At 37.7% G+C, this 72,089-nt stretch overlaps 4 protein-coding genes and 1 non-coding gene across 5 annotated transcripts; 2 read left to right on the forward strand and 3 right to left on the reverse strand.

Annotated features, from left to right (window-relative positions):
* Positions 1-270: 270 nt before the first annotated feature.
* On the reverse strand, positions 271-6,370 carry LOC109006025 (probable LRR receptor-like serine/threonine-protein kinase At5g48740). The gene is made up of 16 exons (XM_018985168.2): positions 5,995-6,370; positions 4,953-5,472; positions 4,411-4,862; positions 4,198-4,315; positions 4,018-4,086; positions 3,855-3,923; positions 3,699-3,767; positions 3,521-3,592; positions 3,175-3,243; positions 2,862-3,097; positions 2,576-2,781; positions 2,299-2,425; positions 2,123-2,191; positions 1,441-1,630; positions 1,215-1,347; positions 271-849 (listed from the first exon to the last, which is right to left on the reverse strand). The coding sequence occupies exons 1-16, from the start codon at positions 6,131-6,133 to the stop codon at positions 631-633; spliced, it is 2,757 nt and encodes a 918-aa protein (XP_018840713.2). The 5' UTR covers positions 6,134-6,370; the 3' UTR covers positions 271-630.
* A 3,301-nt stretch (positions 6,371-9,671) lies between these two features.
* LOC109006026 (60S ribosomal protein L13a-4-like) lies at positions 9,672-21,705 on the reverse strand. Its single transcript, XM_035684855.1, has 4 exons — positions 21,431-21,705; positions 21,138-21,258; positions 16,158-16,244; positions 9,672-9,840 (listed from the first exon to the last, which is right to left on the reverse strand). Exons 1-4 carry the CDS (start codon positions 21,703-21,705, stop codon positions 9,697-9,699), a joined length of 627 nt encoding a protein of 208 aa, XP_035540748.1. The 3' UTR covers positions 9,672-9,696.
* Positions 21,706-30,162: 8,457 nt separating this feature from the next.
* Positions 30,163-30,269, forward strand: LOC118344441. The gene has a single exon (XR_004798225.1). It is a non-coding gene; the product is annotated as a small nucleolar RNA R71 (small nucleolar RNA).
* A 3,636-nt stretch (positions 30,270-33,905) lies between these two features.
* Positions 33,906-36,950, forward strand: LOC109006027 (cytochrome b5, seed isoform). The gene is made up of 3 exons (XM_018985170.2): positions 33,906-34,304; positions 36,301-36,367; positions 36,546-36,950. The coding sequence occupies exons 1-3, from the start codon at positions 34,218-34,220 to the stop codon at positions 36,794-36,796; spliced, it is 405 nt and encodes a 134-aa protein (XP_018840715.1). The 5' UTR covers positions 33,906-34,217; the 3' UTR covers positions 36,797-36,950.
* A 12,290-nt stretch (positions 36,951-49,240) lies between these two features.
* On the reverse strand, positions 49,241-55,398 carry LOC109006028 (BTB/POZ domain-containing protein At5g48800-like). Its single transcript, XM_018985171.2, has 4 exons — positions 54,939-55,398; positions 52,660-52,726; positions 50,327-51,499; positions 49,241-50,005 (listed from the first exon to the last, which is right to left on the reverse strand). Exons 1-4 carry the CDS (start codon positions 55,046-55,048, stop codon positions 49,472-49,474), a joined length of 1,884 nt encoding a protein of 627 aa, XP_018840716.1. The 5' UTR covers positions 55,049-55,398; the 3' UTR covers positions 49,241-49,471.
* Between the last annotated feature and the right edge of the window lie 16,691 nt (positions 55,399-72,089).

Here is a 72,089-nt window from a genome sequence, read left to right on the forward strand (position 1 = left end):
ACTTAAAGCATTTGAGACAAGTTGTGATCTCACATGTCATTGGCAAATCATCTGTCATTAACTTTTTTTTTATGTCATTCTTGTTCATCTTGGTGCAAATTGTGATAACAGGTCAATTCCTCCTTTTGTTTTGCATTTTTTTTTTTGGGGGGGGGGGGGAGGACATAAAAGTCTGCAGAATTGAATTGTCTATTCAAATACTATCATTTTTGTGTTTGTGCTGCAGTTATATTTTGACAACAAAACAATTATCATAGTTACTTATAAAAAAAAAAACAATTATCATAGTTGCCTTGCCAATGTTTCTTTTAATTAATATAACACACTAAAGCATTTACAAATATACCATAATGCAGTTGGATCTACTTTTGGTTACTTATGGCTGCTGGGTGTGGACTTTTCATTAGCGAAGAGGCTCTAAATATATGGGTCTGTCCTCTTCACTTGTACTTCTGATTTACAAGTTTAGCTCTTTACAAGCGTGTCTTAACTTTACCAGCATTTCTTGAGTAGTAACACTTCAACTCTACCGAGCCTGACTCTATTTTTACATACCTTAGAAAAAATGAAAAAGAAAAGAAAAAGATCTTGGTTTTAGGATAAATACTTCAGAGCTGTATTCACTAGAAATCAGTTGGCATGTTCATGAGATGCGAGATAAGAGAGCTGAATACTGTAGGCTTCTTTCAGTTCTGCCAAAACCTCAGCAATCGTTGGTCTTTGTGATGCATCTCTCTCTACTGACCTCACTGCAATTAAGGCTGCCTTTCTCATGCTCTCCACATCGAAAGTTCCCATTAGGCTCTCATCAACAATCTCAAATGCCCCTGCCTGTAAGTAGGGCTTGGCCTGCACTTGGCATTTCAAAAACAACACTATGAAGAATGTATAAAGATCAACATTCATACCAGGACTCGGACCATATTTTTAAAATTTATCAGAAATTGCTCCCATTTTCAACCATGAGTTTTCAAGTCCTTTGTAACCTACGGCCAAGAAGAATAACTATAAACACGACCAGACAAGAATAATTGGAGAATTGTAGTCACTTGTTCTTGCAAGGTCGTGCATTCATAATAATGTTTAATAAAACGATGATGAACTGCTAAATAATTACAGGAAAAATTTTGGTGGTTCTGTTAACTTGTAAGGTATAATCGCAACATACTATTACTCAGCAAAAATTTAAAAGAAGAAGAATAATTTCAGCTTACAAATAACACCAGATTGAATGAGTCTGGAGTTCCCGAGTGATTCAAAGGTTCTCTCCCACATATGATCTCCAAGAGAACAACCCCAAAGCTGTACACGTCACTCTTCTCGGTCAGCTGTTGGGTGGAATAATATCTGCATACAACATCCACTTTGAGTATCATAATTATCAAGAATAAAAAAAATATCTTGTCTTAGGTTTTTTCCCGTTTCTTTTGGAAAACTTACTCTGGATCTAAATATCCAGCAGTGCCCTTGACAACAGTTGTGACATGAGTTGCATCTGGCTGGGTTATTTGTTTAGAGAGACCTAAGTCACAGACCTTGGCATTCATTTCCTCATCCAAAAGAATATTGCTGCACTTCACATCACGATGTATGATTCGTGGTTCATTTCCATTGTGTAAATAGTCCAATCCTTGAAAAAAAAATTGAGTCCCAGAAATGGATTCATTTATCTCCTTAATAGTAGCTTGTCATGTTTACAATGGAAAAATGCTTGTACTAAGAAATAAATCTTCTAATTTCTAAGAAAAAGAATGAAGGTAATGTAGTGATCATCTTGTAGTCATCTAGTTAGTTGTCCATGGTAATGGTTATGGTATACTCAGTCATGTACTGTTTATTAAGGAGTTGGGTACTTCATAGAAGATGAAAAGATAAGAGTATTAAGTGATCCAAAGAAGCATTGATTTGTCCTAAAAAGATGGCTGCCCAGATATCTGCTCCACTATTTCTATGAGGTACAGTTCGACTAATGGTGGAAGCATTTTTGCAATGTGTTTGCCAATTTCCGAATCAATACATCCAAGAGTTTTTGGTGGCAATAAATATAAAATATCTCATTCAGATGAAGTGGTGATTGTTTTCCTATGCAGTCTTGAAGGTTGATGATAGAGAAGAGACATACCTTTTGCAGCATCAATAACAATTTTCAGTCTGCGAACCCAGCTTAACAAAGCTTTTTTACTGATTGAACCTGGAAGTTACACCAAGAATATAAACAGGAAATTCTCATAAAATTGCTCCCTAACACCAATAATATAAGCAAGAATTGCTCCCTAACATGTATCATGCATACAGTACCGTAAAGGTGATCAGCCAATGACCCTCCAGGTAGATACTCATAGACTAGTATTTGCTGCTTTGATTCATGACAGAATCCTTCCAAACATACAAGATTTTGATGGCGAATTTGTGACAAAAGATAGACCTACAAGCAGTCCCCAATATGGGGGAGAGAAAAGTTAGGCAAGGATACAAGAGAATCATAATTCCCAAGATGTATGCAACAAGCGTGAATCTATTTTCTCATGACTCCACGGTATGGAAAAATCACACTTGAATAGTTCAGGTGGAGAACCTCATTGACAAAAGAATCAGCCCCAAGTTGGCTTTTATCAAGCCTCACTTTCACAGCAACTAATTTACCATCTGGAAGCTTTCCAAGGTAAACAGATCCGAAACTACCACGGCCTATAACCTCCTTAAATTTGTTTGTAGCTGCTTTGATTTCTTTGTAAGAAAAGACTTTTGCTGCATTCCAGTTTCTTATCTCTGTTACAGACCCTAACAATAAAAACAATGCCAGTATAAGAATCAAGTAAAAGACTTCAATGTGCAGAAAAATATTGTAAACTTTTACATACTTGATGTATATGTGACTTCAGTTCTCTTTTTCTTTATGCAGATGAAAATTATACTGGAAAAGAAGAGAAGTGCAAGTATGGCTCCACCAGCTGCACCAGCTATAATTGCTATATGATCATGTCCGGTATGCTTCTTTGGGGGGAATATAGTAACTTGCGGTGTCTCAGTTGAAGGGTTGGATGAAACGCCACTGCATGTCATTGTGGAGAAGGAAAGGCACAAATTCCCTGACGTTCTGCACAAAACCAATACATCAGAATTGTTAAAAGAAAAACAAGCGTAAAGTGAAGCAATACTAATTATGTTACATACCTAATTTCCAAAGTTTCTCTGTTCAAAGACTCTGGTAGGGTACCTTGTAGTTTATTGTTCTCCAGATTCCTGTAGAATACAGGATAGGACATAATCTTATCCAGTGAAGAACATGATTTCATCTTTTGAATTGTTCTTTTTGTAAGTCAAATGTAGAAGACATATCTTTACATTGTTGATACGATAAGATTTGATTTGGAGGAAATGTCTAAAATTAAACTCTGCATGTTAGCGGCGCGGAGAATATGTCCTACACACTGACTTACAAATATAGTTCATGTTATACCTTAATTAGAAACGTGATATATTACAAACCACTGATTGAGTCTAATTAAGGCTCACTTACAAGAAGTGAAGGTTCACTAACTTTCCCAAGCTGTCAGGAACTATTCCCTGTAAACTATTATTTTGCAAGTCCCTGCAGAAGAAAGAACAAACAAAGATAGAGGGAACGTTGAGAGGATGCAATATCAGCATCACCATTTGGCTCCATAATACTGGTCCAGAAACAGAATGTAACTTACAGAATGCGAAGGCTAGCCAAGGTGTCCAAATCCGAACCAAAGGAAGTTAGCTCATTGAAACTCAGGTTCCTGAAAGTTCCAATTTAAGTGACTATTTTCATTTGTCCATAGAAAAGGGAAAAAAATGAAGTTATTAGTACTCCGAAGAGGTATTACAATTTCTCAAGCTCTTGCAAGCTACCCAAGTTCTGTATCTCACCAGTAAGAGAAGTGTTATGCAGATCCCTGGGGCATAGCAACAAAGACATCATAAGAAACTGAGTGTGAGAGAATGCAAAGTTAATGTTTAGGCAGTTTTCTGAGTTTTAAAAGACTTTACAGTGTTTTAAGATCCAACAAGTCACCAAATGTTGGATTGATTGACCTCAGGTTGATGTCTGAAAGGTCCCTAAAAAGAAAACCCATATCATGAGATCACTTGTGGAGAAATAGACTCAATATTTAAAACGATTATGTTTTTTCTTTTTTTCTTTTCTTTTCTTTTTGTGTATGTACATACAATGATGTAACAAGACTTCCTTCACAACCAATATGGTCCCATGTTGAAGGAGAGCACGGATCATCTTGCCATCCCAGATTTAAACCAGTGGACTGCTCAATGACCCGAAGTGCTGAAACTGCAAGAATGTTTTGAGACCACAAGTAAGATTTAGACAATCCTATCAAGTTGAATGAATTCAACAAGCATGAAGAACCAAAAGGTCAATAGCACCTGTGGTTGAGGAAGCTTCCGGTGGAATTTCAACTATCTCATACACCTCAATTGCATTGACATGAGGATAGTAAGTAATATTCTTCAGTGTAAGGTTCAAGCTCTTAATCCCCTTCTGTGTAATATATAGAGCACTAACATCTGATATCTTTACAGTATAGTTCGATTTCACAGCATCTCCGTTAATGAATACATCAAATGTAGAGGACACAGGAAGAATCCCGGCAAAATAGAGGAAAATGCAGTAGTCACCAAGGGTGTCGAGAGGAAGGTTATATGTCAACACATTCCTTCTTACCAAAACACGTGCAGTTTGAAGCACAGCAGCAGGGGGAGCCTCCCTTAAGCTAGACAGATCTAAACTTTGTTGAATAGTAAACCCCGTTGACAGGTGAAGTGGCATAAAGTTTTGATCAGCATCCCATATACGATCATATGGATCCAAAGGATACCTGCAGTTAAGAAAAAAAATTAAAAGCCAATCACTTAAATGTATCATCCAATCCATACATGTCAAAAGGAGGGCTGAATGGTTAATATACCGCAACGAGCCATTGGCATAACCACAATTGATTCTATAACTCTTTCTAAGTGACTTATTGGGAAAATCCCCAATGCCACTTGCATAAGCTCCTTGAGGCAGTGGTCGTACTTCAAGAGAAGAAATGACTGGAGATCCACCTTCTGGAATGGCATGCAAACAGAAGGAGAGCGTGTCCTTATTAACTGGCCATAGAAGCTCTTCTGTCCATGGATCATTAGTGGTGAGGTTTATGGTGCTAGTAATAGCTGTCCCAAGAGAAACAGAGAATGAAGGGGGTTTCCCACTTCCATCATAGTTTTTGTACAGGAATTGTGCCCTTACGAGTATCAACGAGGAAGCATTAATTACTGGGATTCTATAACACTTGCGCCCTTGAATATCTGGGAAAAACCGGATTGGATCACCAGACGAGGAGGTGCTGATGTTACCTGTGCTTACATATTCACCGTCCGGGACCCATGATATGTTGGATGAATCAGTATAAGTAGTAGTTCCACCGCAAGATATACTCAAGAAACCTGTCAAATGTATTTACTGATAATTAACCTTTCATGAGCTCCAAACAATACTAGCCTTTTTAATGTCGATTATGCTTGTTAGTTTTGACACATGCAACGGAAACAATGTTCATAAATTATTGTCAAAGTTGAGTTCAAAGCCTTAGCAGTTCAGTTTTGGCATTTTAACACAAATGATGTTGTCCAAAGAGAATTTCACTTGGTAACTGAGAGCTTTTCAAGAAAATTAAGGAAAGAGCAAAAATTTTCATTCTCTAAATCTGTATCAAACAGAATGCTCCACTTCCTAAGAATCATCGAGATGAAAGGCATAAATAAATGAGTTATGATTTTCCACTCTACTACGTAACATACAGAATTTACACTTCCTGCCAATTATGGGATGGACGAATGAGAGCAATGAATGCATGACGTTGTAATATAAAAATTCAGGACAAAATTTTTGTTACTCCAACAGCAAACAAGCTGGACAAGAGTGAAAATCTCTACTGCTGAACGTCACAATCATGGAACAAAACGTACCGTCTTGGTCACAGAAACCAATAACCCATAAGCCGCAGAACAGAAGGAAACGGACCCCGAAACACCTCATGTTCATGAACTCAGACTCCCTCCACAAATTTTTAGTACTTTTTATATCTCTCAGAACCACAGACGCCATGACCCGAAATTCTTAATCCATTATTATCGTCCAGCATCTGAAGAAAACGAAAGAGATCAAAAGATGGGGTAGCGGTAAATGATTGTTTCTTTGGAAGGATAAAGTGACCGATTTGATGAGAGGCCAGGTAATGAGTAAAAGTGGGTTTTTTCTTTCTTGAGTTTGAAGCTGCAAAGAAAGAGGGGTTCTAATAATGGATGACGGTACAGATCAGAAGGTGATTAACAAGCATGCTGATAGTGGGTAATGATTATGGTTTTCGGTTAGAAATAAAAAAACCAGAAAAAATATTTTTATAATTTTTATTTTTCTTCAAATTGCTATAAGTACTATTGTGGTTGCTGCAGTTGCTGTCGTAGCAGTTGAAGAGCAGTTAAAGAGGAGAAAAAATGGTTGCTAATTACGATCAAAGAACAAGAACATTATCAACATGACGTTCTTTCTAGTGGACTCGGTCCTTTACTTGTAAAGGAATTATAAAGTGCATTGTTTTAGTCCAACAATTTATCTTAACAAGTCATTTTTATGAACATCATTCTGAACTTCTTTTTCAGAATCGTTGGTCTGAACATCATTTATCTAAACTCACCAAATCAAAGAAAAGAGAAGCGTAGGCTTGAAGGTTCATTCTTCAGTTGATCTTTTCTACCTGGCTTATGTTTAGAATTTTTCTTAAGGAATAGTGGGAATTATGGCATGTTCTAATAATGATAATGTTTAAGAATTCAATATGAAATACGAGGATAAAAAAGTAAAATCACATATTTTTAAGTGGGTGTGCAGAGTGTGAGGCTTCTGTGTAGCACAACTCATTTCTTAAACATGCCATAGTACACCATTGTTGAAGAGTTCCTGGTCTCACCTTTTTTTTAATGCATTTATAAATTTCTTCCTAACTTTCAAAATGAAACTGTGAAGATGGCGAGTGGCGAGTAAAAAAAGGATAGAAGTATGGGTACTTGTAGAAATTATGCTAGTTTGAATACATAAACACTTTTAACTTATCTCATCTCATCGTTATAATTTTTTTAAATTTTCATACAAAATATAATAAAAAATTTAATTTTTTCAAATCTTAAAATAATAATAATATTAAAAAATAATATTTTATTCAATTCATCTAAAACTATATCATCTCATCTCATCTCATCTTACTATCTAAACGAGTTCTAATAATAATAATAATAATAATAATGATATAATAATAAAGTACCACAATGTTAAACCGAAGAGATCAAATTCAATTGGTGGATACTTTTCCACTAAATTGGTCAATGCTTGGAATTCAAGTTTCAGAAAGCTCTTTTTGGATACTTTTCCACTAAATTGGTGGGAGATGAAATATAGGATGCTTAATTGACCAGCACTAAATTAATGATAATATTTAGTTAGTGCTTTTTTTTTAGCTTTCCTTCCAATTTTATTCTCAGAAATCAATGACTTCAGTGCCAGAGATGAGATGCACATCCACAAAGGTTAGCCAATTCTCTGTCTTGCTCATGCCCACATAATGATGTTTACCTAGCTAAACAACCAAAGTATATGTTAAATTATTAATAAAATTAACAAATTTAGATCCCATTTTAGATAAAGTTTCATCTCATCAATTTTTTTAAATTTCTACATAAAATATAATAAATAATTCAAAATTTTCAAATTCTATAATAATAATATTAAAAAATAATATTCTAACAATATTTTATTCAACTTTCATCTAAAATCATCTCATCTTACCTCGTCTTCCAAACAGGGCCTTTTTTCTGTTTCTAGTGATTTCAAAAGAGCAAAACTTCCATGTCTGTGGTAGGACCAGCTTAAGGTACCATCGTGATTGTAAATGATAAGGATTTGTGTGATTTGCATGAAACCCCATATGTGAGAATGCAATATTCATTATTCACAGCCAAATAATCCTTCAAATGAGTGCAAATTTTGGTTCTTGAGAGAAGCTGCACATAGCCAACAATGGAAAACAGCAACAATGTTCGCTTCAGAGTCACCAACAAGCCAAGGGAGTTTGTGTTGTAGATTATAAGCCACATGCTAACAACTAAATGAGTACACACATGATACGTATACCTACCAACATCTTTGTTACTAACAATAGTTTTGCTATAATTTGATAATTAGATCAACTCATGAGCAAAGAGGAAAGTACATGTAAGACAAATCAATTTGGAGTTGCACTCTTTTATCTCTCTCTCTCTTTTTTAAATGACAATCAATAGAAGTATGTCTATCTCCTTCATAAATCCTTTACTGATTTCACACATACCTTTGTATTGATATGCCAACAGTACATTTTTGTAACTGTGAGATATATTGGCAGCTAGCACTAGTATTATATTATGCATCTACATATTTGCATAATATAACTTTAAATTAGGCTGCATTGGATTATGCATATCAAAAGATTTATATAGCTATGAATAGTATTTTTATAAATTTGAAGATACATTGTTTATTCTCCAAATCTTATTTTATTATTTTTTTCTCTCTCCTCCCACTCTCTCTCTCCACCAACGGATAGAAGTTTAGAAAAAAAAACTTTAGTGGGTGCTAAATGATAGAATTTACAATGGTGCTAATTGCAAAATATATAAAAAAAAAATTAAGAAAAAAAACAAGTAATAATAAAATAATAATAATTTTTTATTATTTGGCTCAAAAAAGCATAATCTAATGTGAGAGTTTTTCTTGATATGTATGTAAAATTAATCTTCAAAAGATGTAATTTATGCATATAGAGAAACCAATACTAGTGCTCTTAGAATGATAGAATGGTTTTGAAATGGGGTACACCTTAATCATCAATCACCACAAACCATTACTCAATCTAATATGCACAATTGTGGGCTTAAATAAAGTCCTCAAATCACAACCATCAAATGTGCCTAATGCATGCACTGCTGCCACTTGATGCACAATCATCACTCTCACCACTGCCATCAAACCCCCAACTCTATAAACTGATTCTGGAAATAATTGATCACCTTGAACAAGGATACCCAACATTTGTTGACTAGTGTTAAGAGGGATTTCCACATACCCAACATTTTATAAATTCAATGGCTAAAAACTTGCTGATTCCTTGGGAATGTTGGACCCATTTGAAGGGGAGAGAGCTTAGAAAAATGAATATTTCGACAGAAAATTAGAGAATGGTGACACAATCGGATAATTTGGGAGCAGCACGAACCGTGAGATTCAAATGGGAAAAAAAATAACACCTTGATCTCAAAAACCGTTGCAAGCTATTTAGGAAGATAGCAACCTAAATCTGCCACGACAAATTGTAGTCATTATTCAGGCCAGCCACATAAAAACTATGGAGCCCATCATTGCCCACATAGCCATTGGAGACAGAGACACCCTTATATGAGGGTGCATGAACTCAACTATTGAGCATATAAAAATTATGAATATTCTACAGACAACCCATTAGAAAAATGTAGTCAATCATAATCTATCAAAATTACCATTTCAAACAAACAACAAAACTGACAGGAGATTCATTTCAACATAATCCTCGGTCAAAACTGTATGCAACTCCCACTAAAATTTCAGTACTTAACGGGAGCAAGGATGTCTAGATGGGAGCCAAGCTTCTCCTCTGCAGCGTTCTCAGCCTTCACCTCAAGTTTGTTCAGCTGCTTCTTCATATCATATGCAACCTGAGCCCTCTCTTTCCCCTTCTTCTCCAGCTCCTGAGAGAAAATCGCAGTCAGAAAACTTTTTCTGCTCATGATGTTAGTTAGAAAATCAACAATTGAAAAAGGAAGGATTTGAAAAGGATTACTAATCTTACTTCCACTATCCTAAATTTTACCTTTTCAGAAATCATGGGGTATTTGAAAAATCATTGCTTAAAAATGGTCAACATTTATCTGAGCAACAATTTTATGAGCATTCGAAAATTAAAGGCCATCAGTTCACATCTAAGAACACTGCCGTAATAAATTACCCACACCTCAGTATCAGACAATAAAAATGTTGAGAAAATCAACACAGCGGAAGGAATAAAAGCGGTAATAAAAGAGTACACTCATGCACTCAGTGACACCAAGAATTTAACGTGGTTCGGCAACTGCCTACATCCACAGAAAAGAGCTTCACTAATAAATAGTGGAACACAAGAAAATATTACAGAGGAGGAGGATTACACTCCACTCAACTCAACTCTCTTCTTTTTTCTCAGAGCTCTCTCGGCTCTCTCTCTTTTCTTTTCTCTTTGGGTGTATCTGAGACTCTCGCCAGAAGCCTCAATTTATAGATGCATTGTTTTACGTATGAATGCATTTATTGTTGCATTCAATGGACAGTTGAGAGTTGGGCGTTAGGGGTTAAGCAGCAAGCAGTCAACAATGACTGCTTGCTTGGGCAGGGACTCAACAATTCTCCCCCTCCATGCCCATTTACCTAGATGCTCTCCATCCCAGCTATGTCTCTGCATAGCTCAAGCTTCTCACTTGTAACCACCTTCGTCAGCATGTCCGCTGGATTCTCTTTCGTATGGATCTTCACAAGCTTCAACAGCTGTTGTTCCATCGCTTCGCGTATCCAATGATAGCGGATGTCAATATGCTTGGTGCGGGAGTGGTACATTGAATTCTTGCTCAAGTCTAGAGCACTTTGACTATCACAATGTACCTTGTAGTCCTCTTGACTAACTCCTAGTTCTTGGAGAAAACGCTTCATCCACAGCATCTCTTTCCCAGCTTCCGCTGCGGCAATGTACTCTGCCTCTGTTGTGGATAAAGCAACACTCTTTTGCAACTTGGACTGCCAAGAGACAGCTCCTCCTGCAAAGGTGAAGAGAAATCCCGAAGTAGATTTCCTGCTATCCAGATCTCCTGCCATATCTGAATTTGTATAGCCTTCCAAAACTGGTTTAGCTCTCCCAAAACACAAGCACATATTCGATGTACCTTTCAGGTACCTGAGAATCCACTTGACTGCTTCCCAATGATCCTTTCCTGGATTTGAAAGGAATCTGCTCACCATGCCTACAGCATGAGCAATATCTGGTCTGGTACAAACCATTGCATACATCAGGCTTCCTACTGCTGAAGAGTAGGGGATTGCTTCCATTTCTTCAATCTCTTTCTTTGAAGAAGGACACGAGCTCTTGCTCAATTTGAAGTGGTTTGCAAGTGGAGTTTTGACTGGCTTAGCATCTCCCATGTTGAAACGTCTAATGACCTGTTCAACATATTTTTGTTGTGATAGCCACACCCTTTTGACTTTCCTATCACGAACAATCTTCATGCCCAAAATTTGCTGTGCTGGGCCTAAGTCCTTCATGTCAAAGGACTTGGATAGTTCCTTCTTTAGTTTGTTAATCATGGACCTATCCTCACCAACGATTAACATATCATCAACGTAAAGAAGGAGTATGACAAACTTGTCATTCTGGAACCTTCGAACATAGACACACTGATCTGCAACAAGTCTCTTGTAACCATGACTCATCATGAATGAGTCGAACTTCTTGTACCATTGCCTCGGCGCTTGCTTGAGGCCATAGAGACTCTTCTTCAGCCTGCAGACTAAGTGATCTTTCCCTGGAGCTGCAAACCCTTCTGGTTGCTCCATATAGATCTCCTCCTCCAAATCTCCATGGAGAAAGGTTGTCTTCACATCCATCTGTTCGAGTTCCAAATTCAAGCTAGCTACCAATCCGAGTATGACTCGGATCGACATCATTTTCACCACCGGAGAAAATATCTCGTCAAAGTCGATTCCCTTCTTCTGCTGGAATCCTTTGACAACCAATCTGGCCTTGTGCTTCATCAGCTTTCCTTGGCCATCTTTCTTCAGCTTGAATACCCATTTGTTCTTTAGGGCTTTCTTTCCTTCAGGAAGTTTCACCAACTCATAGGTCTGATTTTTCTGCAAAGAACTCATCTCTTCTTGCATTGCCTGCACCCATAGGCTTCTATCAGCATGAGTTTGAACTTCCTGGAAGCTCTCAGGCTCCCCCTCATCAGTAAGCAGAATATACTCTGATTCCGGATATCTCCTCGACGGAATCAGTAGGCGGCCTCTTGCCGATCTTCTTGGTTCATCAACCAAAGGAGGTTCATCACCATCTAACCATTGTGGTGGTACATCAGCTGCTGGTGGAGAGGATTCTTGCTCCCCCTGCTCGACACCCTGAGCTTCTTCTTCTGCTTCTGGATCTCGATCCTGCATTTCCTCATTATCTGTGGCGGACTGTAATTGTGCAGGATTTGGAGTATCGGAACTAAGCTCTCTTGATGAAGCTTCAGTTCCTATGTTCTGGTTTTCATGGAACACAACGTCCCTACTTCTGACAATTTTCTTTGTCACTGGATCCCATAATTTGTATCCGAATTCTTCATCTCCATATCCAACAAAGATACATGGAGTTGACTTGACATCGAGCTTCTGTCTCAGCTCCTTGGATACGTGTGCAAAGGCTTTGCACCCAAACACTCTCAGGTGAGAGTAAGAGACATCTTTTCCAGACCAAACCTTCTCAGGAATTTCAAATTCTAGTGGTGCAGAAGGTGATCTGTTGATCAGGTAATAGGCAGCTAGAACAGCTTCACCCCAGAATGGCTTTGGTAACTTGGCCATACTGAGCATGCATCTTGTTCTTTCAATGATGGTCCGGTTCATTCTTTCGGCTACACCATTGTGCTGAGGGGTATATGGGACCGTCTTCTCATGTCGAATACCGCGATCAGCGCAGTATGCAGCGAACCTTTTGGAGACATATTCTCCTCCGTTGTCCGTTCGCAAGCACTTCAACTTCTTTCCTGTCTCTCTTTCCACTAGGGTGTGGAAATTCTTGAAGTGCTCGAAGACCTGATCCTTTGACTTCAAAACATATACCCAGACTTTTCGTGAAGCATCATCAATGAATGTCACGAAATATCTATTACCTCCCAATGACTCTTCTTCCATGGGACCACATACATCAGAGTGTACCAGACTCAACAACTCTGATCTTCTCTTCGTAGAGGATTTAAACGAGACTCTGCATTGTTTGCCAAACAAACAGTACTCACAAGGGTTTAACGCTGTTCCTTTGGCAATTTTGATAAGTGCCTTCTTTGCAAGCGTATCTAACCCTTTCTCACCCATGTGTCCGAGTCTCTTGTGCCACAGATTCGGTGATGCCTCGTCTTCCACTGCATTGAGGCTATCAGAACCGATCTTCACATGGGTCTTGTACAACGTACCGCAAATATGTCCTCGGGCGACAACCATGGCACCTTGTGACAGCTTCCAAGTGCCTTTGCTGAAGTAGCTGTCATAGCCCTGTCGATCAAGGGCTGTCCCGGAAATCAGGTTGAGCCGAAGGTCAGGAATGTGTCGAACATCTTTCAACACCATGGTGCAACCAACGTTGGTTTTTATCTGCACTTCGCCAACTCCCACGATCTTCGAGGAACTAGCGTTCCCCATCCTTACCGTACCAAAGTCTCCTGCTTTGTACGTAGTGAAAAATTCACTGTGGGAAGTGGCGTGGTATGATGCTGCTGTGTCTACCACCCACTCAACATCATGGCTTGCAACGTGCAGACACGTCTCGTCACTGGTGGAGAGTATTGCCACATCTCCAGAAAGAGTGACAAGGGTTTCACCATCTTCTTTCTTCAGCTTACTGCTTTGACCTTGCTCCCTTAAAAACTTGCGGCAGTGTTTCCTCATGTGGCCTTCTTTGCCACAGTGGTAACATTTCATGTTACCCGTCTGCTGGTTCCTGCTACTGCTGGACCTTCCACGTGGTTGAGGCTTCCCTCTGTTTCTGCCTCCACTTCTCCCTCTATCATTACCTTGAGGCCTTTCTCTACTCTCGGTGACAAGGGACATGAGTTTGATTCATGCTTGTCTCTTTTTCTGGCCTCCTCATTAAACAGGGCATCCTTAACCATCGTCATGGTAAGTTTGCCATCTGGAGTAGAGTTACTTAGGGAGACCACCAGCGTCTCCCAACTGTCTGGTAATGAACTGAGAAGTAGCAGGGCTTGTTCTTCATCGCCAAGATTCAGGTTGACGGACCCGAGCTGGTTAACTAGGTTTTGAAACTCGCTAGTATGCTCGGCAACAGAGGTATCGCTTTTCAACTTCAAGTTAACAAGCCGTCTCATCAAGAGGGCCTTGTTTCGAGCAGTTTTAGCCTGATACATATCCTCTAACTTTTTCCAGAGGTTATATGCATCCGTCTCCTGGGCCACGTGGTGAAAAACACTATGGTCAATCCATTGCCTGATCTGACCAATAGTCTTCTTGTGCATCTTTTTCCACACTTGATCCGTAACTTCATCTGGCTTCTTCCCTTCATCTTCCAAAGGGTCAAACAGATCTTTACAGTTCAAGAGATCCTCCATTCGAGGTCTCCAAAGACTGTAGTTTGAGGCAGTCAGCTTTATCATGGCGCCTGATGCTGAATCCTCCATGGATTTAGACTGTTCTAAATACAAAATACAAGTACAGGATCTTTGAGGAGGAATATCACAAAACGGACAGCACCGTTGTGTCCGGAACGTCTGATTTTGTTGGAAACGAGTCTTGTTTCGTCAAAATCGGACTCAGATAGCACAAGGAATGAGCAAAAGAACCAAAACAGGAACTCTGTCGCGCGTGCAGTGCGTGGCGCGACAAACAGCGCGTAGGCGCGTGTAACTCACGCGCAGGAACTCCTCTGGTGCGCGTGGAACGCGTAGGCGCGTGTAACTCACGCGCTTATATGGAGTCAGGGGCACGTCAGGCGCGTGAACTTCACGCGCAATGGCTTCTATGGAGCGCGTGTGGCGCGTGGCTGAGCGTGGGACTCACGCGCTAGGTCTCTCCTTGGCGCGTGTGACGCGTGTCGAGAGTGGGTCTCACTCTCCGATCTTCAGACGGCGCGTGGGAGCGCGTGCGGCCTCCGTTTGGCCTCTGGTTTCCACCGCTTTTCTTGTCTGGATGGGACGAACACAGTGGTATGCTTAAATTTGAAAACTGAGCTACACACTAAAACCGAGTTTTCTGTAAAAAACTTCTTCCAACAAAAGCTCTGATACCACTTGTTGGGAAAATCAACACAGCGGAAGGGATAAAAGCGGTAATAAAAGAGTACACTCATGCACTCAGTGACACCAAGAATTTAACATGGTTCGGCAACTGCCTACATCCACAGAAAAGAGCTTAACTAATAAATAGTGGAACACAAGAAAATATTACAGAGGAAGAGGATTACACTCCACTCAACTCAACTCTCTTCTTTTTTCTCAGAGCTCTCTCGGCTCTCTCTCTTTTCTTTTCTCTTTGGGTGTATCTGAGACTCTCGCCAGAAGCCTCAATTTATAGATGCATTGTTTTACGTATGAATGCATTTATTGTTGCATTCAATGGACAGTTGAGAGTTGGGCGTTAAGGGTTAAGCAGCAAGCAGTCAACAATGACTGCTTGCTTGGGCAGGGACTCAACAAAAAATACAGGCAAAAAGGAAGGCATATATGATATACAAGACTAATAAGTTGCCTGGTGATTGAAACTTGCACTGGGACAAGTGAAGCAAGAAGAAAACCATCGGTCCAGTACAAAATGTTAAATCCCCAGCAGTAAGGAAAACATAAAAAAGCAAGAGATCCCAATGCAATAGGGTGTAGTTCCACGGTCTTGATACCCAATATAGGCACATGACCTATACATAAAGGTTGAGATTCGAGAATCTTTACCTTTCATGCGTTTAAACAAGGAATAATCTACATATCATACAAAGACCACAATAATAATAGACATTACATGAAAGAATACAGTTGTCAGCCCAGAGACTTCTGTTGACTAAACGAACATCACAAATGTCAGTCTAACTGAAAATCCACAGGCGTCATTAAGCAACAATATAAAACACATAGCTACCTCAAAACCATCCAAGTATCATGGGCACAAAGTGTAGTTTCACTGTCCATTTAGGGAATGACATGTCAACTACTAAGAACTAATAATAATAATAGAGAGTAAGGTGAAGCAGAATGACTGAAAAGCGGAGAAGCAGACATCTTACCCTGATTGTGTCGTAGTGATTCCATCCAACCTCGGATGAGAGGCGGCCCAACAAGCAGTACTTGTGCCCCTTTTGAAGCCTCAACACCTTGCACATCCATTGCAGACCAAACCAGTCAATACTCATACGAATCAGAAACCCACAAGCCACCAAAAATACCAAAGCAAAAACAATTCCAAGTAATAAAATTTTACTTGGAATTGTTTTTTTTTTATTCATAAAAAAATAAAATTTAAGAAGGAAAACTGTAGAAGATCAAGTTGATATCGCTGCAAATCAGGAAGAACCAAACCTGCAATCAACACTTACCGAAATCAGTGCTACAAATAAGGGATGAGGAGCTGTGATCCTGCGGTTTTAAATTTGAATTAGATAGCTGTTAAACTCCAAATGGAATATTGCATAAATGTAGGAAATCAGTTGTAATTATGTGTATATATATACACCTCGTGTAATCTGCTATAGCAACCAGAATTAGCAATATACAATTCTTGAAAACTCTTCTTTTCTTTCTTTACATGGTATCAGATTGACCATCAAAAGACCAACGTCTACCAAACGTCTTCCTCCTCCCCTTCTTCTTCTTCAACCACCATGCCTCCTCACCAAGCAACATCTCCATCTGTCATAACCATGCCCAATATTGTTACTGTTAAGCTCAATCCAGAAAACTATCTCCTTTGGAAGGCGCAACTTGTGCCTTATTTTCGTGGTTAAGATCTGTTTGGCTATCTCAATGGCACTACCATTCTTCCTCCGCAAACCATTTCTGTCTCACACCCCGACAGTGGCACTATCTCTCAAATACCAAATCCTGCTTACTCCCACTGGGTACGTCAGGATAACATAATCCTTAGCACCTTAATGTCCTCTCTCTCTGAAGGAGTCCTTGCTCAGGTGGTTAACTATACCACTTCACATGCTGTTTGGCATGCCCTCAATGAAAATTTCTCCTCCAGATCTCGTGCAAAAACAGTGCAAATACGCACCCAACTGGCAACTGCAACCAAAGGCAATAAGTCTACAACTGAATACTTCTTGTTTATCAAGAGACTAACCGATGAATTAGCCATTGCAGGTCAACCTATGACCAGTGAAGACGTGATCACATATGTGCTTGCCGGACTAGGCCATGAGTATGGCAGTTTTGTAGCCTCCATCTCCGCTCGGACAGACATGGTTTCTCTTGAAGAAATCGACTCTCTGCTGCTCACCACAGAAGCACGCATCTCTCGGCACCAACTTGCTTCACCTCTTCAACAAGCATCTCTTGATATTGCTCAAAAACATTCTCAGCAATTCACACATAGCGGACGCGGTGGATATCGTGGAAAGGAACGTGCACAACGTACTACCTACCAAAACAACACCCGTAGCAATGATTCACCTACTCTGATCTGTCAGGTTTGTAATAAACTAGGCCATTCGGCCAGAAAATGTTACCATCGCTTTGATCTCTCTTATCAGGATTCCGTCAAAACTAAAAACAAACAAGCTATGGTAGCATTCAATGGTGCAAACTGGGCAACTGATTGGCATGCAAACTCAGGAGCTACTCATCATGTCACAAATGATATCAACAATCTAAATCTCAACCATGAAGATTACAATGGTTTCGATAATGTTCAAGTGGGAAATGGGCAAGGTTTGCAAATTACACAAACTGGTTCTACTAAACTCTCCACTCCCACTTCTTCCTTTGTTTTTCATAACGTTCTTCTTGTTCCTGAAATTCAAAAGAACTTATGATCTGTTCAACAATTCTGTGTTGACAACCATGTATATTTTGAATTTCACGATAAATTCTTTCTTGTGAAGGATTACTCGGGGAAGGTCCATCATCACGGCCAACTCAATAATGGCCTCTATCAATTTAGCTCTACCTCTCGCAACTCCTTTGCTCTATCAACTGTCCGCGTCTCCCCTCGTGAATGGCATCGCCGTCTTGGACATGCATCACAACCTATCATCAACAAAGTCCTCTCCAACACTAATCTTTCGGCTATCAATAATAAACTGCCTTATGTTTGCTCCGAATGTCAAATGGCCAAAAGCCAGGATTTACCCTTTCAACATTCTCCACATGTTTCTAGTAATCCATTAGATTTAATATTTAGTGACGTGTGGGGACCTGCATCAGTGGCTTCCACCACCGGAGCTAAATATTATGTCAGTTTTCTAGATGATCATTCAAAGTTTGTTTGGTTGTTTCCAATGAATTTTAAATCTGATGTTGAAACAGTCTTTCTTCAATTTCAAGCATATGTTGAGAAGCATTTTGAACGAAAAATTAAAGCCATTCAATCCGATTGGGGTGGTGAATTCCGCCGGTTAAACTCATATTTCAAACAAAGTGGAATAAATCATCGGCTAGCTTGTCCTTATACCCATCAACAAAACGGGTCAATCGAACGTAAACATCGACATATTGTCGAAGTTGGATTAAGTTTGTTGGCTCATTCCCAACTACTGCTAGCCTACTGGGAAGATGCTTTCGATGCTTTCCAAACTGCCACATATATCATCAATCGACTCCCAACACCTATTCTAAAACACAAATCCCCCTTTGAACTGATATATCATCGTCTACCCGATTACTCGTTCATGCGGGTCTTTGGCTGTACATGCTGGCCAAACATGCAACCTTACAATAAAAATAAGCTCAGCTATCGGTCTCGTACGTGCATCTTCCTTGGCTACAGTCTTTGTCATCAAGGTTATAAATGTTTTAATCCATCAACTGGAAAGACTTATATTTCAAGACATGTTATATTTGATGAAACAATTTTTCTTCCTGTCAACTCATCCAATTCTGAATCCTCTCCTCTTCAAAATGTGTTTGTTCCCTTAAATATAAACGCTGAAACTTCTTCCAGCACCACACATTTGCAACCTCACCTCCTTCCCACAAGAACACCATCGGCATCTTGTTTCCTTTCTATTGCAGAAACAGAGGAAGCGTGCTCAACTCAACATGAAGCTGCTGTCCCTGATCGCCAACCATTCATTGAAGCTCCAAATCCGGATTCGGCTCCTACTCAATGCACCACTCCAGCACAGCATCGTGCAAACAGCCACCCTATGATTACAAAAGCAAAGAACAATATTCATCAACCCCGGAAGCAATAAGATTGCTATATTCGATACCCTCTTCCAAGAGCATTGATCACTGAAACAACCACTCAAGCTCCAGAACCAACTTCTTTTACTGAAGCATCTAAACATATTTATTGGCGTTCGGCAATGAATAAAGAATTCGATGCTCTGCTCCAAAATGGAACCTGGACTCTTGTTGCACCTTCACCACATGCTAACATCGTGGGCTGCCGCTGGGTATATCGAATCAAGAAGAAAGCCGATGGCACCATTGAACGTTACAAGGCTCGATTGGTTGCCAAAGGCTTCCATCAACAAGGAGTTGATTTTTCAGAAACATTCAGCCTTGTTATAAAACATGCAACAATTCGGTTGGTTTTGTCTCTTGCTGTTTCTTATGCTTGGCCTACACTTCAACTTGATATTCAAAATGCATTTTTGCATGGTGATTTACATGAAGATGTGTTTATGGCTCAACCGCAAGGCTACATTCACCCACAGTACCCGCATCATGTGTGTAAGCTACACAAATCACTATATGGCCTGCGTCAAGCTCCAAGAGCTTGGTTTTAGAAGCTCTCAGATAAACTCAAATCTTTGCATTTCAAAGAAAGTCAAGCCGACAACTCTCTTTTTATTCTAAAGACAAAAACAAAGGTAATTTACATTTTGATATATGTTGATGACATATTAATTACAGGCTCAAGCTTTACTGTCATCACCAACATAATACAAAGTCTAAAAGTTGAGTTTGCTGTCAAAGAGCTGGGAGATCTCCACTTCTTTCTCGGGGTTGAAGCTGTTCGCAGCTTAGAGAGACTTTATCTTACTCAACGAAAGTATGTACTTGAATTACTAAAAAGAAGTAAAATGGATAAAGCTAAACCGTGTAGCACTCCAATGGCACTCCATGTACTGATGTGAGTTTATATCGAAGTATTGTTGGCAGCATGCAATATTTAGCTTTTACAAGGCCTGATTTGGCATTTGCAGTCCACAAGGTCAGCAAGTTCATGCATAAGCCTATGGAATCCCATTGGCAAGCCGTAAAACGAATACTTAGATATCTAAAACATACGGTTTCAACGGGTCTTTTAATCACCAAAGCAGCAGATTTGCGACTCCAAGCTTACTCAGACTCGGATTGGGCGGCTGATAGAGAAGATAGAAGATCTGTTGGTGCCTATTGCATTTTTCAAGGACCTAATCTAATCTCATGGAGCTGCAAACAACAACACACAGTGGCCCGAAGCAGCACTGAGGCTGAATACAAGTCTCTTGCAAACACTGCAGCTGAAATTCACATGGATTAAGTCTATTTTATCTAAGCTTGGCATCCCTGTATGTCATCCGCCTGTGCTTTGGTGTGATAACATTGGCACAACTTATCTCTCATCGAATCCAATGTTTCATGCTCGAACAAAACACATCGAAATTGATTTCCACTTTGTCCGGGATCAAGTGTCTCGCAAACAGTTATCTGTGCAATTTATCTCAAGTCGGGATCAGCTAGCAGATGTCTTGACAAAACCGTTGCCGCCAAGCAAGTTCAAGAATGTACAATTCAATCTGAATGTATGTGATCTCCCCTTCAGATTGAGGGGCGTGTAGAAGATCAAGTTGATATCGCTGCAAATCAGGAAGAACCAAACCTGCAATCAACACTTGTCGAAATCAGTGCTACAAATAAGGGATGAGGAGCTGTGATCCTACGATTTTAAATTTGAATTAGATAGCTGTTAAACTCCAAATGAAATATTGCATAAATGTAAGAAATCAGTTGTAATTATGTGTATATATATACACCTCGTGTAATCTGCTATAGCAACCAGAATTAGCAATATACAATTCTTGAAAACTCTTCTTTTCTTACCTTACAAAAACTAACTTTAAAGCATCGGGTATAACCATCCTCTTGGTCTTATCGTATGGACGAGGAATACCCTCGTATGCCTTCAACCGGGCAAGCGCCGCTGCCCCACGCTTCGTCTTGTGCGGAATCATCCTTCATAAATATAACCGGTCCCCCCCCCCCCCCAAAAAAAAAAAAAAACACACACACATTTTTCGTTCAATAAGTCACAAAGATTCAGGACATTCTCATTTTCCCAGAAACAAGGAGGAAAAACTCAAAGAAAAGAAATGACCAAGTTAGTGAGTGAGCGAGTGGGACTGACCTGCGGACGGTGCGCCAGAAGATCTTGGCAGGGGCACGGAAGTGGATGGGGCCGTGAGAGGGCTTGGTGTTCATGCGCTTGCGGAGGAACCTCATGTACTTCATCTTCTGGCGGACCAGTCCTCCGGAGATGCATATCTCCTCGCACCTCACCACCACCACCACCTTCTGCCCGTTCAGCAGCTCCTTCGCCACGATCGAAGCCAAGCGCCCCAGCATGTGGTGCCTTGCGTCCAAAACCACCCTCTTCGTGCATATCCCAGAACCCGACACCATTTTCCTTCACTCTCAGCGTCTCTCTCTCTCTCTCTCTCTCTCAGAGAGAGACAATGGAGAGAGCCTGAACGGTGCGAACTAGGGTTTCTGGGTCGGGTGTGTAGAGCTGGTAACTGGCCTGTTCGGTCTTTACTCTCTGAATTCAGTCCACGTAAAACGCTGAGCCTAAGCCCGGCCTTCTTCATATTGGGCTATTTAATTTTTGTCTACTAAACTTTATTTATTTATTTATTTATCCAAATAAAAGATTTTGGATAAATTTGTCATACAATCATTTATAATACACTTTCATATTACAATTAAATATAAAAAATTTCATAATTATATATTCTAATATTTATTTTATTTTATTTTTTTAGCACTAAACACTTTTCTTCTACAAATCACGTGATGATTAAATCCATAATTTTCCTGTCATTTTTATTATTAAAAATAAAGGATATCCCTATAAATCTAGAACACACAAATTAATCATCTCATTTCACCAAGCACCATCAGATTTAATTTCTAAATCCCTTGCTTCTCATTTTAGCCTAAACATTTATTAATTGAAAATCCCTTACTTTAGTTATATTGTTTTATTATATGTTTCAAAGGCAACAACTTTCATATGTTAATTTATATTCGCTATTTTCTTTCACTTAAAAAAAAAAAGAAAAACTTAACAATAATAAAATTTTTTGGAGAAAGTTCTCATACTTCCAAATTTTCATATGTTAATGTTAATTTTCAGCTTTTAATTTCGACTTCCAAGCGTAGAAGCTGTCAAAGTAATACAAGGGTAAATCCAAAGATCGAATTCACAGGGACAATGAGAATTTAGCAAACATTTCATTTTTGCAAGACAACATATTACCGTTTGTAGTGACACGAAAGTTTAAAATGATAAGAAAATAGTAAACTAAATGAGCTAGCTATGAACAAAAATAATAAGAAAAGAAAAATAAGTTTTAGAAATTAACCGCTAACAATATTAACACCTAAATGGGGCTATTTACTAAGAGGGTGTGAAATGAATTATGAGAGAAATTGTCGGGAAGTTCAAGCAAAAGTAAAGTTGAAAATAAAAGTGAATCTATTTTTCTAAAATTGTTACGAATCAAGAGATTTAAAGAAATTGTGCGGAAGTTAACTTAAACTTGTAAGAAGCAATTAAACAAACACTTGGGATGCAATTTTCGCCCACTAATTTGGTGATGGATTTACTTCTCTTTTCATTTTCTCTCAACCATTCTCTCATTCTTAGAAATCATGGTCGGATAATATAGCAATGAATCACAATTTTTATTCTAATAAAACTACTTGACAAATCATATGACAATCATAGAAAAGTGAAAGAAAAACATCAAAGTCATGTTACTTGTTCAAGTATCAATTGTGCCTTTACGTCTACAATTGATCTAAATCAAGAACAAAGAACTCTAATCTTTTCTAGACGCACATTGAAATATAATCCATCAAGTTAATCATCAAAAGCACTAAATATTGAAGAAAATCCAACCCCAAATAGTCATGGGTTACTCATTGAATCTCAAGCTAAAAATCTAGCCTATCATCTCTAGATTAACAAAATGTTCAAGAACATTAAAATCCAACATCTTTAACTACTGCACTAAACGAAAATTGTAAAATAAAAATACTGTAATCTCAAAAGGAGCTGAAACTCCTACAACCGAAGAAGAAGAAACAGCCGCAGGAAATAAAACCCGAAAAGAAAAAATATCTAAGAGTAAAAATGCGGAAGAAGAAAAAAAAACAGACGAAAACTAAAAACAAAAAGAACCAGACGGCGCACGAAAATCTCCATTTCTTTTATACCCTCTGTTTTGCCTCATTTTCGTGCGTTTCGCGTCTTAGCTTCGTGCGTTTTGAGTCAGCCCAAGTTCGCGTTCCAGCCTCAGCCCAGCGCGTTTTGCGCCAGCCCGCTGTGAGGCCCGATCCCTCTGCAACGCGTCTGCTCCTGCTCGCGTGAGCTGCTCGATCCACTTCGTGCGTCCCTGCTGCTGTGCCATTTCACCTCCAGCTCCTGCGTTTCGCGTGCTTCAGTCTGTTGTCCGTGCGTGAAGCTCCTCAAGCCCCTGCTTTTTGCATCTGCGTGGGTTGAGTTTCCTCTTTTGATGTTGTTATGCCAGTTGGGTATTTCCAAGAATACCCATGTAAATTAATATTTTTCCCATAATGTCCTGCAACATAAATAAAATATGAGGAGTAAAATTTTTGGAGTATTAATTTTGGTGTGAACTAATTGCAATACAACTCCTTTCAAGTGCAAAATATCAAAATTCAATATTGAGTCAAGAACTAAAAATTACTACATAATTAAGTGCTTCATTCATATTTTGGTTAAACAAATCATTCACTTTAGCAGCTTAATCATGTAATTTTTGACACTTTATCACACCCCCCAACTAGCTTTTTGCTAGTCTCTAGCAAATAATGCGATAAAAATATTGTAGGATCCAAGAATGAGCTACTAAACTCAAAAATCTCTACAAAAGATCAATCATATTAAAATCCTGGGCATTAGAATGTAGTCAAGTAAGGTTTTAGCTCAACACAAAAGCTTATAAAATTCTCAAGAGCTCAAACAAGGGAAATGTACTTAAGCTGAAGATCTTTGAGTGCACCAAGTGTGTGAATAGATTTCCATTTGTTAGTTTCAAGATTTCTAACAATAGTTTCAGCCTAACAACTATTTCAAGAAAAACCAAAAGGTTTTCACTCCAATTCAAAACCATTACATTGGCGGCTTTCACGCTATCACACTTTGAAAGACCCTTTTTTTTTTAACAGATCTCGGTGATAGGCAGCATTTTCCAATGTACTTGCATCATTTTTTTTTTTTTTTTTTTGTGCATGATCTCTAGCTTGTCCCTTTTCTCATGTAATTTTACAACCTTTTTCTTCTTCTTCTTCTTCTTTTTCTCTTTTTTTTTTTTTCATCACACTTTTCCTAAGCCATTAAGATATGGTTCATTGTAGTTCTTGCTAGTTGCTTAGAAGAAACCACTGATTGTCATCAAATAAACCACAAAAAGTATCTGCTTGTGTCAATTAAGGTCATCAATCAATAGCTTTGAAGTAACTTTCCCAAGTTTGAGTTGCTAAGACTTATCATAAGGTCAAGTGTCGAACTTAAAACTAACCAATGGGAATCAGTGTAGCCCAAAACTGCAACTATCTGATCTTAAGTAGAGAAGTGTGAAAATAGTAGCTTGGTAGCAACAAAAAAATTCAGACCCCACAATTATTAATCCTGAGAGACTAATGGTAGAAGACTCTCCTTACCCCCCAACTGAAAATGGGCAGTGTCCTCAATGCAAATCATGAATAAAACAAGGGATGAAAGAAAATAGGGCGGAAGGAAAATACCTGAGATGGCTGAAAGGATTGTGAACGTAAAAATGAAACCATAAAAGAATAAACAGTGCTGAACCTGAAAAGATATACTAAAGAAAAAGAATGAAAAAAAAAAGAAAGAACAAAACATTGAACTAAAACAAATAAAAGCAGAAAAATAAAAGGAAAAGAAAGAGAAAAAAAATTAAAACAAAACAAAAATGAGCTAAGGACCATGAGAATAAGTGGAATCTTCCAAAGGAATGGAAGTATCATCATGTGAAAGTTTTGCCAAAAAATGTTTAAGTCGTTGGCCATTAACTTTGAAAGTGTTTCCATTTTGAGGATTAGTAATTTCAACAGCTCCATATGGAAACACAGCCTTAACTACATAAGGCCCACTCCACCTCGATCCTAATTTGCCTGGAAATAGATGGAGGCGGGAATTGTAAAGTAAGACTTACTCATTGGACTCAAAATTCTTTCTTTGGATGTGCTTGTCATGTAATACCTTCACGCGTTCCTTTGACAATTTAGAATTGTCATATGCATCTCTCCTAAGCTCATCCAATTCTGAAATCTGAAATTTTCTCACAGAACCAGCATGGTCAATAGAAAAATTAAATTGTTTAATAGCCTAATATGCCTTATGTTCAAGCTCAACGGGAAGATGACATGCCTTTCCATATACCAAGCGATAAGGGGACATGTTAAGAGAGGTTTTAAAGGCTGTCCTATAAGCCCAAAGTGCATCAGTAAGCCTTAAAGACCAATCTTTTCTGTTGGGGTTGACTGTTTTTTCTAAGATATGCTTAAGTTCCCTATTAGCTAATTCAGCTTGCCCATTCGTTTGCGGGTGATAAGGAGTGGAAACCTTATGGTGTATACCATATTTTTTCATGAGGGCAGCAAATGGTTTGTTGCAAAAATAAGTTCTATTATCACTACTGATAGCTCTAGGCATGCCAAATCTAGCAAAAATGTTTTCTTTTAAAAACTTAAGCACAATCTTATGGTCATTTGTTTTACATGGAATGGCTTCAACCCACTTAGAAACATAATCAACAGCCACGAGGATATACAAATAACCAAAAGAAGATGAGAATGGCCCCATAAAATCAATCCCCCAACAATAAAAAATCTCAATGACCAAAATGGGTTGTAAAGGCATCATATTTCTCTTAGTGACTGTGCCTAGTTTTTGACATGGCTCACAAGTTTTGTAAAAATTATACGCATTCTTAAACATATGTAGCCAATAAAACCCACTTTGTAAAATTTTTACAATGGTTTTATTTGCAGAAAAATGCCCCCCACAAGCCTCATTATGACAAAAAGAAAGAACAGCTTGTATCTCATGATCAGGCACACATTTCCTTATGATTTGGTCAGAACAATATTTAAACAAGTAAGGATCATCATAGAAGAATGACTTTACCTCATGCTTGAATTTTCGTATGTCTTGAGCACTCCAATGGGGTGGAGTTTGTCCTGTTATCAAAAAATTAACTATGTCAGCAAACCAAGGTAAATTTTCAACTGACATTAATTGTTCATCAGGAAAAGAGTCAATGATAGGGATAGTGTGATCCTTTTCAGCAAATGTAAGCCGAGACAAGTGGTTAGCAACTACGTTTTCAGCACCCTTCTTGTCTTTGATGATAAGGTCAAATTCTTGGAGAAGAAGAATCCATCGGATTAAATGTGGTTTAGCATCCTTCTTTGACAATAAGTACTTTAACGCTGCATGATCAGTGAAAACAACCACAGGAGAACCAAGAATATAAGTTCGAAACTTGTCTAATGCAAAAACTACAGCAAGCAATTCCTTTTCAGTGGAAGAATAATTTCTTTAGGCTCTATTTAAAGTTCTACTTGCATAAGAAATGACATGTGGGAACTTATTTCTACGCTGTCCAAGAATAGCTCCTATGGCTACATCACTAACATCACACATTATCTCAAAAGGAATAGACCAAACAGGGGCTGCATGATAGGGGCTGTGGTGAGCAAAATTTTCAGCTTATCAAAAGCATCTTGACAAGAAGAGATTCATTCAAAAGCAACATCATGCATAAGTAACTCACACAAGGGCTTAGAGATAGAACTAAAATTTTGAATGAATCGCCTATAAAACCCAGCATGCCCAATAAATGATCTGATTTCTTTTACTGTTTTAGGTATAAGAAGCTTGGAAATAAGTTCAATCTTAGCTTTATCAACCTCAATACCTCGTGATGAGACTATGTGACCAAGAACTATGCCTTGTTGAACTATGAAATGACACTTTTCTCAATTGAGAAGCAAATGCTTCTCTTCACACCTAGCTAAAATAGCTTGTAAGTTAGTCAAACATGCATCAAAAGAACTGCCAAACACTGAAAAATCATCCATGAATACTTCTAAACAGTTTTCAATCATGTCGCTGAAAAAACTAAGCATACATCGTTGAAAAGTAGCTGGTGCATTACATAGTCCAAAAGACATTCTTCTAAATGCAAAAGTGCCAAATGGGCAAGTAAAAGTTGTTTTCTCTTGATTTTCGGGTGCTATTTCTATTTGGTTAAAACCAGAATATCCATCAAGAAAGCAATAGAAATCATGACCCGCAACTTTTTCTAGCACTTGATCAAGAAATGGTAAAGGGAAATTATCTTTCCTAGTGGCGGCATTCAACTTCCTATAATCTATACACATTCGCCAACCAGTAGAAATCCTAGTAGGAATCAATTCATATTTCTCATTTTTCACAATGGTAAGCCCAGATTTTTTTGGAATTACATGAATGGGACTTTCCCACTTGCTGTCCGCAATAGGGTAGATGATTCCCACGTCAAGTAATTTTAAAATCTCTGTTTTTACCACCTCTTTCATGGTATGATTTAATCTCCTTTGCATCTCCCTAGAGACTTTAGCATTTTCTTCTAAATAAATCCTATGAGTGCACACAAGAGGATTTATACCTTTTATATCTGCAATTGTCCACCCAATGGCACCTTTGTGTTGCTTTAAGACTTCCATCAATTTCCCTTCTTGATCATGAGAGAGTTGGGCTGAAATCACCACTGGGAAGGTATTGTCCGGTCCTAGAAATGCATATTTCAAGTCATTTGGCAATGGCTTCAGCTCTAGTGTTGGGATTTCATTTGCTGAAGGCTTCAAACTTGCTGTCAACGGTGGGAGTTGCTCAATCTTTGGCCTCCATTTAGTCTCAAATTTATTTTCTGCATTAAAAACATGAGAAACATTTATTTTCTGCATTAAAAACATGAGAAACATTTATTTTCTGCATTAAAAACATGAGAAACATTTATTTTCTGCATTAAAAACATGAGAAACATCAATGGAGGTGTCATCAGTGAGGAGTTCACAAATATTTTCTAACTCAAACAGCAAGTTAGTGGGCTGGTATGCCAAATAAGTCTCCTCTTCAAGGATGCTCTCCAACAAATTCACTTCTTGTACATCTTCCAAGTCTTGAGGTTGCCTACAAATATTGAAAATGTTTAGTTCAAGGGTCATGTTCCCAAAACTCAGCTTTAAAACACCACTCCTACAATTTATTAATGCATTGGAAGTAGCAAGAAAAGGTCTCCCAAGAATCACAGGTGCTTGAAAAGAAGATTTTGGTGTCAAGTGAACATCCAACACAACAAAATCAACGGGATAAAAGAATTTATCCACTTGAACCAAGACATCCTCAACAACTCCTCTTGGCATTTTAATAGACCTATCCGCTAGTTGTAAAATGATAGGAGTTGGTTTTAATTCCCTCAAACCAAGTTGCTCATAAACATTATAAGGCAGTAAATTCACATTTGAACCTAAATCTAACAATGCTTAACCAATTTTTGAACTTCCTATAACATAAGCAATTGTTGGTGAACGGGGGGTCTTTATATTTTGGTGGGGTATTGCTCTGAATTATGGCACTGACCTGCTTAGTAAGAAAAGCTTTCTTTTGCACATTTAACTTCATTTTAACCGTACACAAATCTTTTAGAAACTTAGTATATGTAGGAATTTGTTGAATGGCATCCAACAAGGGGATATTAATCTTAACTTGCTTGAATATTTCTAAAATTTCAGATTTGTGTTTGTCTTTGTGTAGATGAACCAATCTTTGAGGAAAAGGAGCAGGTATAGGACATGAAATATTTTCAGTTTCAGTTTCATTTTGTTCAAACTCACCATTTTCAGCCTCATTTTGTACAGGTTTAGAGACCTTACCAGCCTTGTCTGAACCTTGAGCTGGAATGTTCACCACCCTACCATTTCTCAAAGTAGTGACCGCCTTCACTTGCCTCACATTTGAACTCTCAACCGCTCCTTGTGGTGGCTGACTTTGTGGATTGGGTTGAGGTTGTGTAGGAAGTTTTCCTTTCTCTTGAGAGCTCCATGCCGTAGTCATCTTTGTAAGGGTGCTCCGAATGTCATTTATCGCTTGAGAGTTTTGATTGTTGATTGTTGCTTGACCTTGCATAAACTACAACAAGGTGTTTGACAATTATTGCATCGTCTCCTCAAGTCCCTTATTTTGCATTGGAGGTGCTTGAATTGCGAGTTGAGAGGGTCCTGGAGCCAAGGCTGCTGGAGCTAATTGCTGGTCATTCCTCTACCTAAAATTTGGGTGGTTTCTCCATCCTGGATTATAAGAATTAGAGTAAGGACCAGAATATGATTTTTGTATCATATTTACAGTATTAGATTGGTCCAACAATACCTCTTTGAATGCGGGGATCGTGGGACACTCATTAGTTGAATGCCCATGATCCTCACATATGCTACACTTCTCTGAATTCTTATGGACAACATGCACTTCATTTACCTTTTTCAATTCCATAGCTTCCATTTTTCTAGACAACAAGGTTAATTTAGTACGCAAATCATCATCTTATTTTAAAGTATATTTTCCATGACCAGACTCAACTTGTCTAGACCTATCATGCACATCAGTTGTGTCCCAAGATTGAGCATTTTCAGCAAGATAATCAAAAATATTCAAATGCTTCCTCAGGCTCTTTGTCAAAAAATTCTTCATTACACATGGTTTGTACAAATTGGCGCAATTTAGGTGTCAAACTTTCATAAAAAAAACTTATCAAACGCCAATTTTCATAACCATGATGAGGACAAGCATTTAAAAGATCCTTGAACCTTTCCCAACTTTGATAAAAAGTTTCAGAATCTTTTTGGGTAAAGTTCATGATTTGTCTTTTAAGTGCATTTGTCCTATGTATTGAAAAAAATTTCTTCAAAAATTCAGTTTGCATTTCCTGTCATGTGCCTATAGATCTAGGTCTTAATGCATTTAGCCACGTTTTAGCCTTATCTTTCAAGGAAAATGGAAACAACTTTAGTCTAATAACCTCCTCAGTGCATGTTTGGTCCATGAATGTAGAACAAACCCCTTCAAATTCTTTGATATGAAGGTACGGATTCTCGGAATCCATGCCATGAAAATGTGGAATTAATGGAATCATTCCAGGTTTGAAATTAAAGACATTTGCATTCAAATGTAGGATTATGCATGAGGGTGTGCTAGTCCTGACAGGTTGTAAATAATCTCTAAGTGTCCTATTCTGATTCACAACTTCCCGATCATGATTCTCATTTTCAGCCATGGTACTATTAGTGTCAGAAGATGACTCAAGAGAAAGCGATGCTGAGGTAAAAGATGCTTGTGATTCTGTCCTAACCAACCGAGAAGTTTGGTCCCTAGTCCAACCAATCATACAAACAAGAATAGAAAATAAAAGAATATGCAAAGCAAACAAAACAAAAAAAAAATAAAGTAAAATAAAATTAAGAAAAATGTCACCCAAGCTGTGAAGAGGTTCACAGCGCTACAAACGTCTTCTCAACAATACGAGAATGCTTTGCTAAACACCAGTTGTCCCCGGCAACGGCTCCAAAAACTTGATCAGCTTTTAATTTCGACTTCCAAGCGTAGAAGCTGTCAAAGTAATACAAGGGTAAATCCCAAAATCGAATTCACAGGGACAATGAGAATTTAGCAAACATTTCATTTTCGCAAAACAACATATTACCGTTTGTAGTGACACAAAAGTTTAAAATGATAAGAAAAGAGTAAACTAAATGAGCTAGCTATGAACAAAAATAATAAGAAAAGAAAAATAAGTTTTAGAAATTAACCGCTAACAATATTAACACCTAAATGGGGCTATTTACTAAGAGAGTGTGGAATGAATTATGAGAGAAATTGTCGGGAAGTTCAAGCATAAGTAAAGCTGAAAATAAAAGTGAATCTATTTTTCTAAAATTGTTACGAATCAAGAGATTTAAAGAAATTGTGCGGAAGTTAACTTAAACTTGTAAGAAGCAATTAAACAAACACTTGAGATGCAATTTTCGCCCACTAATTTGGTGATGGATTTACTTCTCTTTTCATTTTCTCTCAACCATTCTCTTATTCCTAGAAATCATAGTCGGATAATATAGCAATGAACCACAATTTTTATTCTAATAAAACTACTTGACAAATCATATGACAATCATAGAAAAGTGAAAGAAAAACATCAAAGTCATGTTACTTGTTCAAGTATCAATTGTGCCTTTACGTCTACAATTGATCTAAATCAAGAACAAAGAACTCTAATCTTTTCTAGACGGACATTGAAATATAATCCATCAAGTTAATCATCAAAAGCACTAAATATTGAAGAAAATCCAACCCCAAATAGTCATGGGTTACTCATTGAATCCCAAGCTAAAAATCTAGCCTATCATCTCTAGATTAACAAAATGCTCAAGAACATTAAAATCGAACATCTTTAACTACTGCACTAAACGAAAATTGCAAAATAAAAATACTGTAATCTCAAAAGGAGCTGAAACTCCTACAACCGAAGAAGAAGAAACAGCCACAGGAAATAAAACCCGAAAAGAAAAAAATATCTAGGAGTAAAAATGCGGAAGAAGAAAAAAAAAACAGACGAAAACTAAAAACAAAAAGAACCAGACGGCGCACGAAAATCTCCATTTCTTTTATACCTTCTGTTTTGCCTCATTTTCGTGTGTTTCGCATTTTAGCTTCGTGCGTTTTGAGTCAGCCCAAGTTCGCGTTCCAGCCTCAGCCCAGTGTGTTTTGCTCTCAGCGTTTCACGTCTGCAGTGCCTGCGTTTTGCGCCAGCTCGCTGTGAGGCCCGATCCCTCTGCAACGCGTCTGCTCCTGCTCGCGTGAGCTACTCGATCCACTTTGTGCGTCCCTACTGCTATGCCATTTCACCTCCAGCTCCTGTGTTTCGCGTGCTTTAGTCTATTGTCTGTGCGTGAAACTCCTCAAGCCCATGCGTTTTGCATCTGCGTGGGTTGAGTTTCCTCTTTTGATGTTGTTGTGCCAGTTGGGTATTTCCAAGAATATCCATGTAAATTAATATTTTTCCCATAATGTCCTGCAACATAAATAAAATATGAGGAGTAAAATTTTTGGAGTATTAATTTTAGTGTGAACTAATTGCAATACAACTCCTTTCAAGTGCAAAATATCAAAATTCAATATTAAGTCAAGAACTAAAAATTACTACATAATTAAGTGCTTCATTCATATTTTGGTTAAACAAATCATTCACTTTAGCAGCTTGATCATGTAATTTTTTACACTTTATCACACGTGCACTGTTTTTTTTACATTTTTTTGAAAAAATGTGAGGTCCACTATTAAAAAAATAATTTTTTCACGTAGATTTCAGATTTATCCATTTTTTTTCAAAATGAATGTACAGAACTTGCACATGCTATGACTGCAAATATAATTTATCTTAATTAATTTTATCCTCATAAATGAATAATATAATTTTTTATTATTTTTATTTATCTTAAAAGCATGACTGCAAACTGGGGAAACATACTCTCACTCAATATATTAAATTACTAAATTGACACCAATATACTATTTCAAGGATGAGATCCGAGTTCTAATCCTCCATTATCGTTGCCTAAAAAACCAATGGCTTAAAAACAACTTTGACAATGCCAAAACCTTTGGCCTTGAACTGTCAAAATGCCCAAATGACATGTTGGCATGGACTGCATTCTGCAGCAGCAGCAGCCAATTTTTCTGACCCACCCACTTTTTATCAATGGAAAAATATTTGCATCAGCCCCACACCAGCACACACTCAACTTATTGAGTGTAAAAAAAAAAAAAAAATGATGTGAAGTGTGTGCTGGTGTGGGGCTGATGCATAGCATTTCCCTTTATCAATTCTCATCCTCAGAATTCAACACAAAGTCCAACATCATTTTATGAAGAAAAAAATATATACAGGTGGGAAAATTAAGGTGGTTGAATTGGACTGTCCAACAAACAGTCATTTCGTATTCAATGTGAAATGAGTGTTTGCTTGATGAATAATGCAGTAATCAAATTATAAAACAAAAACTATGATGCTATCATACTCAAAAAAGAAACGATATTACTCATCTATCAAAGATTGGCTCAATAATCTCTCAAACTTGTACTTGAATTTAATGACTTTGAATGAGAAAAAGATAAATATACATAAGATAAATTGTATAATATTTATTAAATATTTAATATTGTTAAAAGAATTATACTAAAATTAATAAATATTACATGACCCACTTAATATATATGTCTCGGTTTTATTTAAGAAAGGTGTTGCAGTTATAAAAAAAATTCTATAAAAGTAAATATATAAATTGACGTGATTTTATATTATATGTTAGATCTATTTTATAATAAAAATAATTTTATAATTTAATATAACATATTAAAATAGATCATTTTACGAACTTACATTTGTGAGATTTTTTTATAATAAAAATATTTATTTTTATTTAATACAATGAGTAATATTTGTCACTTTTTCTGTACTTTTTCCGGTCCGTTGGAGGCATTTTATTTTCAATGAAGGTGTGCGGTCTGAAACAAATGCAGTATCATATTATAATTTATGAACCACAACAACATCCAAGCGGAGTAGGTTTTGACAATCCATCCGACCCTTACCAACCCACCATCCGAACCAAATCTGCTATCGTCTTCACCAACCCATCTCTCTGTTTTTCCTTCGAAATCCACCCAAAACTTTGCCTTTGGAGATCAAAGGCGTACTACACGAGCTCTGCTCTGTTTCAAAGCCTTCGAATAGATAAAGGGCCTTAGTAGTCTTGACCTCCTTGGAGCAATGGGTGGAGAACGCAAGGTTTACACTCTAGCTGAGGTTTCTGAGCACAACGACACCAAAGATTGCTGGCTTGTCATTGCTGGCAAGGTATGTTGTATCTTTCTGTGTGATCAGGACTTGATTGAATTTGGACTAAAACCATCATAGGTTTGTGTTTTTGCGTTGACGGGTTTTGTAATTTTTTTCCTGCTGTGTCGGTGGGAATGTAAGATATACTGGGAATCGGGTCGGGGAGATTTGAATCGTTTGCATCTGGGTTTGGATGCTATCTATTTGTGTGTAGGGAAAGTTCTTTTTTTGTCCGTTTCAGTCTTCTTTCTGTTTGTTTGATTGTTCTGGGTAGAGATCCTTAAAAAATCTTGACCTTTTTGCTTGTGGGATTCGACTATTTAACTGGGGAAAGATATGGATCTGAGGCCAGGATCTGTATAAGAAAATACTATTACATATGATTTGCATGCAAATGTTGGGACCTAAACTTGACTGGTCCGACATGCAAGATAAACAGGATTAAAAAATGAGATTGTTTGCCACGTTCCTATTGTTTCGTTGTAGAGGGGCCCTCAGTTTCAATGTTGAGGATTGGCTAGATGGATTGCACGATGCATTTTCCTTTGCTTCGAGTTATGAAAGTTTAACAATTACTTTCAACTGCCTCATTTGAATTCAAAAATCACCTCAACTCATCTAATCTCATAATTACAATTTTCTTAAATTTTCATATAAAATATAATAAACAATTCAACATTTTCTAATCCCAAAACAACTTTATCAAATTCTCACACAAAATATAATAAACAATTCAACTTTTATTCTGTTATTCATAAACCATCTCAACTCATCTCTAAATCCAAACCAAATGGTCTAAATTTTTTCATTGTCACCTAGAGAGATTTTTTTTACTACTCTTTAATTCATTTTATCTCACTAAGTTGTATACTGAGGTGATAAAATATGAATAATATAACTGAAAATCTGATTTACAGTTTAGAAACTCTGCCATAAGTTTTCATTAGAAATATAATATGCTTGTCTCTAATCGTTTTATATCTCTCATATAACAAACTCTTTGTTTTGTATAGACGTTTTTTATGTTTTCCCATTTTCTCACCTTGGTCATTAAAGGAGCTTGTATCTGTTGAATTTGTACTGTGTCTCAAATTAATTCGAAGGAAGTTTTGGTATGTTGTTTTTGGTGCTATCTGATAGTTTTAAGGGATTAGCCTTCTCTCGTCGGACATCTTGATCACAAAGCATTTATACACTTCATATCTGGGATTGGAATTGGAATGAGAGGAGGATTTACTTTGATTGTCCACCAAAGCACAAGTTTCTTAGGGTGGAAAGAAAGGAAAACCTCTTTAGAGTATATAAGCATGACTTTGAAGATTTCGTAGGAATTAACAAGCCAAAGATCATGTTGTTAATAATGAAGAATAACTTTTTTTTTTTTTTTTGTAAGCGATAATGAAGAATAATCTTACATTGATACCATTACCTCTATTTTTAGGAGGATTGAAACTTAAAACCTTAGTTAATTATTCTTAATAGCAAAACAAAGATTCATGGATGGGAACAGTTCAATTAATTTGTATTTTTTGAATTCAAGTATGTTTCATTGACTAACATTTAGCTAGAAGTGATAGCGGGAAGCACATTATCAAGTAGGGGTATACAGTTAATTTCAGAAAGCATGAGAAATTGCCTCAAAATGGGGAAAAGACTACAAAATATGTGGTATAGTTTGTATAATCAGATGAAACTTCCTAGACTCAAAATGGCATCCACTTACAGAAAAGTGAAGTGAAAATACAAATAATTTAGAAGATATAGGAATTGTTTACCAATTTATGCTAAAATGCTTATGTGCTTAGTTTCTAAGAAAACTTCCTTTGAGCTTTTGAGCACTTACTAGGCTCAAGCTTCAAGGGGCCAGGAACAATTTTGTGCAGGTGAGTGAACATTAATATTGGTAATCTTTATCGTGCTTGGCTTTCATTCAACTTGATGAGTCACATTGTGGTCTTCCAATTGCAATATCCTTGAATATACCAAATGCTAATGTCCTGGAAGCCTGAAACAGGTATTTAATGTGACAAAATTCTTGGAGGATCATCCTGGTGGTGACGACGTCTTGTTGTCAGCAACAGGTATGATAATAAGCTTCAGTGTTTTGGCATATATTTAATTTTGCATCTGCAAATATCTGCTGTTACCACCAATGAAATGCATGGTTCTTAGGGAAGGAGGCTACTTGGGCCCTTGCCCATTCTGATTATTAATAAAAAAAAAAAATTTGTTTACTGAAAAAAAAAAAATTGTTTGCAGGAAAGGATGCAACTGATGATTTTGAGGATGTTGGACACAGTAGCAGTGCAAGGGCAATGATGGACGAGTTCTATGTAGGAGATATCGATTCGTCGAGCATCCCCTCCAAGGTCAAGTACACTCCTCCCAAACAGCCTCACTACAATCAGGATAAGACGCCAGAGTTCATAATCAAGCTACTCCAGTTTCTGGTTCCCCTTCTAATCTTGGGTTTGGCAGTCGGCCTTCGCTTCTATGCCAAGTCCACGTAATTTTTACAAGGGAAATTTAGAATGAAATTTACAATAAGTTTGTAAGGGCAGTGTATGAACCCCTTTTTATGTGTTTGGAACGGTTAATATTAAGGCAATGGTGTTTGACTGCTTTCTGGCAATGCCAATGACTACGTGTTTGTTTTCCAGTTTTCCTCCTTGAGTGTAATTTCCTGTGAAGTCTCAGGTATGTTCTTCTGTCCCCGAGATGCCATTGGTAAAAGTACCTAGGTCTTCCGGTTTGAAGATATTACGAAGTTTATCTCACCAGGAGCCCCTTCATCCTCATACATATATTTGCTTTGTTTCAATTAAAAGGCCATCCGTGTATGCAGCAAGCAATTTTGTCGTGAACAAGGCCGTTGGTAATATGTCATCTCTTTCAGCTGACATGAGCTCAAGCATCTTCAGGACATACTCTAGTCCTTTCAATGACCAAGTATATTCCCAATTAGGGGTGTTACCTGCCTCCTACGGGGCAGGGCCACCCCCTTCCTTGCACCCCTCCCTCCCCCGCATCCTGGGGGCAAGGTACCCCGCCCTGGTGGGTGGGGTGCGGGGCGGATTCTTCATGTTTATTTAAAAAATAGATTACTTTCTACTATGTTTAAAAATTATTCTTAGGTCCAGAAGTAATTAAAAATATATTTTTAAATTCAAATTGTAAATTTAAATTTTGTAAATATGATTATAATTTTTAAATTATGTAATTTTTAAATTTACTAGTGCATACTTTGTGAACAAGTCTAGCAAATTGTAATATAAATTTATATATACACAATTTATAAAATATAAATATATATTTATGTTTATATATAATATATATAAAAACATGTAAGTGGAGGCGGGGCGAGGGAAATGCGGGGCGCAGTTGGGCCCTCCCTGCCCCTCGCCCCCACTAGGGGTGCTAGATGCGGGGCGGGGGCACCCATCCCAGCATGGGCAGAGCGGGGTTGCCCGTCCCGCCATGTGGGGGCGGGATGGACGGGATTTTAAAGATGTATTTGCAGTGATGACTCTTGCTACCAAGGGCCAAGAGTTCCATTTTGGCCTTGGACTACATGAAGAGCATATAGACAAGCTGATCTCCACCATGATGCTCATGTCATGGACCTGCTTTAAACAATCTCGTTTATTTTTACAATTTTTCTTAATTCATCTCATCTAATCATGATAATTTTTTTTTTTAATTTTCACACAAAATAAAATAAACAATTCAATTTTTTCAAATTAAAAAAAAAATAATATTAAAAAATATATTATAACAATATTTTATTCAATTTTTAACTTTAATCTCAACTCATCTCATATCATCTGCGAAAACAAATGAAGTATATGGAAAGATGAAACTTATTATATTCTAACACTTCCCTTGCAGGTGTGCTTTACATAAATAAGGACGTGTGGAGTTAGTTCAAGCCTAAGACTTAGCCCTAATAACATATTAAATATTTATTTATCTAAAAAACATGGGTATATTCTATCAGGGTGTTTAAATGTTACAAAACATGATTACATTAGCATGCATAGCTGTGTGATGATGCGCATTGTTGGTATAATTAAGTTGGTATTCTAAATGATCAAGCTTTTTGGTGAAGGATTTTACAATTGCATTGGATATTTAAAAAATCCAGAGGGTCAAATGAAGAGATTGCAAAAGCTTGTTTAAAGGAACTTCCTCTTGTTTATCCATACAAGATAAAAGACAGAGTAGAGTGCACGAATCACATTGTAGAAAGGAAGGATAGTTGTATCCTAGGGCGTTTATTACAACAGCTGTCATTGTTAAACTATTCTGCATAAATCCCATCGATATATTATATTATTTCTATTGCCATGTAGGTATTAATTAGTTGGATTTTTAGACTGTTTTTGGTGATATTCAAATAGCAAACCAATCCATTCATTAAATAAATAAAATCCGCTTAAGATTAGTTTGACTTGACCATACAATTTACATCTTGGACGACATTTTTTTTTTTCAATCACATGAGGTATACCATACCAGGATATAGAATCACAATACCTGGATATAGAAATATTTTAACTATGAAAAGATTCTATAAAAATATATTCACAAACTGATATGGTTTAATGTGATATGTTAGATTGTTAAACTACTTTTATTATAAAGTAATTCTAATGTATTATATGAAGCCACGACGGAACTCTTAGGACTCACTTGTGGAACCTAAACCCCTGGGGAGATTAGCACAACAACCAACTGCCATGACCTCCCACTTAAATCGCAGTTTGATCATATGGAGAATCGAACTTGTGACATGAGCCTCATGCACACAATTTCGTCCATACCACTTGGGTTACCCGCAGGTGGGTAATGATACCTGTTGTTATTGCTACGTAAATACACAAAATCGTAAGATTTTGATGATGAAGAGTGCAACATGAATAGTTGAATCACAAGAGCAAAATATAAGGCAGTTGTCTATTCCAGTTCCAACATCAGATGGCCATAGTGTTCTAGCTACTTGTAGTCAATAGCTGGCTTTTTATGTAGTTTCAATTGTTTTCAGTATTTGGAGATCTAGAAGATGAAGCTAACCCAAAAACATATATGTCAAGACAACCACAAAGAGTTAGGCATTTGGGGGAGTTACAAACCATTGATTGTCATCCCAAAACTCATTGGAAAACCACTTCAATAAATGGTTGTTCTGAAATGCTAATCAATCCCCAGTCCTTGCTTTGAAATGTTATCATATAACAGAAAGTAAACAAAACACATGTTGAAAATGGGTCCTAAGACAGTAAAGCTATATACAGCATGTTCTCAACTTCTTCCCCATGAAATATCTATTGGTGATTTATCCATGCATTGATGACGAGAAAAGAATTTGGGAAGAATACCTGTAATCTTTGGGATATGCTCCAGGACCAGGAGCATCATTATTTAAAGTTGAAAGATGGAAACGTATCTTCATACTTGTTAACATGAGACGACAAGTTTGTTCCATTCTGTAGCCTGACGAATCATTTTTTTTTCTTCCATCCATATAACATATTAAAAAAAAAAAGACGAGAAGAAAAGCCTGTGGCCAAACGGCATGCACATAACCACAGTATTTTGCCAAAAAAAAAAAAAACAAAAAAAAAACAAAGGATCTTATTCCTCAAAAGAAAAAAGGGATCTTTTGAGATAACTCCTGATCTATCTGTAGAATTAAACAAAGTTATCAAAGTAGAAGGAACTTTGAAATAAGCCATCACGGTTTCCAAAGACTCTTTCATTGGAATTGCCGTCTTTTTTGTCAATGAGGGAAAGAAGGGACATTATTAAAGAGGAAGACATGGGCAACCTCAAATCCTCTTTTCCTTGAATTCTATATAGTCATTCTATCTACTAAGCAAAGAAAGAGAGACAATGGGAGCTCTAACTAGGGAGAAAGGAGTACTCAAACTGGTGCACCCGGGTAGGTATGTGGAGATTCATACACAACCTATAACTGCTGCAGAAGTCATGAAGAAGAACCCCAGGCACTCCGTTACTCGAACTGACGTGTTTGAGTGTCCATGGATTGTGCTTAAACCTGAGGCAGTTTTGGTTCCTGGTAAAGTGTTCTTGATTGTTCCCAATCATACTGTCTATGACTTGCTAAAAGCCAAAGGGCACGACTGGCAACTTGGTTCTTCAGGACAAATGCAATCTTCCGAAAGATATGTCAACCAACGAGGTCATACACTATCTCCATTGATCAGGTTAGATGTTGGGACAACACCCAAGTACCAAAATCACAACCGGAGCCAATCTTCACCAATCAGGTCAGATGCTGGGACAACACCAAAGCACCAAAGTGACAACCAGAGCCTTAAGGGCAAAGGGCACCACCACCACAGCCAACCTTCTTCACGGCAAATGCAGTCATCCAAAAATCATGTCAACCAACAGGCTTATACACAATTCTCATCGATCAAGTCAGATGCTGGGACAACACCCAAGCACCAAAGATGCAGCTTCAGCCTTAAGGGTAAAGGGCATCGCCTCCAACCTTGTTTACAACATATGCAGCCTTCCAAAAATCGTGTCAACCAACAAAGTCATACACAATCTTCACCGCTCAAATTATATGCTGGGACAACACCCAAGCACCAAAATCACAACCAGAGCCTTAAGCATCAGCTTAAGAACATCTATCGCAACAACGTAAGCTCTAGGGAAGAAGATTTTGACGAGGAACCAAAAGAAAATTCCAAATTAGAGTATTGCTTTCCGGAGATTGGTAACAACAAGAGAACTCAACAAAAACTCAAGTTGCAGCTACTTGAAGATTCAACAACAGAGATTAGATTTTCGCATGCTAATGAAAACTATTATAGCAGTAATAAAATCAGTACACAATTGGCCAAAGCAGAAGATCTTCATCTAGAGTTTGAATGTGGCACTAGCAAACAGGTTACCACGTTGAAACCTTGTCTCAAGAAACCAGACAGCTTTCGTAAGTTCCTTCATTTAAGGGTAGCTTTTGACTTGCCAATCAATGATGAGTTGCAGGAGAAGAGACTCTTAGTGTGTGCAACAGAAATTGCAGACTTCTTGGATTGGTGATGTCTAGGGGATCTTTTAAACTTTGTTTCTGTGTAGCTTGATTAGGGCCCTATAGGATTTTGTGATAGCTCAGCTAGGATGTCTCTACTATGAATTACTCATTTGATGAATATTTCAACTGACATAAAGCAATTAATGTATGATGTAGTTGTGCTCCTTGTAACTCTCAGTTTTTATTTTTTCTTTTTGAAATTGAGAGAAGCGTTTGATGTTTTCTATTCATGGTTCCTTGGGTTCCAAAGAAGAAGAAAGACAAACAAAATAAGGAATTAGGATTTTATAGGAATTAGAGCAATGTGCTTGAATTGTTTTGAGGTTGTATTTGGGTGAGACCTACTTCAGTGCTGTCTAGAACAAATGAAAAAGGGGAATTTTAGAAAACTAATCAAAGTAAATCTCTATTCCTATTTTTTCCTAAGATTTTAAGGATTTCAAGAGCTTAAAGACTTGATACACAGCTGGTGAAAAAAAAGGACTGAATGCATATACTAATCTAAACTTTGTGAGTCAAACACAATTGTGTTTCCTTCACCCACTCTCTTGGCGAACTAACAAAGCATCAATATCTGCAACTATTTTCTCACATATAATATCTGTTATGTATATAATTTAGGTCTTTCTATATTTAGATTGTATAGCAGAGAATTAGGCTAACTATAAATAGTCTTAACGTATATAAACACTTAACGTGTTACAGAAAAATCGGTAGAAGAAATATCTAGTAAGTTGTAACTCTTTTCTATAAACAATGAAAGAAACCTAATGGAAGATGTATTCAGACCAATCTTGACAATTACCTCAAGCACCGCTTACTCCTCAACATCATAGACAATGAAATTCATTTCTGACCAATTCTCAACAGTTATATTTAAGGTGTACTTTCTACTAACACCTTCCACATCCCATATTGAGAAAATTAAAGGTACTAGCATCATTATTACTAATGTCATTAAAAACAGAAATTATACTGACTAAAAAAATATCATTGAAGAATGGACAGGCTAGTAGCACAAAAGGCTTCACTTTAACAACTTCTACGACAAACTTACAACAGTAATTGAAAAAAGCAAGATTCTTTGAGAGCTTTTAAAAACTTCAATGGGTCAGGCATAATGGAAATTCTCGACCTATCATCTATCAACATATTCAGGATTCGCATATCTACAGGATTGAGAATTATATAATATATACAGTAAATTATTTAACCTGAAAAACAAGAAGGAATTAAGGAAATCAAGCCAGTTTTACTTCTGTAATTGGGGTAGAATTTCAGGTATAACTTGAAAAATGTATTATTGAAAAATGAAATTCTGGAAGAAGATGATGCAAATTTTAAGAGAAAAGAAAATGGTAGAAAATAGTCAACTCAATTCATTTCAGTTGGGATTATTCTGAAAATTAGGGCCCCGTTGCCCCGCCCCCTTGCACCCCTCCCCGCATGGTGAGGTGGGCAACCCCACCCCTCCCATGCGGGGGTGGGGGGCAGTATGGCCCCAGCGGGGAACCCAATTTATATATATATATATATTTGTAATATACATATTGATAAATATTTATTATTTGTACTATGTATAAATATAGTAATATGTATTAAGTATAATTTTTACTTAATACTTTGTGTAAGTTGTAGTGTAGTAATAAACATAAGGGTAGTGGTGTGATATTTCTATCTCCTAATTTTTTTCTCTCTGTACAATTGAGAAAAATTGTTATGTCTTTTCGCCAGTGATAGTCTACTATTAACGGTGGTGGCAACCTGTGTTGTTTAGTTCAGTCTTTCCAATACATTATGAGTAGTTACGAAGTGATGGGGTTGAGTGGGAACGTTATTATCGATCAAAAATGTTTTTGAGTTTAAGAAGATAAATGCAAGATGGTGGAGAATCACTGAGAGCGGTTGTCGTGCTGTAAAGTATATCTCCATGGACCAAGAATCATTGGGTTGGTTGGCTGGCATGGTGAAGGAAGGTGCAGTTCTTGAGGGATCTTTAAGTTTTCTTAGATTGCGTAAAAATGGAACTCAGGTTTTGGTGGTGCGGAGGCAGCACAACTCGTTTGAAATTTTTTTATTCGTATCAGAATATGGTCAAGAGAAGTGACGTGGCTTACTTGCAATACCAGAAGGGAGGAAATGGGTGGGGTGGATAAATTTTGGGGAGTTGTTGATGGAAGTAGCTACAACTTCCTCTGTTTCGGGAAGGAACAACAGAGGGAGCCTGCCGTGGTTGCCTCTTCCTCCGTCGCAGGGGCACCATGTTTATTTTTCGTACGGAGAAGCCTTATCTCGAGCTCCAAAACCTACAAGGAGGTTAGGATGGAGACGATGGCAGGCGTGTGTTGGGGTTTCATTTGGAAACTCTGATGCATGCTTTGGTTGAGATGGAGACGCAAGTGAGAACGTTGCAAACTAATATTGGTTTTCTAAAACGGTGCATTGAAGAGGGGATGTAGAGGGATTTCGGTGTGGGCCAAGGAGGAGGCTCATGTAATGGGCTTAAGGGGAAGCATGTGGCTTCAGGTGGGCCTCACCCACAGGCCGGCCAAGTGGCCCGGAGGCCTTGTATGCAGGTCCAGCCCGCCCATTAGACCCAGGGGCTTAAAGGTGAGACTGAGGTTTCAGTTGGGACTCACCCACAAGTCGGTCAAGTGGCCCAGAGGCCTTGTACACAGGCCCAGCCTGTGAAGCCTATCTGGAGATGGAGGGATGCCACTAGTGACATCCCATCGTCGTCGCATAGGCCTCAACCCTCACCGATGGCGGTGGGTCAGGGATCAGCGCCGATCATGGTGGGTCCGCCGGTGAGGTCTGGGGCGGAGGAGTTGGTGTCGGTGGAGAGTAGAGATGCAGAGCAAGATTTGGGCCAGACAGTGAGCTGCTTTCCATCGCCGGAAATTGCGCAGAAACAATCGTGTGTGGGGTCGACATCGATGAAGTTGGGTTCGTCGGCGAGGTATGGGGTAGTGGAGGATGTGTTGGCAGTGCTCAGAGATGCAAACCCGAGTATATGCAGTGCCAAGAACTTCACTTTGATGACGATGATGACATAGAAACAGTCGTATGAGGTGCTCAGAGACTTTTGTGTCTCCTTGATACCGTCTGTCACGCTAGAACATGGTATGGGGTCTTCCATAGGTTCGTCATGTCTGGAGATGGGTGGTCTTGCTGGGGATTTGAAGGGGAATTGCACTAGAATTGAACCTGAAGTTAAGATGAGGACCTCTGATAATTTTTTGGTACCTAGCGGTGAAGTTGATTGTTCTAGTGGCTCAGTTTTAGTTTCGGACATGCAATTGGCCTTGATTGATAAAGATTGGGTTGGGGAGGAGGGGGCTGTTCTAACCCCGCTGTGTTCACTCCCTCCCAGTTCTAAATTTGGGAATTGTCCTTCAAACTGGGTCTTTGAAAAGGTGGAAGAATTACAGGCTATTTGTGGGGTGTCCTACGAAGGCTATGAAGAACAATGTAAGGCCCTTGTTGTGGCTATTGAAGCTACTTGTTCAAACTTAGCCTCTAAGCGGGATAGGGAACTTAGAAGGCTAACTTGCTCCATTAACTATGATGTGAAGGAAGGGAATGGTGGAAGGGATAGCTCGAAAGGGAGGGGCAATTTATGTTTACATGAAGCCTAAGATCATATCATGGAATGTGTAGGGGCTCAATGATCGCAATAAACGCCTCCGTATCAAATCAATATTGCGGATGTGGAAGGGTGGTGTGGTGTGTTTTCAAGAAACAAAATTGTAACACATTGATAGAAGAATTGTGCGGAACCTATGGGGATGCTCGTATGTGGGTTGGTCTTACTTGGCCTCTGAGGGTACCTCAGGCAGAGTGTTACTTATGTGAAATAAAAGATTGGTTGAGACAATTGAGGAGTGTATTGGAGATTTCTCAGTAGCAGCTCTTTTCATAAATGTTGTTGATGGATGAGAATGGGCATTTGTAGACACCTGTGGTCCTAATGTGGACAGGAATAGAAGAAGGCTATGGGAAGAGTTGGCAGATCTATACTCTGTTTGGGATGTGCCGTGGTGTATGAGGGTGATTTTAACATAACTCGCTTCCCTAGTGAGCGATCGGGGTATTATCGAAATTATGTGGTTATGGAGGTATTTTCAAAGTTCATCTTTGATCTGGAACTTATGGATCTTCCACTGGTAGGGGGTGAGTATACTTGGTTAAATGGTCGGGTTTGGTCCAAATTGGATAGATTCCTGGTCTCTTCGTTGTAGGAAGCCCACTTTCCGAAAGTAGGTCAGAAACGGCTAGCTCGAGTCAGCTCAGATCATTTTCCTATTACTTTAGATTATGGGGGTATGCACAGAGGTCGCCAGTCTTTTAAGTTTGAAAACATATGGGTTTTAGCGGATGGATTTGTAGAGATGATGCATGCCTGGTGGTCAGCATATCAGTTTATAGCCACTCCAAGTTTTATTCTTGCAGGGAAACTGAAGGCCTTGAAGCAAGACCTGAAGAAGTGGAACTTGGAGGTTTTTGGCCACATTGACAATCAAAAGTCAACTCTTTTGGAGGAATTGTAGGAGACAGAGGGTAATGAATTATTGGGTGATATTTCGAAAGAGATGTTATTGAAGAAGGCCATGGTGATGGCAAATCTGGAGAGGGGTTTTGTTGTCGAAGGGGATTTCATGGTGTCAAAAATCTAAGGCCCTTTGGCTGAAAGAAGGTGACAAGTGTACGAAGTATTTTCACAAAGTGGCTAATTCACATCGGCGTAGTAACGCTATTGAGTTGCTATATTCAGGTACTCAGGTTCTATCTTCTCCTTCCGAACTAGAAAATCATATTGTACATTATTATGAGACCCTTTTCACTGAATCGACTAGCTGGAGGCTGAAGCTTGATGCCTTGTCCTTCGAGGCAATTGATTCTCAGAGTGTGAGTGTCTTGGAGAGACCTTTTGATGAAGATGAGATTTATAAGGTTATCTCTAGTATGGCTAAGGATAAAGCATCGGGCTCGGATGATTTTTCAATGGGTTTCTTTCAAACTCGTTGGGACATAGTGAAATGTGATGTTTTGCAAGTTTTTAGTGAATTTCACCCTTTCCAAAAGTTTGAAAAATCTCTTAATGCGGCGTTCATTGCGCTCATCCCCAAGAAGCATGGGGCTTCGGTTATTGGGGATTTTCGCCCTATAAGCCTAGTTAGTAGTGTGTATAAGATTATTTCAAAGATTCTTGCTAATTGGTTAAGTCCTGTGTTGGATAAGATCATTTCCAAGCCCCAGAACGCCTTTATTCGTAGGAGACAAATTCTTGACTTGGTACTTATTGCAAATGAGTGCTTGGACCATAGATTCAGGGAGGGAGGTTCAAGTTTTCTGTGCAAGCTTGACATGGAGAAGGCCTATGACCATGTGAATTGGGATTTCCTTTTATATCTGCTTGGGAGGTGTGGTTTTGATGATAGGTGGATTTCCTGGATGAGTCATTGTATTTCTACCGCCCGGTTTTCAGTTCTAATTAATGGTACACCTGCTGGGTTCTTTGATAGTTCTCGGGGCTTGCGACAAGGAGATCCATTATCTCCTCTATTGTTTGTAATAGTTATGGAGGCCCTTAGCTGGATGGTACAGACTACTGTTGGTTGGTGGAGGTTTCTTATCTAGTTTCCAGGTGGGTAATGGCACTGGTGGCTCCATCATCATCTTACATCTTTTATTTACAAATGATACTATACTCTTTTGTGAAGCAGATAGCAACCAAATCCAAACTTTACGAGCACTGTTTCTTTGTTTTGAAGCAGTGTCTGGTCTTAAGGTGAATCTTGGTAAGTCTGAGATGGTTCCTGTGGGTACAGTTTCTAATATCTTCAGTCTAGCCAATCTTCTAGACTATAAGGTGTCCTCTTTGCCAATGAAATACCTGGGTCTTCCTTTGGGAGCATCTTTTAAGGCTAGAGCTATATGGGATGGGGTGGTGGAAAAGATAGAGACTAGGTTGGCTTGGTGGAAATGGTTGTATTTATCAAAAGGGGGTCGCCTCACTCTTATGAAGAGCACCCTTACTAACCTCCCCACATATTTTTTATCTATGTTTCTGATGCTTGTAGGGGTGGTGAATAGGATTGAGAAACTCTTCAGGGCGTTTTTATGGGGGGGCATGGGGGAGGAGAAGAAATTTCATCTGGTTAGATGGAAGACAGTGTGTGCTACAATTGTGTATGGAAGGTTGGGAGTGAGTGATCTGAGAACTTTTAATAAAGCTTTACTAAGGAAATGGCTTTGGAGATATCATTCGGAGGAGGGATCATTATGGAAAGAAATTGTTGACGTTAGATATGGAGCTGCTTGGGGCGATTGGTGCTCCAATGAAGTGCGAGGGGGGCATGGCGTGGGTTTATGGAAGTTTATAAGGGGGTGGCCTTGTTTCGAAAAACACATTCGGTTTGTAGCTAGAAAGGGCAATCAAATGAGTTTTTGGCGGGATGTGTGGTGTGGAAAACATAGAATGGAAAGGGCTTTTCCGACTCTTTATCGTATTGAAGCTAATAGGGAGGCTTTAGTGGCGGATATGTGGCTTTTTTCCCATGGCACTCACTAGTGGAATGTACTTTTTAACAAGGACTTTCATGATTGAGAATTATCTAGTGTATTAGATTTTTGCAATCTACTATACTCCATGGAGACTCCTATGGCACCGCACGACAAATTGAAGTGGAGGTACAATGATCACCAGAAATGCACGGTCAAGGCGTACTATAAAATCTTGTCGACATGATATCTTACTCTGTTTCCTTAGAAGAATATTTGGAGGTCTCAAGTGCCTTCTAAAGTATCTTTTTTTGGTATAGAATGTTGCTCTTGGGAAGATATTGACTACGGACAATTTGAGGAAGAAGAGATCTATTGTGATGGATTGGTGTTCTATGTGTAAAAAGCATGGAGAATCTGTGGATCATCTCTTATTGCACTATGAGATAACAAGGATGTTGTGGGATGAGATTTTTCAAAGGGTTGATATTGCTTGGGTTATGCCTTTGAGGGTGATGGATTTGATGGGTTGTTGGAGGAAGATGCAAGGTTGTCACCAAGTGGCAGTCGTGTGGAAGATGATCCCGTTGTGCATCATGTGGTGTATTTGGTCGAAACGGAATGCGCGATGCTTAGAAGATAAGGAGCGCACAATGGCGGAGTTAAAAGAATTTTTTCTTTCACACTTTAATGCTTTGGTTTTCTGCTATTATACTACATGGGAACAATATTTATGATTTCTTATCTTTAATTTATCGCTCTTAAAATTTACTTAGGGATCTTTCTGTATACTTTCTGTATACACGAGCTATGCCTATTTCATTCATATCAATAATATTTATCTCTTACTTTTTTCGAAAAAAAAAAAGTTGTAGTGTAATAGGGTGACCCTTTTATAGATTGCCAAGGCAATATAAAAGTCCCACATGCTTAAATGTGAGCCTTGTATTATGAAGACAAACTATAAAAGAGTCACCCTACTACACTACAACTTACACAAAATATGCACTAACACATTTAAAAACTAGATCTTTTTTTAAATTATAGTCATATTTACAAATTTAAATTTACATTTTGGGTCCAAAAATATATTGTTGATCACTTTTGGACCCATGAATAATTTTTGGGCCAAATGGACAGTAGTCCATTATTGAAGTGAGAAGGGGGTGGGGCAAATTGGGAGTTTGCCCCTGCCCCCCAGCATCAGGGCGGGGAGGGGGCGACCCTGCACTGTATGGTGCAGGTAGCACCCCTACCAACAATTAATAAATCATTCTAAAATTACTACAGGTTTGTGTAGCTTGTTACCAAACAGTTAATCATTCGTCATGAATTTAATTGTTTACAAAAATAACAACAATGAGCATATTTATGCATGTCCACATCAAAGATTATTTTTATACATGTATAAATATCAAAGTTGTAATTTCCACAGCTCCTCACTTGCAATCAAGAAGATCCCCTTACTCTTGCTACCTTGAGAACCAGAACTCATTTACAAGGTGGCCAACAAGAAATGTTATAAAGTAGAAAGCCCACCACAAATATGATATGCAAATGCTCAACAAATACAGGGAAAAAAGAAAGAAAGAAAGTTCCCAGTCATTTTAATTACCTAATCTGTGCTTGCACACATTCTCTCAATAACCTTAGAGTCAGTTCTATGTGAATGCTTTGATGGAGAACTTGATCCCCTTGAATAACTATGTCCAAAGAAGCTCAGTTTACCAATTTTCTTTGAGAACGAACTCATAAATTTACGAGAGTTTGACTTCTCCATATCCCTCTTCATACAAACATGTTCTTTCTCAAGATCATTTAGTCTCATTCGCAACCGCGCTAGCTCAAGTTTTAGCTCACGGTTTTCCCGTCTAAGTGATGCATAGTTGTCTCGTGGAGACATTGCTGCACTTAGTGCCCCGCTGCTGATCCGCCATGACTGGTGCACTGGTTTGTGATCATCTTCTCCATGAGAGCAACTCAAGGCATTTCGGAGCCTTATTTGCTCAAAGTAGAGCACTTGTACAATAGATTGGAGAGGGAGGCGCTCATTTTGTGCAGCATGTGCACCAGCTTCTTGAGAAAGTTTTTGGAAATCAATCAATTTGCATAGCTTCTTCCGGTCCAACTCTGGTAAACCTTGATGTGCCTGAATAAGAATAAGATTATTTCAAGTGAAGGACCACCTTGACTATCAAGTAAGAATAAAATTAGTTTTTCTCTCTTTCTTTCTTGAAATTAATCTTCACTGTGTCTTGTGTTAATCTTAGGAGTGGTTGGGTAAGTGCTTCATGACAAGAATTAAGACCAACCTCCCTCCAAAATCAGTCTGATTTATGTGGGACAATATTTCTCTAGCAGTTCCATGTGAGAAAACAGTACTCATAAGCAAGTTCTCAATGAAATCTGCGAGTGCCCTACAACACAATATTCCGGAAAAAAATTGGAACAAAAGACTAGTAATACGTACTTTCAGGTAAATATCAATGGCTCGATACAACCCATCATGAATGGTACGTGCATGTGCTGGTAAAGTATCTGCTATAACCATGAACTTAGCAAGCTTGAGATTTGCATCAGGAGCAATTTCCGCAAGGTAATTATCTACTAATTTTGAAACTTTGAACAAGGCAGATTGGGAAGGTGAATGAGGACTATCAGATTCGAAAACAGAGGCATCTTCCATATCATCTTCACTATCATCTTGCTGTGAGAAATTTACCAAAATCCTGTGAACTGTATCAACATCAAATAAGGTATCACCTGCATTCCTAAAAGAAGGTATCAGAAGATCGTCAAGAGTAGCAATATCCAGCTGGGATCCAATTCTCCTCTCCAGATCAAGCCTACAAGCAACAGAGCAATCAAGCATCACTGCGCTTCGCAAAAGCCCAAAAAGGAAAGTGATTGGAACAGCAAGTTTCTCAACAGGCAAGAGGCTGACAATTGTCTCAACCACAACTTTTTCATGTCCAGTTGAACCTGAAAGCAAATCAACTTTCACCTGGCTAGATGGATTCCACAAGCTGGATTTCTTTGTTAACTCTTTCTGGGCATAACCCACAAGTGATGCCCCAATACTCTCAGGACGGACCCCGCGACACTTCATTGCTGTCATGACTCTTTGATACAAGTCAATCCGAAGAACAGAGAGATCTTCTATCCACCAGTCCCCATCACACTTGGCTTGCCTGTTCATATGAAGCCTCCCTGAGCTGCTGTACTCTAAGCGTGAGAAGCTTGAGGCAATTTGCTCTGCACAAGCCTTGGAGGCTATTGCATCTATGCAACGGCTAACTATTCTAAGCTCATCTGCAAGAGGGAGTAGATTCTCACACTGTTGCAAAACTTCAACACACATTTCAAGGTTCTTGCAAACAATAATCTCAAGATATTCTTCAGCACGGGAACCAAGATTATCTTTTGAAAACTCTTCAGTCATTTCAAGGTAATCAGAAACACAGCACAGCTGTGCAACATTCATAGACGTAATTTCAAAGTTGATTCCGTAGCAGAATTTTGCTGCCAACTCAAATGCCTCTGCACCTCCTGGTAAATTAAGAAGCTCCACCGTTGAGATATCAGAGTCCCTATGTTCTGCAACTAACTTTCTGATTCGGCCACTTCGAGATACAAGTGGGAACTGCATTGAATTTAAGAATTAAGACTATCGGTACCACGAAAACTAGGAAAATTAGCATCACTGCTATGAATAAAGCAAGTTCTTATAATTAAAGCAATGATTTTCCAGACCTTTCTTCTTTTTAGATTTCCTTTAGTGGCTGGGAGATCTGTGGCAAATGGCTACAAAGATAAGGTTATGGTCACTCACCCTCTTTACTTTTAATATTATATTATTTGCGCTTAAGTTGTTGTGTCTTATGCACAACAATTTCCATTGAGTCAATTATTTTTAAGATAGTTAAGTAGGTAGAAAATGATAGGAGAAATGCTTCACTCAAGAACCTCTTCTAATTAGTAAAGTAACTATGGAATCTATGATACTAGTCAGGCAAATGAGAAAAAGCATCAGAAATCCAAGAGGGTGTGCTTTAGGTAGGCATGATTTTAATATGTGGGTTCGGGAATAAACAAAATTGAGAATAACCTAAATCCAAATTTTGTGGTATATTTATGTCAAAAAAAAATGAGCAATTTTTTTTAAAAAAAATTATCATATTTGAAACTCTAGTAACATGCATCTCCAGATTAGAAAATGGTCATGCTAGACTTTATGTGTATGTTGGTTGAAAAGAATGCAAGTAACAAAAAAATATGGACAGATGAAATAGTTGCAAACTTCTCAATTACCCATTGACAATCAGAACTAGAGAAAGCAATTTTTTCTTCTTTTTTTTCCAACGACATACAAATGATTTTCCTCTCAATTTGACTCTTCTTCTTTTCCCATTTAAGTCACACTCCCAGAAAACTTGGGTTTCAGTTAATATGACCTTGTTTCTTGGGCAAATATGAACCCAAGACCACGTCTGAACCCATCCCACATTGTGCAAGTTGAGCTATAACCCAAGGGCAGATGTTAAGCCTACCATATTATTAAGAATTATCTAAAAGAAAAGACAAACTAGAATTACACATCTTAAACACAGTATGCCTATATTTCCATCTAGTTTACTCATTCTGAATGCTTGCAAAAGATAAAACTGCATACGGCAGTGAAATTGTATATTGAACAGAGGAAGCACCAAAAGCTAAGTAAAAGGAGCTTCATTCATCACAAGAGACATCCTCTCAATCAGAACATAATGAACAATTTATAATGAAGCAACATAGAGTAGTTACCTTATGTAATGGAAATGTTCCTCCACTCACTTCTATGGTAATATCACTTGGAACATCCCGAAAAATCCTACACAGGTTATGAGCTAATTATTTACCCAAAAACGATTGAATCCACAGGAAAAATGAACATGTAAAGTTCAAGGTTAAGTTGATAATGCTTGAATCTTGCTTCGAAACTAGCTAATAGCAAACACAACCTTTTCTTATGGATAGACGTGAAGATGCATATTCTGTGTAATTCCAATTCTAATTTTAGGGATCAGCACTAGCTCCAAGTCAATGGATTTACATCCGAAAACTTAAAAGAGTTAGTGAAAATACTCTATTGATTTAACTCATAAAGAAAACATGATCATCTACAGCTTCAGTACTATGATAGTATGTATTGAAATATAGCCACACAATCTAGAAGGATAAAAGACACAAAAATAAGCAACATAGATCAATAAGCATTTAAAAGAATTGCATGCTAGTTAGAATATTATGCAAGTGTTGAAAGCTGTCAGAAACATAAAATTTAGAACAAGGAACGACAAAGATTTATAAATGCCAATCATGACAAAACCTTTTATGAATGTAGTTTTGTAAAGACCCATAAATATGAAAATAAATCCTATAACGAAGGCACATGAAGCATATATTGTGTTAGATGTACTATGCGTGTGTATCTTCAGATCAATCACTTCTTCACTTTGGATCTCTATTTTAGAGTCTTAATTTTGATTTTTCTAAACCCCTAGGGATTGGTTCAAGTGGTAAGGGCCTTGGTCTTTGAGGTAAGCTCTCTCCAGGTCTAAGGTTCAAACCCTTGGGTGCAAATAATTTCTAAGGAGTCATTGGACTGAAGGAATCTCCCCTTGAATTATCCAAGGTGCACTTGCGGAAAACTCCTTACCGAGCTCTTGGGTTGTGCACCCCCAGGATTAGTTGAAACTTTGCTCCGGACACTTAGTGCCAACAACAACAAAAATTAGGGGCAATGACAGGAAATAGGAATATGCCAAAAAATCAAAATCAGAAATGCCATCTTTTAGAGTGGATTTTTTTCTGGGTAAGTATCACCAACAGAGGAAAACTCAAAGTGGTATTATTTAACAGTAAACTGAAAGGAAATTCTAACTTTCAGAAAACAACTCAGTTAATTAAGATTGAAATTGGTGCAATGGAATAATGATTATGCATTAGTAGATTTAGTTATAGATTAAACAAAGACAAAGCATTCATAAGGTTTTCATAATAAGTTTAAAAGGAATGCTTTGAGGCAAGGCACTAATAGAACACTCCAACACGCATATAGTTTATTTTGACTCTCCATGGGTGGTTTGTTTTCAGGTTAGGTTAAGGCTTGAACAGAACAAATTTCTGCTATCCCAACATAACCATGCGTATAGATTGACCAGTTAGTCAAAAGAAGCACATGGTCAAAACTATGGGAGAAATATTATCTGCTAGCTTTTATGTGAGAAGGAGTTGATCTCCTACAAAAGAATCTTAACCTTTGGCACTGCAACATTCCAGTAAGATTTTTCAGGCTTGTGCTTTGCTTTTTCCTCTCGTTACAAGTTTGGGTTCTTTTTAGCATACTGTGCTCTCTTACATACATAACTTTTCTTTTTTGGACTGAAAGCAAAGTTATTCAACCGGTACTGCTGAATACTCATTTTTCCGTGTTCTCATTCTTCTTCTATGGTTTTTCTCTTTTGGTTGACTAAATTTCTCATGCACTGCAGTAGTGCTCTCACATTAAAATCAGATCAATATTGTAACTCCACTCTACAATCATATATTAGTATGCAGTCATATTACATTTTTTGAACATTTTAATGCAGAAGGATTACCCTCACGCTTTAAGGCCAATTTTGACCTCATGAACTAATGCTAAATTGAAATTTACACAAGTGAAATATAAAACCATACCATCATAATAGAGTTCAAATAGACCATTCAGCATATCACTCTTCAACATATTTTAAAAATGAATGTGTGTGCATATAAAATATTTATTTGATTTTCAGTAACTAAAAATGTGATACCAAAGTGAGTTAATCATCAAAACATAGAAAGACTGTCGAAATGTATCACTCAGTGCGACGATAAAACCAAAACACAAAAAACTCCCCAATAAACGTGAACATCAATAAGAAGAACAAATTACAAGATCAACGCATACAACAAGGTATCAAATTATGTGGGGAAAATCCCATATGAAGTACAAATAAAAATATGATAAATGGAATGAATTACAACATTCAAACTTAGAAAACATAAAGAAAACAAACCATTCATTGCATGGCTGCCGTGCACACTTGGCCAACGACAGCTGCTGTTGCTGCTGCCTCTGCTGGTGGTGGTGGTGCTGAAGAATCTGCTGCTTGTCGTTACGGTCCATGGAGAGCAATAAAACTCAGGAGAGAAAAATGGAATATCAGGGAAGAGAGAAAAAGAGGATAGTAGTGGTGGTGGTGGTGGTGGTGGGGTTGAGGAAGTGAACTGGGGAGAGAGACAAAGACAGATACCCAGTTGGATATGTTCCTGTTGGGGAACTTCTTCTTTGGCCATTTTCGTCAAACAATTGGTGTTCAAAGCCATAGATTGCTATTGTCCAAAGCCGATGGGCCTCTCTTGTGGGTCATACTCTTTTTTTCCTCCTCATCATTTATTTTTTAAGCTTTGCTATCACGCTCAAAATCATTCATAATCCATCTTCCACTCCAACATCCACTATTTTTCTTCCTAACTTGAATTCCTAAATTCTTTTCTACAAAGTATTTTTGGTAAAGATTCTGGCTTTTATGTAAGCAGGAAATAGGCCACAAAAGCAGGAGTTTGTGTATGTTTACAGCAAAGTCGAGATGATTCATTACGAACAAGGGAAAAATTAAAAAAAGCGGGAACAAAAAAGTAAGTTATTCGCTTTTGACAACTTTGACTTATCTCACCTTTAACGATGAAAGGTGAAATATTCTCTTTGTCGTTTGCTTTGTGAACCCTTCACTTTCTTCTATTTACGTCTATGTCCAACGAGTTCACAAGATTTTAAGAGCATTAATATTGAATTGAACATTCTATTCTTTAAATTTTAATTAATAAGTAATCTTTAGTTAATTATTTAAAATTTAAAATTTATATTGGATTAATTATCATACTCTTTATAATAATAAAATATTATTATTTTTTATTATTTATATTTTTAATTAATTTTTATTTTATTTTCACAATCTTCAATAACCTCCAACAAATCATATTCATTTTTATTTTTATAATCTAATAATCTATAATATAATAATCTCATATATATATAGATGGTAAAACCTCATATGAATAAAAATCGCATATCTATAATATAATATAATTTCAAAAAATACTTTTAGACTTGTTATAGTTCTTTTCATATTTGAAAAGAAGAATGGATTTACTGTAACTTATAGTTTAGATGAAAATAATTTAGCTAATTTAATGTGGAGCAAATATAAATGATATTTGTTAAATTTAAAGATGAAAATGTATTTGATTAATCCAATACTAATGCTCTAAGTACAGGTAAATATATTGTGTATATATATATATATATATATAAATCTCTAATATCAGTAAATCGAAATTTGTTCTTTTTTTCTTTAATCCTTTTAGACGAATTGATATCCTCAAAAAATCCAAAAAATATCAATTATGATTGCTTTTAGCGCAGATTTAAATATAAGAAAATAGATTTTGTGTCAATTTCATTATATAGAAAAAGAGTTAGTCTACATATAATCTCTGTTTGAGGACTGTTCATACAAGTCCATACAATTATATTTAAACAAAATTTAAAATTATAATACTATCATTTTTAAAATGATTTTGTTCCCTTTTATCCCCATTTATTAATGGAACTACACACACAATCTCCCACTCAAGATTGTAAATAGAATTTTTCATAGAAAAATGATATTATTGCTTATTTTAGACAAATTTGTTTTAATCCTAGAAAAATAAATAAATAAATAAAAACGGTTCATAAACAGTAAAAAAATTCTATTTGCAGTCTCTAAGTGGGGATTATATGTGCAGACCCTTTATTAAATGAGAAAAAATATCATTTTAGAAGGGATATTTTTGTAATTTTAAAAATTTTTAAAGATAAAATTGCATAAACTTACATTATAGTCCCAAAATAGGCACTGTATATAACATTGCTCTAAAAAGTAATAAATCTTGCTTCTTATCCCTTTTCAACTTACTCATACAATAATAAAAATAAGTGGTTGGTCTTTCCAACAATTCATACTAGTAAAATATGGTCATTCTTTAGTCCATACTAAAAAGTATTGATCTTGGGGAATTTTTCTAATGAATAGAAAGCTTTGAGAATTTCAAATGAAGGATTGAGCCTTTGGCAAGTTATTAGGTTGCGTTTAGGTATTGAAGTAATTTTAGGTATTTTGTAAATAATAGTGAATAAGTAATAAAAAAATAATAATGATAGAATATTGAATATTAATAAAAAAATATGTGAAAATTAATAATAAAATAATAAATAGTAATGAGATATTCTGAAAATATCAATACCCAAACTAGGAGTATAGGAGAAAAGAAAATAATTAAAATTTCTTTGGTATTTGATTATTGCATTGGTGGAGCAAAGGTGAAGGCCACTCATCACTCGCGTTAGGGTAATGAAAGCATACTCAAGTAAATGTCCTCACAAAGCTAGGAAATTCAACAATGGAAGATAATTTTAAAAATAATTTGTCATACTACTATAAATCAATTAAACAAGACTCTCTCTCTCTCTCTCTCTATATATATATATATATATATATATTAAGAAAAATATTTTAGTCATAAAATGATATCATAAAAGTAAATCCACATACTATCGTGATATGATGTGCTGCGTTAGATTGTAAAATTTATTTATTATAAAGTAAATTTATTATATCATATAAAGTCGTGTCGAGTAATGCTAGAGAGAAGCCACTATAGCAGTACATATTTTGTACTCATTGTGTGGCTGCTTCTAGTTGATTGTTCCCAACACTCACTTGGAGATATATGTGGTCTAGATGATACCACATCATGAATGCAAAATAGATACTCTCAATAGTGACTTCTATCTATATTTATTCTTTAAAAAAACTTCATTTGCCTCAAATACCAATAATATCAATGGTATTAAAAAAAAAAACAACCATAGAACTTGAAAGCTCTATTTTCTAGGTATAATCTAGCAACTCGATCCAATATTCTCAAAAAGTGAAAAAAAAAATTGCTTAATTTCACTTTCCACGTGAGAGGAAGCAAACAAAGAAAAGGTCAAAAAGAAAACACACTCAAAACATGGATGGGGAGAGGTATGGGGCCACTTTTTGTTCATATTATGATATATGATTTCCCACCTCCTTCAGTGGGTCATCTTAGGATTATTAATTGGACCCACTCCCCATATTATTGCCTTAATTTGATATGATATCTTCTACCACCACCTCCTCCACTATTCCTTTTCTTGTAGATGGCTACAAAAAATTTTCTTGTACAAGTCAATGTCTTCAAAAGACAGTGTCATGCATGGGCATAGACATAAATATGCATGGATGTCAGGACCCTAGGATATGAACCAATGGGCGTAGTGTGATCTTACAAAAAAACAAAAATTGGAGTGGTTTTTAAACATTTGGATTCTATCAATAATTCTTTTGTTACATACACGTGGTATGTACCTTCTTGATTTTGGATTTTCCTTTTCTTTCCTTTTTACTGTTTACATGAAGGAAAATAATATACTTACAACAGTTTTCATAACTTTTTATATAACTATATTTCAAATAATGGGCATTTTTACAAAATAATTTATAAAAATAATATCGTTTTACAAAAATACTCTCAATTTTAAACATGGTTGCACGAAGGGTTATACATGTAAGAGTTGGTAATTCATGTTTGAAAGTCGTGTCCGTATCGTGTCAAGTCATGATTATTGGCTTATATAGATCAACTCAAATACCATCATTTTAATTAAATATGTCAAATCTTAAAACCCTAATATAATTTATTTAAATAACGGGTGGCACGACACAATCCCCTTAACCTATTTAATAATGCTGGATACGACTCATTTAACATGTTTCAACCCGTTTAACCTATTTCAACATGTTCAACCCATTTCATATAAATGGGTTGACCTTACCCATATATTTATTTTTTAACCCATAAATATAATTTCATATATAATACACGGATAATTATATAAAATCATTCGCAATTACAACTACATTCATTATAAAATATTTTATAATAATGCTAGATATAATTATAGGGTGTGCAAGCTTCATACGCTCTCTTTGAAAAAAAAAAGTAGGGTCCACTATTAATTTTTTTTTATATGAGTTTCATATTTACTTACTTTTTTCAAATGAAGTGCGTAAGACTTACATGCCATAGAACTGCAAATATCATTTCTTAATATTTATTATTAATATTCAAACAAATAATATATAAGAAAAAGTAATATTTTCATAAAATAAAATTACTTATTAACAAAAAAGCTCAATAGTTTGAGAAATTAAGTAGTCAAATATTAATATTAATATTAATATTACATCCCAATAACAAAAAAATACATATAAAACTAAATATTTATAAACTTAAAAATAAACATTTATATCAATTACGGGTTAATCCGCAATTAACTTGTTTTGATCCAAACTCATTTATATCATATTTAAAATCACTAATTTCATATTGTATTCATGTTGAATTCACATATCGTATCATGTATTGCCACTACGATAAATATATCATTACTCTTACATGAATGTATAATTTTCTTTCTAAGAACTAAATTAGCTATGGCATTTTCAAGGGGAAATTGTCAATAGAATGAAAAGGACGAAGGAGACATGCTTTTCTTCGTTAGTTGAAGTGGCACGTCTTAAAAATAAAGATAAGGTTTGGCTGTACGTAAATAGATAAGGCCATCCACAGCTTCTAAAATTAAAATTAAATTTAAAATTGTGATGTTTATAAATTGACGTGCAACCAAACCAATTATTAAAGAATTTACGTACTACATGAACACTCATAGAAATTAGAATCAAAACATACTCGTACATACATTTTTTCAAGTCCTCCCTCATCTGCAGATGCTGATGTGTCTCCTGTTATGACTCATGATCCGTTGAGAAATGATATTTAAAGTGCAGTCTTTGCATATTTAAAAATAAATGAATTTAAAATTCACGTGAAAATTTATTATTTTTATTAATAATTTTATTTATTAAAAAAAAAAATGTTGACGGAGACTTCACGCTCCAGAGCCGTATATGGCATTGCCCATGACAGCATGATTGACATCGTAATCGTTTTAAAAGCATGTCTATGGATACGATGAAACGTAATGAATTACAAAAAGGGGTCCTTCTATTGACACCAGAATGAGTACCAAAAGCTAATTAACACAGATGAGATGATGGGGGAAGCAAATTCATTGCCCTGCGGTGCTGGAGATATAATCGGGTTAGCGTTTATTTTCAGAAAATATCTTATCTTATCTCATCATTATAATTTTTTTAAATTTTCATACAAAATAAAATAAACAATTCAATTTTTTCAAATAAAAAAAATATTAAAAAAATAATTTAATAATATTTTATTTAATATTTTAATTTTAATCTTTTCTCATCTCTGAAAACAAACGAGCCTAATACCTCCATTTTCCCGACTATGATGAGATCGAAGGCGTGAGCCATCCGGCCGGACTTAGCATTCTTTGATCAATTGCTTAGAAAAATTAAAGTTGTATGTTGTTGGTGCATTTTTCCATCACGGATGAATGGCAATAGCTAGCTCCTCTTGCGTCGTGACTTTGGTGATGGTGTGCTTGTAATGCTTACTTAGGGCTTGCTTAATGATACATAACTGAGATCTACGTCTACGAATCTTGATCGATTAATTTGGCTGATGATTTGTACCCATTTTTTAATGGTTAAGTAAATATTATTGAATTATGTATTTTTAAAAATTTTTAAAAATGTTTAAAAAATATTTAAAAAAAAAAAATACAATTACATTGATTGATACAAATCAATAATGATTGGAACTCTCCATGCTTGGCACAATTTGGGGGCATTTCAAAGTAGTGCAGCCCATCCTACTTCTAGGATTATAATTGGACCGGATTTTGTCTTTGTTAATACTATGTATCGTTTGGTTAAATAGTAAATAGATAATTTATGAATATTTAATAGTAATAAAACGCTTTGAATTAGAGTTTTTATGAAATTTTAGAAAATAAGAGATAAAAGATTGAATAAAAATATTATAAAGTTAAAATAAGGTTATAATATTAAAAAAAAGAAGGTGGGTGGATTTTTTTCCTTTTCTGAAAAGTAAAAATCCTCTTAATTATCGTGTCTAAAACACATGGTAGTCCACCAAGGTATTTTTTTTTTTTTTTTTTTTAAAAAACGAACTGGAGATCAGGTCTCCTTATTATTAATATCCTCACTTTTGGTCGAGGAAACCTTCTACAAATCCTCCAATGCAAGAAACATCATATGACAAAATAACAAGCCCAAACCGAAGAAACCCAAAAGCCGAGTAAAAAACTACTACTGAAGAACCTAAGCCAAGATTCATCTATAAACTTTTCTTAAGTAAGGTAAACCTGTGCGATCCATTCTAAGAATCCCCTTAAGCAGATAAGGAAGCTCATCCTGTGACAGCCAAACTCTATTGCAGCCATTACTACCCAGTCTAGCAAGGTAATCCGCTGCCATATTACCTTCCCTATAGACATGCTGTATTTGAAAATTCATCAACAATAACAGCTGACTCAGCTCCTCCCAAAAATCCTCCAAATACCATAAACTACACTTGCCTTCCTTTAACCAATTAACCACTACCAGCGAATCCATTTCTAAAATGACATTGTTAAAACCCATGGCCTTACAATATTTTACACCCATCAAAATAGCCATTAATTCAGCTTGATTATTGGATCCATTGCCTGTGCTAGCAGCAAATGCAAACTTCAACCTTCCTTGTTCATCCCGCAGCACTCCACCCACACCTTGGTCTCCTGGATTTTGTAAACTACTTCCATCAATGTTTAGTTTTAACCATCCTGCACACGATTTAGTCCAAGACACTGCTATTAGCTTCTCATGTTTAACGTTGCACGTCAGCTTCAACATCTGCAATATCACAATATCCCTGCTTTCCAACCGAGACACTGCTTTTAATTTCACTCCCACCCAATTAATCCAATGCTTCACAGAACGCCATAACACTGTAATGGACTCCCTTTTGCCTTCCATCCTTGCCGTACACCTCCAGACCCACAAATTCCATGTGACGATACTAGGAATTAAACCGATTAGGTTGCCCACCTGCGAAGACCTTTTAGTGCGTCTAAACCACACCTCCACTGCTTCTTTCCATGTCCGATTTGCAACATATGGAATTCCCACCAGACTCGAGCAAAACTTCCAAATAGCTACTGCTGTTCTCCCCCATAAAGCACATGGTTTAAGTCTTCAAAAGCCCCCTCCTCACAACATTCACACTTGGAGACCAAAGGAATGCCAATTCGTTTAACTCGTTCATCTACACTGAGGCTATGATGCCAGGCTTTCCACATTGTCACCGAGACCTTTCTTGGCAACGCAGAATGCCATACCCACTCCAACCACTGCGTTCTTGGAGCTGTAACTCGAACAATATTCCACGCACTCTTGGTCGTAAAACCTCCATCCAAGTTGCCCATCCAAACCAGAAAATCAGCCCATTCTCTTATACCGCTAATCCTCGAGACAATGTTGTTTGTTAACTCTTGACCCACGAGCTATACTAGCATATCCACATCCCAGCTGTTATTCACAATGCAATGCTTAACCAACAGATTCGATTGGTTTACAATGCTCTGTTGAGCACATATAGGACCCGACTCCAACCATTTATCCCTCCAAAAGGAGACATTGCCATCTTTTACAATCCATCTAGAATTCTGAATCACCACAGGAATTGCCCCCATGACCATCTTCCAGAATTGAGAGCCCTTAGACGGACTTACCATCGAAATGTGCTGATTCTGAGCATACTTCGATTGGAAAAAACTTGTCCACAAAGAATTAGTAGTCAATAATTTCCAAGCAAACTTAATGTGCAGAGCATTTTGGACATCAAATAGACTCCTCAATCCTACTCCCCCCTCATCAATCGGCTTGCAAAGGATGTCCCACTTTACCCATTTCCTTTTTGATTTTCCATTCGCCGATCCCCAAAAGAAAGAGCTAAACAGCTTATGCAAAGATAACAAAACTGCTTTCGGAACTTGTAGAACAACCAACAGATGAACAGGCATACTTGTAATAACATGTTTTAAAAGAATTAACCGAGCACCAGAGGACAGAAGCTTGACCTTCCATCCCTCTATTTTCCGACGTATACACTGAACTAACTCCTCCACAAAAATCCCCTTCATCCTCCCGGAAATAATTGGCACCCCTAAATATTTAACTGGAAACTTACCTTCAGAGAAACCAGTAAGCAACAGCAGTTCATGACGCAGAATGGCTGAAATTGTTTTAGAGAAAAAAATTGATGACTTCCCCTCATTCACCCGTTGCCCCGACCACTGAGCATAAAGGCTAAGAGTATCCTTAATCTCCTTAACCGACTTCTTGCTCCCATTCGCAAATATCATCATATCATCTGCGTAAAGAAGATGTGATATGAAGGGGCCCCTGCGCGGATGAGTATAGAAACCAATCTTGTCGTCCTCAAACTTTTGTTTTAAAAGTCGAGAAAAAATCTCCTCCACAAGAATGAATAAATAAGGTGAAAGAGGATCCCCTTGGCGAAGGCCCCTACCACCTTTAAAGAAACCTTTAGCCGTCTCATTCATGATTACAGAGTACCAAGGAGTAGTGACACATTGTGACAAGAGGTTACAAACTTCAACCGAAAAACCGAACCCTTTCAACACATGAAATAAAAAATTCCAATCAATAGTGTCATAAGCCTTAGCTATGTCAATTTTCACCATAATATTCCCCCCTCTAACTGACTTGTTTAAATCATGAGCGAGCTCTTGAGTGAGGCTGATATTATCAAAAATACTGCGTCCGGGAAGGAATGCACCTTGCACCAATGAAACAATACGACTCAAAACTGAATTCAATCGAGCTACCAGAATTTTTGAGCAAATTTTGTAGACAACGGAACAAAGGCTAATCGGCCTAAATTTATTGAAGGATGTTGGACTTAAAACTTTTGGAATCAGGACAATAAAGGAGGAAGTATAAAACCTGGGCATAGGGAAACCCCTGAAGAAATCCCATATTGCCTCCATCAAGTCAACTTTCACCAATGACCAACAATGCTGAAAGAAATCAGATCCGAAACCGTCGGGGCCTGGGCTACTAGCCGCTGGGATAGAGAACAAAGTGTCCTTGATCTCTTTCTCAGAAGGAACGCAACACATAAGATGATTCTCCTCTCCCGCCACCTCCGCTTGAGTTAATGCCGACAAGTCTGGAAGAACACTGCTAGGATGGCCTTGAAGGAGTTCCTGAAAATACACCACTGCAGCGTCATGTATATCTTCCGGAGAAGATAAAACACGTCCATCACTCAACTGCATTTCCATTACCGTTCTCGCCCTCCTAACCTGCATTGCTTTGAAAAATGAAGAGTTAATCTCACCATGATCCATCCAATCATTTTTAACTTGCTGTGCAATGCGAATTTCCTCCCTTTTTTGCCAAACAGAGAGCTCAAGTCTAGATGCCAAAACATCATTTTCAACATCCTCAGAAAATCCTTCCTGAAGACTTGCTTCCCCTTCCTCAACCTGTGCCTCCAGACGTTTAATATGCGCCCCGTCCATCCAAAAACCTCCTTATTCCAACTACGCAACACTACTTTAAGTCGTTTTAATTTTGAAGCAAGCTTCCAGATACCTGAACCTCTTGTATTCTCCTGCCAAACAGAAGACACACACCTCCAAAAATCTTCATGTAAAGTCCACATCTGTTGGAACTTGAAAGAGCTCGGGCTATACAGCAAAACAGGATCCGCCAGACCAAGAAGCATTGGAGCATGATCAGATGAATGACGAGCTAAGTACTTAAGAGAAACCGATGGAAATAGCTCCAGACAGCGCAAGTTGCAGAGTGCTCTGTCCAATCTAGCCCAACTACGCGCCATCCCGCTTTGTCCATTGCACCATGAGAGCTTATTTCCACTGGAAGGAATCTCCATCAGTCCCCCCGCATCTATGAAGTTGCAAAAATCCTCCATTGCACACGGCAACCTTGGGCAACCTCCTCGCCTCTCACCATCTTCACGAATCACATTGAAATCCCCGATGACGATCCATGGTAAACTCAAAGAACTGAACTGAAGAAGCTCGGCCCAAAGATTCCGTCTCTCCAAGTACCTACACTTCGCATAAACAAACGACACTACCACAGAAGAGTCTAATAACAAGGTGACATGTTGATTAGATACTCCCAGCACATCAACCTGTATCTCTGCATCCCAGAAAACCCATAATTTGCCTGCTTGCGCACCATTGGAAAAACACTCATCAAAACTAAGTAACTATTGCAACCGTGACAGATGATTATCCTCACGAAACGGCTCTGCCAAAACTAACAACTTTGGTTTATGAGATTTCAATAACAATCGAAGTCTTTTTTTCGAGGTACCAAGTCCTCGAGCATTCCAGAACAAGATCATATTAATCATAAATTCAAACGGGAGGGCCTGCTAGGAGCCCGGGACGAACTTCGTCTTGACCTTCCTCTGTGTCCTTCCTTAACTGTAATCTCTGAGTCTGAGTGACCATCCTTCTCCTTCCCTAGGTGCGGAAGCGCCCCCTCATCATCCAACACAGAAGCGTTTTCCTTGCCCCTACACAGGCTACTGCCTGCAGACCAACCTCCACCAACTCTCCTTCTTCAGTAATAGGCTACTCAGACAACTCCACAGCCTCCGTACCGTCCCCCACGCTAGCCCCTAAAGGCAACGCCAAAAATGTACCAACGTTCTCTACCTGTGCACAAACAAACTCGGATACCTCAAAAACTCCTTTATTCTAGGCCCCACTATTCTCCCCATGCAACAAAATTCTATCCGCGGATGTACTCAAAACCATTGCATTATTCTCACCCTGCACTACGTGCACTGCTTGCAATGCTAACGCGTCGTCAGCCTTTGTTTCAAATCCTGACACCATCGCCTCCTCCCCCTGATCAACAACGGTCTCCAGCTCATTTAGGTCATCAGACGAGTGCAGTATGAAAGGTACGTCTGGCTTTCCATCCATTTTGCCATCCCCGGCCAACTCATTGTCTACTGGAGGATCAGATGATTTTGCAGCCCAAACACTGGCCGACTTAACCCCCGCTTTCTTTTTCTTATCCTTCCCCTCCTACTGTGATCAATCAAGGTCTCGTATTGATCGGCAAGACATGCCCTCTAATTATGTTTCAGAAAATAACATTAGAAGTACTACAAGTTTTATAATATAGATTCTAGAAATTAATTTTTCAAAAGTTTAAAAAAAAAAAAAGGTGAAAATGATTGTTTGGGAATTGGGAATCTTGGTGGAATGGCTTTAATACAACCATAAGGGATCGCGGGGTGCCACCCTAGGCCTGGACCATGAGGGCCCAACAAGTTACTCAAGGCCTGAATACCCCCCCGACCCAATAGGGCTCAAGTCAGTTCGTTAAGGGAAACGTCCGCCCACTTATCTTAAGACCGTTAGAATATTCACTTATTCAAAACAAGTGGATAGCCCGAAGAAACCGGGATTCAAATTTCAAATAGTGGGCAATATAGTTAGTCTAGGTGATCTTAAGAAGACAATTCTTCTATTTAAAGGATCCAGATATGCTAATGAAAGTCTCTGGATCAATTGGCTCTAAGAATACTCATATTGCTATTGACTCAGATGGGTCATCTTTAACCCCCCAAACCTTCTTACTCTTTGGTTGCAAGAGATCGGGAGTGTGTAGTAGTGAAACACGTCCTCAACAGTTGGCATTGTCTATGAGATCTTTAGCCATCTTGCAATTAGGGGTGAAAAACCGACCTATCGGTTCGGTTTAGAGTCGAAACCGAGACCACACCGATACACTGAAAATTCTCAATATCTCGATCGAAACCGGCCGGTGAAGGGGAAGAAAACCGTCGACGTCGGTCTCGGTTTTCTACCGGTCGGTTGGTCGGCGTTGTCGGCGGAGTGAAGAGAGAGAGAGAGAGGAATGAGAAACACAAAAACCGAACCGGAAAACTTCGGTTTGAGCAAATTTACATGTAAACTCGAACTCCATCATCACAAATTCACAAAATTACAATATATACAACAAATATCAAATGATTCACAACAAATATCACATTATCACAACAATATCGGTACCCTCTCTGAGAAAAATAAAAGAACCGTGGTCCCCATCAACAAACCTCAACGAATCGGAGATGGAAGCTTGAAACGATGCAAATGGATGAAACGGCGCAAATGGATGGAGGGAGAGAGGGACGGCATCGGAGAGAAAGGGAGCTGAGAGGGAGACGAGAGAATCTGAGAGAGCGAGCTGAGACGCAGAACGAGCGGCGCAGAAAGATGAGAACGAGAAAGGGGAAGGGGGATCTTAACCTAATCATGAAACTGCGCCGTTTGGTTGAGACCAAACGATTTATTTATTTTTCAACTAGGTGGATTAAAACGACGTCGTTTCACTTATTTAAATGAAACGGCGTCGTTTCTTATATAGGTATAAAATGAAAAAAAAAAAATAAGAATCGGTCAGCCGGTTCATCGGTTTTTCACTGGGTCGAACCGATACCGAACCGGAAAACTCCGGTTTCAGCAAATATCTACCGCACGCCGGCCGGTTCCTGACTCCGCCGGTCGGTTCCAGTAAGTTGCGGCGGGTTTGGTCGGTTCCTGTACACCCCTACTTGCAATCAGTGTTCTTTTGACATGCCCACCACCACTCGATCTCAGGTAATTAGAGATCAGGAAGAGACGTCGCGGAATATGGAAAGAAGGCTAGTGAAAATGGAAGAAGTAGTGAGAAGGCTTACCACTGAGGTTGAGTCATTACGAAAGGAAAATGAGGTTCTCAAGGCAAAGAATGGGCCCTCAGGAGAAGACACGACGCCTAGTTAGGCTAACTGAGTGGAGATGAAGGCTCACAGAACGAACGCAAGTAAAGCCCTTTAGGAGAATGAGGAGACAAAGAAGATGTATCATGATCTGCACAGGTTGATGGATAAATATAAGGAAATGGTCAAGAATATAGGAACCTCATCTTCAGTTGATTAGTTGCTGACCAGCACCAACTTACCATACACCTCAGAGATTATGGCAGTACTATTATCACCGAAATTCAAGGTACCATCGATAGACATGTACAACGGTTCCAAGGACCCGATGGAGCACTTGGAGACTTTTAAAGCCCGCATGACTCTCCTTGGATTACTAGGAGAGATTGCATGTAGGGCTTTCCTTTAACGTTAAAGGGAGTAGCCTGAGGGTGATTTGGAGCACTGCAACCAGGCTCCATTGAGAATTTTGAGAAACAGGGCAAGTAGTTCATCACTCAATTTATGGCCAGTCGATGACAGAGGCGGCCATCAACATACTTATTAACAATAAAGTAGAGGGAGGACGAGAGTTTAACAGCATATTTGGCACGATTCAATAGGAAAAGGATGACTGCTGATGACCTAGACTAGAAAATCATGTTGGCAGCGCTACTCGAGGGAATTTAGCCAAGGAGTCCTTTTATGACCGAATTGGCGAGGAAAACTCCATCCACTTTGCGAGAATTTATTATTTATGGATTAGGCGGATAACTTTGTGAATGCCAAGGACATGTTGATCGCCCTCACCACCAGAACAGGGCGAAAGGAGGAGAGTACGTCAAAGGAAGTCCCAAGAATGCAGTCTAAGGTAGGGGTGCTACCCGCCGCCCCCTACGCCCTTCCGCCATCTCTCACCCCAGCATGGGCAGGGGTGTCAAATTCTTCCCCGTACCCTGCCCCTGCTCATGCGTGGGCTGGGTACCCCGTCTGCTCGCTGGGGTGCGGGGGTGGACCTCCATCCGTCCGCCCCCTACTGGGCCTTTGGCCCAACTCATTTTTCTGGACCCTAAATGGCTCAAAATCTATTTTTGGGCCCATAATTTAACTAAAAATAAATAAATAAATTTAAAAATTGAAAAAATATATATTAATATATATAGATATAACTGTTAACTATATACTAAATTTCAACTATTAACTAATTAAGTAATAATCATCACTAAAGCACTAAGCTATTACAAATTACAATTTACAATTATACAAATTAAGATTCTAAGAGAACTTAGAGAACTAATAAACTTAAACTATTACAATATTACAAACTCTTATAAAAATATTAAATATTACAAATTGTACTATTAACTATTATAGGAACATTACACTTAATTGTAAATTAATAATTATAACTCATAACTTTTCAATTTAATCAATTTGGGATGGCGTTGTGGCGGTGAGTTCACTAAGTGGTGAGTTGTGTCGACTGCTGTGAGACTAAAAATCAAGAATATTAAAATTAATAAGTTATAAAACCTGAAATATTAATAAGTTAAAAAAAATAGAATTATAAAGTTATAAAATGAAATAAAAATTAAAAAAATTAAAATACAAAATATTAAAAGTACTAACTAAGATGAGATTGGAATTGAGCAGTTGGAATTTGAGATGAAGATGAGGCAGATGAGCATAGATCGGTCATTTGGATTCGACATATGTATATTGAAAATATAAAAGCTAAAAAATATACAAACAAAATAATTAGATACTAAAATATGATATAAAATTATAAATGCAAAAAATAAATAAAGAACAAATTGTGCAAACCATGGCAATGGTGGGTCCAATACAAAGTCATACTGCATCGGAGGTAGTCATTGACACTGTCTCATGTATCACTATAACAATAAAATTTGAAATGAAATTAATGAATACTAATTAAATAAAAATAAATAAATTAATAAGAAATTAGAAAATAAAATTAAAATAAATACCAGATCCAGGCCGATCACCACTCTCCTTCTCGACGTCGGCCTCCTCATACTCAAGAACATCCGAAACATGAATTGGAGTTCCCTTGATCCAATTCGGCGTGCAAATCAAAGCCTCCACAGTGGTAGGAGCTAATAAACTCCAAAATGAATCCGATGCACACCATTCGGTGCTAAAGGCCGACTATGGGGCTACGGTGCTAACAGGGATGGCCAAAAGACTGCGGGCTATCTCTCCAAGGACAGGATACTTCACGACATTTACTTTCCACCAACTTAATATATCGAAGTCTCGTGAAAATGGTAGAAGCTCCGCTGCTAAGTATCTGTCTATCTTTAACTGAACCTCAACAGAACTCCAAATGAAGGGGGTCTGCTCAAACCTCTCACCCCAGTCCAATCTATCTTTTTTTCCACTATCGACTTTTTGAACCGGTGGGGGGTAGGTGTAGGTGTCGCAATATTACCACCCTGCAGGACGGTAAACTCATCAAATAATCTACTAAGAATTTCTCGAACCCTTGCTACAATAAGCTCCGCCCATGCTTGTTTGTACGTAAGGCCCAATCCAAATACCATGCCATCCACCTTAAATCTTGGGTCAAGGACGACAACTGCATATAACAAAATATTAGCTCTAGTAAAATCTCCTTAATACTTATCGTACTTTGACCTCATAACCAATGACATCTCCCGCAGCCTAATGTGACCAACCGCGACCATGTCATCTAATTCTTTTTTTATCCTAAATATTTACTGACAGAATTGATGAGACGTATGGTACAAAGTTCCAGATATCGCCGTGGTGACCTCATAAAAAACCCTAAAAAACTCTACACAAATAAATACAATCTCTCAATCATCATCTACAGGTTTCCCTAATCCCCGTGATCATCAAAATACTTAACATATTAGATGTCTTCATCACCCAATAGTGCAAATACTAGCCTATATTCTTAGGCCGCCTCCAACATAAAAAATGTTGAGTTCCATCGTGTAAGCATATCAGTACAAAGGCCAATCTTAGATGTTAAGCACGCAGACCTTAAAGCAACCTTAAATTTCTCAAATCTCAAAAGAGAATATCTCACCCATCTCACAACAGTCCTGACCCGAGCAATCGAGTCATGAAGATTCCTTAAACCATCAGTAACAATAAGATTCAGAATATGTGCCGCCGAACATCTCACATGCAGACACTTACCACCCAAGATTGTCTTATTTACCTCTCTAAGATAGCTATTCAGATGTCCTAATGAGACATCATTAGACGAGACATTATCAATTGTGACTGTAAGAACTCGGGTCAGCCCCCACTCCTTTATTGTGGCCTCCAAGGCCTTCCCAATTGTCTCACACTTATGATTGATGATTTGACAAAATTTTATAATCTTCTTATGCAATGTCAAATTACAATCAACAAAATACATAGTTAAAGACATATAATTAAAATTTTGGTCTAATGTCGAAGTATTAGTGGTAAGACAAATAAATTGACCAGCCAATTCACCCATCAACTTCTCTTTTTCAGACCAAAAATATTTTTTTACATCATTTACCACCGTGTGGCGAGAAGGAATATTAAGCATTAGTTCCAAGTAGCGAGCAAACGCTTGGAACCCTTTTCCATCAACAACTTGAAAAGGTAGCTCGTCCATGATGACCATACGAGTTAGGTGTCTTCTACACTCATCGGGATCATATTTAGTATACCCCTTCAAAGTTGCACCCTCACTAGTCTCATCCGTCATTTTTTAAAATCCAATTTCTAGTCTAGATTGGCTCTTCTCTTGTAATAATCTTAATATTGGACTTTTTTTACATTGTTCTTCTAAGTGCACATTTAATTGTGAGGTGTCATGTTTCCTATAGTGGCATCCGTAGATTTTTCCACAATGGTTACACTTGGCTTAGGGGTTATTGGGGTCATTACCCTCTAGTTTGGTAAAATGAGTACAAACTATAGAAACAGGTCTCTTGCTGGGCTTGGGGGCTGAGTAAGGTGCTATAGGGATAAGTGTTGGGCCAGGGGTAGGGGTAGGGATAGGGGTAGGAGTAGGGGTAGGTGTAGAGGTGAGGGTAGGGATACCCTGGGCATGGAAATGAGAGCTCGCATTAGAATCTGTTGACATATCCATGAACTCAAGCAAATAAGAAATCTAAAATTATAGCAAACATAGCAACATGCCAAACAATTAACATGCAAGCATTAACATATATATTGGAAGTTGGAAGATCAAACATCAATGATCAAACATCAAACATAAAAAAAAAAATGAAATACCCAAATTAAAATCATCAAAGATAAAAAAAATTAAATACCCAATTAAAATGAGTTATAAAAGTTATAAAGAATTTTTA

The sequence above is a fragment of the Juglans regia genome, chromosome 1, assembly GCF_001411555.2.
Source record: "Juglans regia cultivar Chandler chromosome 1, Walnut 2.0, whole genome shotgun sequence".
Classification (NCBI taxonomy): domain Eukaryota; kingdom Viridiplantae; phylum Streptophyta; class Magnoliopsida; order Fagales; family Juglandaceae; genus Juglans; species Juglans regia.

What these genes read in the sequence shown, in the direction of transcription:
- LOC109006025 (XM_018985168.2), bottom strand. Translation starts at nt 6,133, where the DNA reads ATGGCGTCTGTGGTTCTGAGAGATATAAAAAGTACTAAAAATTTGTGG. An exon ending in GGAAGCTTCCTCAACCACAG is followed by an intron (nt 4,316 to 4,410) that starts GTGCTATTGACC and finishes ACATTCTTGCAG; the next exon opens with TTTCAGCACTTCGGGTCATT. An exon ending in GCTGGATATTTAGATCCAGA is followed by an intron (nt 1,348 to 1,440) that starts GTAAGTTTTCCA and finishes TGTTGTATGCAG; the next exon opens with ATATTATTCCACCCAACAGC.
- LOC109006026 (XM_035684855.1), bottom strand. Translation starts at nt 21,705, where the DNA reads ATGGTGTCGGGTTCTGGGATATGCACGAAGAGGGTGGTTTTGGACGCA. An exon ending in TTCTGGCGCACCGTCCGCAG is followed by an intron (nt 21,259 to 21,430) that starts GTCAGTCCCACT and finishes ATATTTATGAAG; the next exon opens with GATGATTCCGCACAAGACGA. An exon ending in TACCCGATGCTTTAAAGTTA is followed by an intron (nt 16,245 to 21,137) that starts GTTTTTGTAAGG and finishes TGGATGTGCAAG; the next exon opens with GTGTTGAGGCTTCAAAAGGG.
- LOC109006027 (XM_018985170.2), top strand. Translation starts at nt 34,218, where the DNA reads ATGGGTGGAGAACGCAAGGTTTACACTCTAGCTGAGGTTTCTGAGCAC. An exon ending in GGCTTGTCATTGCTGGCAAG is followed by an intron (nt 34,305 to 36,300) that starts GTATGTTGTATC and finishes AGCCTGAAACAG; the next exon opens with GTATTTAATGTGACAAAATT. An exon ending in CGTCTTGTTGTCAGCAACAG is followed by an intron (nt 36,368 to 36,545) that starts GTATGATAATAA and finishes AATTGTTTGCAG; the next exon opens with GAAAGGATGCAACTGATGAT.
- LOC109006028 (XM_018985171.2), bottom strand. Translation starts at nt 55,048, where the DNA reads ATGGACCGTAACGACAAGCAGCAGATTCTTCAGCACCACCACCACCAG. An exon ending in CGGCAGCCATGCAATGAATG is followed by an intron (nt 52,727 to 54,938) that starts GTTTGTTTTCTT and finishes TAACCTGTGTAG; the next exon opens with GATTTTTCGGGATGTTCCAA. An exon ending in GAACATTTCCATTACATAAG is followed by an intron (nt 51,500 to 52,659) that starts GTAACTACTCTA and finishes AATTCAATGCAG; the next exon opens with TTCCCACTTGTATCTCGAAG.